The sequence below is a fragment of the Ostrea edulis genome, chromosome 9, assembly GCF_947568905.1.
Source record: "Ostrea edulis chromosome 9, xbOstEdul1.1, whole genome shotgun sequence".
Classification (NCBI taxonomy): domain Eukaryota; kingdom Metazoa; phylum Mollusca; class Bivalvia; order Ostreida; family Ostreidae; genus Ostrea; species Ostrea edulis.
Window position 1 is genome coordinate 8312336 of NC_079172.1, and position 72089 is coordinate 8384424.

At 34.9% G+C, this 72089-nt stretch overlaps 2 protein-coding genes and 1 long non-coding RNA gene across 7 annotated transcripts; 1 reads left to right on the plus strand and 2 right to left on the minus strand.

Moving 5' to 3' along the window:
- Nucleotides 1-4282: 4282 nt before the first annotated feature.
- LOC125658129 (arf-GAP domain and FG repeat-containing protein 1-like) lies at nt 4283-27328 on the minus strand. Of its 5 annotated transcripts, XM_048889265.2 has the most exons (9): nt 27137-27328; nt 24484-24577; nt 23781-24035; nt 22203-22416; nt 21709-21795; nt 15472-15894; nt 9554-9631; nt 7711-8354; nt 4283-7552 (listed from the first exon to the last, which is right to left on the minus strand). In XM_048889265.2, exons 1-9 carry the CDS (start codon nt 27295-27297, stop codon nt 7496-7498), a joined length of 2013 nt encoding a protein of 670 aa, XP_048745222.2. In that variant the 5' UTR covers nt 27298-27328; the 3' UTR covers nt 4283-7495. The 5 variants fall into 5 exon arrangements, with proteins under 5 accessions (XP_048745222.2, XP_048745224.2, XP_048745223.2 ...); XM_048889267.2 differs by lacking the exon at nt 21709-21795; XM_048889266.2 differs by lacking the exon at nt 9554-9631.
- A 9011-nt stretch (nt 27329-36339) lies between these two features.
- Nucleotides 36340-55524, minus strand: LOC125659558 (PCI domain-containing protein 2-like). The gene is made up of 15 exons (XM_048891275.2): nt 55239-55524; nt 53487-53528; nt 53125-53246; nt 51389-51454; nt 50774-50870; nt 50118-50221; nt 49787-49862; nt 49609-49703; nt 49356-49402; nt 49110-49210; nt 47956-48029; nt 43855-43980; nt 40579-40645; nt 38594-38650; nt 36340-37913 (listed from the first exon to the last, which is right to left on the minus strand). The coding sequence occupies exons 1-15, from the start codon at nt 55272-55274 to the stop codon at nt 37824-37826; spliced, it is 1200 nt and encodes a 399-aa protein (XP_048747232.1). The 5' UTR covers nt 55275-55524; the 3' UTR covers nt 36340-37823.
- Nucleotides 55525-70042: 14518 nt separating this feature from the next.
- Nucleotides 70043-71687, plus strand: LOC125659563 (uncharacterized). The gene is made up of 3 exons (XR_007364121.2): nt 70043-70122; nt 71180-71296; nt 71534-71687. It is a non-coding gene; the product is annotated as an uncharacterized LOC125659563 (long non-coding RNA).
- Nucleotides 71688-72089: the final 402 nt, after the last annotated feature.

The window sequence follows — 72089 nt, forward strand, 5'->3', positions numbered from 1 at the left end:
TTTCAACCAAATTCTATTTCTATGGTAAATTGGTGACCCCAAGTCCATTTCCACCATCAAAATTTTTTTTTGGAGCCGCCATTTTCAAAATGGCCGCCATATACCGAGATATTTGAAAGTGTTAAAATCTCTATAACATTTGGGTTCTGGGGTCAATTGAGCATCCACAGTTCATTTCTAGCATCAGTATTTCGTTCCCATCAATTTTCAAATGTTTCAAAATGGCCGCCATTGAAGGAAATGGCGGCCAAAAATCAAGTCCGTCGGATTTCAACCTAATTTACTCTCTAGGGTTGATGGAGGATTCTGAGTCCATTTCTGGCATCAAAAAGCATTTCTGACATGGGGAGATTTTCGGAGACATTTGTGTTGGCATCCCAACACAGTTATAGCTCGTTACCTTCTGAAATGACTTAAACACAACCCAAATGATATGAAAGGACGACGGACCAATAGAAACAAGAAGCCCATGGGCCTAGAATTGCTCTTCTGATACATTGTAGAACAGGCAAAAATTCTCACTAACCAAGATTCATCAATTAACAAAGATTGATGATGTTAAGTCAAATAGTACCTGAAAATTTAAATGTAACTGTCCAAAAATAGGTCACGGTGACCTACTTTTGGTCGACACACTGAAGACTCTAGATGCATCAACTGACAAGTCAAATAGTATTCAAATATAGCCGTCAAATTCCAAAAGAAGGCCACAGTGATCTACTTTTTAGTCGACACACTCCAAAGACTCAAGATGCATCAACTGACAAAGTTTGATAATTGAAGTCAAATAGTATCTGAAATATTCAGATATAAATGTCAAATTTCAAAAGTAGGTCACAGTGACCTACTTTTTGGTTGACACACTCTGAAGACTCAAGACTCATCAACTGACAAAGTTTGATAATTGTAAGTCAAATAGTATCTTAAATATTCAATATAGCCGTCAAAATGCAAAAATAGGTCACGGTGACCTACTTTTTAGTCAACACACTTTGAAGACTCAACATGCATCAACTGACAAAGTTTGATAATTGTAAGTCAAATAGTCTCTGAAATATTAAAATATAACCGTCAAATTCCAAAAGTAGGTCACGGTGACCTACTTTTTGGTCAACAAACTATAAAGACTCAAGATGAATCAACTGACAAAGTTTGATGATCCTAGCTTTCATAGTGTCCAAAATATGCATCTAAAATTGAAAATGTGAAATTTGAATGTCTGCAAAATTCAAAAAGCAGGTCACTGTGACCTACTTTTTTTTTATAAATATGTTTCGAGGCCTCTAGACGCATCAACTTACAAGGTTTGATGATTCTAAACCTCTCGGTATCTGAAATAACAACCTAATATGTATTCATAAATGATTAGCCATAAAATTCAGAAAGTAGGTCATGGTGACATACTTTTCAATGACACACTTCAAGGTCCCGTGATCCATCAACTGACAACTTTTGATGATTATAGGCTCAAAAGTGTCCAAGATATGCATCAGAATCCATTTAATAATAATTACCTGAGAAATTCAAAAAGTAGGTCACCATGACCTACTTTTGAGATAACATGATATTAGGTCCTAAGAAGCATCAACTGACAAAATTTGATGATCCTAGTCCTTATACTAAGCAAAATAACAAAGTTTTAACAAAACAAAATTTAAGGTCAACTTTGAAGTGACCTTGAGACCACACCCTTTGCCCCAGGATGATGCCTTGAACAATTTTTATTTTATCTACAACCTAACCTCATCCTTATGCATAAGTTTGGTGATAATTTGCCCAGTGGTTCTTGAGAAGATTTTTTTAGTAACCACTACTTTTGTTTGCAGTTTCCTAATTATCTCCCCTTGTTAAAGGGTCACATCCCTAGTTTTAGTACAAATGAAAGCCCTTTGGCCAAGGATAGATACCCTGTGACTTTGACAAAAATTGGCCAAGGGGTTCTTGAGATATAGCCCTTTTTCCAAAAAGTTGACGCACACCGCACACCAGACATGGTCATATGATTAGCTCTTTGAGCCTTCGGCTCAGAAGAGCTAACTAGAGCAACAAACACGTGTCATGCCGTAGATTCTGAACACGCGTCATATCGTCTCAAATCATGAATAGAACATAATCTTCATGCAGATGTGTTGGAAAATCTGTGTCGGTAAAGAACAGTAACATTTAACGGTGGTGGACTAGCAGCCAGAAATTCTGGACAAACAGCAACGACAGATAACATAGTCGGTTCTCTTGGTACCATACAAAGTACAATAAAGGTTCAAGGAGAACATCCAATCCATAAAGTGAGATCATCTAGAGCAAGACAATGGTGCAACCTGTGGTGGTCTATGAGGTACCGCCAAAGACAGTCCATCGGAGAGGTTCACCCAAGTGATTGCGTCAGACCTTTCACAAGTCAAGCAAGTAAATGATTACGACTTGCAAGACAGTATCAACCTGGCACGTGCTTTAACGTCCACATTATTTCATCCAGATCAATGAACAAGACTGAAATGCTTGCTATATACAGAAGTATACGCGGTAATTTTATCGACAGTATCTTTCTGAAATAGTTTTAGGGAGAGGGCTAAAATACGCTGTGTCTGCTGTCCCGATCCCATTCACTCGTTTGTGAATAAAAATATTGTTTTAAAAAAAACAGTGTCAAAAAATTTGCATATTCCTATAGTAATTTAACGGAGTAAACCAAATTTAAAGAGCAAATAACTCTTACTAAAGGAAAAATAAATCTTACATTTTATCGCGGTGCAGATAACGGTATTGTGCCTTATTGCCTTGGTGGCGGAACCTTGGTGGTTCTCTTTAGGCCTAGGTGGCCATAATTTTACATACCTAGGTGGTCTCGTGTTTAGCCTAGGTGAGCAGTATTAATTGCCTTGGTGGCCGAGTGTTCGACTGTGAACCTTGGTGGTTCTCGTTGCAGGCCTAGGTGGCGAAATATACATTGATTATTTTACATATATCGCTGGCTTTACGAGTTTTTTTTTTATATAGCCTCAGGACATTTTTGAAATTGACCTAGGTGGTCATTTTTTATAGAGGCGGCAAGTATTGAAGTAACACGTGCATTCACTGACTGGTGCATAGTTTACCCGGTGGAAACAGTTATGAATCTTCAAATTTAATCATTGTGTTTTGAATGGTATTTAAAAGCATTCATTACGTGATCTTATACTGTTAGAAAATATGAGTTTTTAAATATGTGAAATTTACCTGGAGAGGAATGAATTCTTGTCTTGCAATCCAAGGGACATTGATGCCCTAGTGATTTTTCACGTGGATTGTGGGTGAAGGGATTCTTCCTTTCGGTGCGATTAGTGCTGGTTGTGTTGTCAGGTATGTAAGATTATAATCAATGATTATAATTTTACAGAGAATGAAGTTTGTTCCAGACAGTATGTTTTTCATGAAAGTTTCGACTTGGTAGTTGAATAGTGGTTTCAACCCTATGAATGTGAAGATTAGGGAACAACCGGCATGGATTACACTTGAAGGAGGAGTCCCTTTGCCTACAACCCATTTACCTCGCGCAGATGAAGTAATCAATGGTGACATGACAATAGATTGTTTTATTTTTATTCTGAGTATTGGGAAAAGGGTATTGTAGTTTTGTTTAAATGATTGAATGGAAGAGGAAGATTGAGGAAGTGCAGAGTTTTTTATGCCCAAAACTAAACATGATCTGAATGCTGGAGGATATTAAACACTGAGCATAGGGTAAGAGCCCCATTGGTTAATATCTAAGCGAAGTACATGTGACGTATTAGTCATTCTTTAGACATCCATGCTTGCTTGTAGGTAGCGTACACCAGTGGGATGATGATAATGATTCACTTCAATTTACCCACCCACCCACCCTTTATGTATGGTTGAAATGTGATTTGTAGGAAATGAACTATTTACCAGTACATCCATAGTAAACGTGCAAGTTCCACAATTTTGGGTGATGATGATTTTGCATTTTGGGTCCTAATATCTATATGCTGTAAAATATTAGTCATTGGGCCATGTTTACTATGGATGTAATGTTTAATATCATCCTGCATTCAGATTTCTCTTTGCAGAGTTTTTTATGCCCAAAACTAAACATGATCTGAATGCTGGAGGATATTAAACACTGAGGGTAGGGTAACAACCCAATAGTACATTTTGAGTAAAAAAAGAAAAATATCGGACATATTGGGACAACATGTAGCTCCGATGAGTCTAGTCAGAATGATATTAGCATCAGAGTACCCATTCATCACCACTTCAGATCACTCTCCCATCAAACACATGCTGCATGTTAAATAACTTCTGATTTTTATTTTCATTATTTTACAACATAATAAATGATTTACTCAATATCATACATCTGCTCATCACTATTTTTCTGAAGTTTATTGCAATTTTAATATATCTATAAAGTGCATAAATACTGAAAAAAAATAGTAACAATGATGTACAGTCACAATATGCCTAAAACTATATTGGTTTTAACCAAGAAAGGCTCTGTCATTCACAACAAAGAAAGAGAGGCATTTGAATAAACACCCAAACCAAATATTGTGGGAATGTTAAAGAAATTAAGTCTGGTACCCTGTTTTTTTTTCAAACTGTACAGAGGACGGGAACCAAACTAGCCACTGAATCCTAGATTATTATAAATATTACATGTATAGTTCGACCTTTTCATACAGGTTATTATGCAATCTTATGAAATTGATATATTTATATGGAAAAGCATATTAATTTTACATAGAGTTGGATTGAAAAAGAGACAATATATACACATTCTGAGTGATGAAAATTTTTAAAAGGAAAAATTAAGTGCTGACTTTAAAAACTTGCTGAAACTGACATTACTGAATCTAAACTTTTTAATAATTATATCAATCCTAACACAATTAAAACTAAACACCCTACAACTCCTGGCGTAAAAACAATTAATTAACCCTAATATTCCCTGCATCACAGAAAACCCAGGAATTAATGTCCAATTTTTATAGACATAGAATACTGTGCAAAAATGATAATCTTTATCAAATAAATCAGGCCCCATACCTCAGAACAAAATACATGTAGCTATGGTTTCAAATAAAAGGATTGTATAACTCTGTAATTTAATGGAAGACATACCTACAAACCAGTATATAGAGTGTAATATCTGCCTGACAGTTGTATGTATATAGAGTGTAATATCTGCCTGACAGTTGTATGTATACAGAGTGTAATATCTGCCTGACAGTTGTATGTATATAGAGTGTAATATCTGCCTGACAGTTGTATGTATATAGTGTAATATCTGCCTGACAGTTGTATGTATACAGAGTGTAATATCTGCCTGACAGTTGTATGTATATAATGTAATATCTGCCTGACAGTTGTATGTATACAGAGTGTAATATCTGCCTGACAGTTGTATGTATATAGTGTAATATCTGCCTGACAGTTGTATGTATATAGAGTGTAATATCTGCCTGACAGTTGTATGTATATAGAGTGTAATATCTGCCTGACAGTTGTATGTATATAGTGTAATATCTGCCTGACAGTTGCATGTATATAGAGTGTAATATCTGCCTGACAGTTGTATGTATATAGTGTAATATCTGCCTGACAGTTGTATGTATACAGAGTGTAATATCTGCTGACAATTGTATGTATACAGGGTGTAATATCTGCCTGACAGTTGTATGTATAGAGAGTGTAATATCTGCCTGACAGTTGTATGACTAGGTATATGTTAATCATCCTGCTCTAGTATCTTATTTAATGCCTCAGTTACATATTGTACATTGTAAAAAGTGATGATGAAGAAATATGTCATACATAGCTTGAAATAATTAACAAAGCATATATTTTATTCCCTTCATAAACATCCATGTTTTTATTCTCCCACAGTGGGCTTCTCACGGTCTCTGAACAATATAGAAAGTTTTCTTCAAATCTGCATATACATGTATGTACCAAGACCACATAATACACTAAAAATTTGGATACAATGAACATCAATACTTAAAAAATACCTATTTTCTTAATAAATCATGTTTAACATCTTAATACAACGGGTATTCTTATACGGAAATATATCACTAACCACGGAGCAAATCAATTGTACATAAAGTCTGTACAGCAATTTCAATACATGCATTTAAATTCAAACATGTGCAGTGTATTCATTCATATCTAAATGTCATGCAACAAAACTTCAGGATAGATATATTAATTCTTCAATATTTTTGGTTTAATATATATGTACCTGTATTTGAATCACCTTTAAGACTTGTTCATACATGAAAAATATATACCAAACATTTTTCCTAAGCATTCATGAGAAAATCAGAATACAGTGTAGTTCCAAAAATTAAAATTCTGATAAATATTTCACCTAAAACATAGTACACAACCAACAAAAATTGAAAGTAGTAATATTAAAGTTTGTGTGACATTTATACCACATTAATGCCTATTTCATAGTCAAATTAATGTGTATTCAACATAAATGTTCATTAAGCTTCAAGTTGCCTCTCATTTGAATATACTATCTAACAAACATGAGATTTTACAATATTCAAAATCTTAGCTTATACATGTATTTTTTTAATTTCAAATTGTTTACCTACATATATATTGTGGAGATACAAAAAACAAACTCTGGAGGGTACTTCGCCTTTGTCCTTGGTACTGATAAGCGAAATGTTTTCACATTATTTTAAATTTTTATGATAGGTAATGCAATCTGTTTTCCAGCCCATCTCCAGTAACAGGCATATTATAAGCATCTGGATTCTGCCCTATACAGTACACAGTAAAAATATGGAATTCAACACTGGATTATACATTTGTCATCCATTTTGTTGGCTTTATGTGATTGTATTTTACTTGTAGTTGTAAAATCTTGCTGTGCTAAACAGATTGTCAAATAAAAAAAACCCATAAATTTACATAGCACTTTATTTCTAATAAAAGATGACAAAGCTAATTTCCTTATCGCACCAAAAATTAATATGTTATTTATATGGGCTTATTTTTGCTGCATTTTCATTTTTGCAATTTTATCTGTCAGCGGAATAAATCCATGAAATCAAATTTGCAGTAAAAATAACACATAAACAATAGCCTTTACGAAGTATGAAAATGAAAGCCAGGAATTTTAAATGGTATGTGTGAAAACAGGTTTCACTCAGAGAGCGTGAAAATAACCATAAGAAAATTCAAAGCTTCATACAATATTTGGATGAAAAATGAGATGAACTTCAATTCTAGAATATCAGCTTCCACCTGTGAATATTACACAGCCAAGAGATTCCATTCTAATGAAAGAAATCCAGAGAACCTTAGTCTATCATTCAACCACACACAATTCCTCACACTGGTAGCATACACAAGCACATGGCACCATCATATTCTTTGTTCATCTAAGAAATCTGCTTTGGTTCAAATGACATTCAAAGATGTGTTTGCTCAAACTTAAATGTGTAAAAAAGCTAAAACAAAGTACACCAGACCATCACAAGAAAGGATTTGTGGAGCCACTCTTTGGTGCCATAGACTGGGCAGCTGTGGACTGTAAATGAAAATCACCAGATATTTACAAGCCATCACCGGCCATAATAAACAGTTTTACCCACACAAATGTAAATAAATTGATTATTGATATCAAAGTGAGGGTGTAGTTAACTTTTTAAATTCATTAAAGACGTAAGTTATAAATGTAAGACATACCATGAATGGATTGACTGACTGTGCATTTGTGGCTACCGGTTGACTTCCCCATCCTGCTGGAAAACCATGGTCCCCTTCCATTTTATTATCGAACTGTCCTGTCATTGAATTTCCAAACTGATTAGGCATTGTCTGAGCTTGTGAAAAAGCCCCAAATCCACCACTTGCACTCGTTGGTCCAACAGAACTAAAGACTCCATTCTGATTACTAATCTGATTTGTCATTCCCGTACCTCCAAAACCCGCTGGCTGGCCAAACCCTCCAACGGCAGAGGGCTGTCCAAAACCTCCCATGTTAAAAGATCCAGGATTTGATGGTGGTTGTCCGTATCCCCCACTTAGGGATGTTTGGGCACCAAATCCTCCAACCGCTGATGTGGGAGGATTCCCAAAACCTCCCACCATGGGAGTTTGTGCCCCAAATCCTGCTGCAGTTACCGGTTGATTTCCAAAGCCCCCTGGTTGTTGCCCAAATCCTGCTGCAGTGGTTGGCTGAGTTCCAAACCCTCCAGGCTGTTGCCCAAAGCCTGTGTTAGCCTGGCTACCAAACAAAGATGGCTGTGCTCCACCTCCCATGTTAGCCCCAAATGGGTTGCTCACATTTGATTGGGTTGAAGCTGATGTGCCACCAAATGGATTGACACCTGTATTACATAAAATATTAAAAATGTCAACAGATCACTTTCCTTTAACACTTGACTTACACAGGCGAGCTAATCAAGTGCCTTGTTTATGAAGAATATATTTTCAAACACATTTCTACAATCGTAGCAAATAATGTTTTTGTTTTTAAGTTTATTCAAATTTTCTTCTGCAAAATACTAAAACAAGATGAGAAACAGGCCTGTTGAAGTGAAAGCGTGTGCACATTGTAGTATAGGGAACATGCTGTAAGGGAAATCATACAGTAGCTTAATGGTCATTCTGGAGTCCTCTGAATGTTCAGAATTACTAGCCAGGTCATGCAGCATTTTCAATGTTAGTATGTCTTCTACCAAATTATATTCCTCATTACAAGGATATGCATGTCAATTACAGTCAAACCTGTATTAAGAGACCGTCAAACCTTGCTATAATTTATTACCATAACTTCACTTTTAACTGAACCACTATTTTGCTTTGAGAGATAATAATGATCTATTAAAGAACAATTTTGTGGAAATACAGACTTCACTGATACATTGCATAAGGAATTTATTGTACTCCAGCAAGTAAGGAATACGCAACATGAATTATATCAATTTCAACTCCTTTGTAACATAAATGATGTTTTAATATGTTGTAAGTTTGCATCCAAAATTAAGGAAGTACATGGTTTTAAATCATGCTGACTTTTGTCAACTGAGAGACATTTCACTTCATTTCATATCATCTTGCACATAAAATTATTGGAAATTATGGACAATTTAAAAAATGCATCAAACTTCACAGCCATTATTCTAACAATTAAAGCAGAAATGCAACACTGTATCTAACCTATGTCTGCAAATTTATCCCTTTACAAAACTATATCACCAGAAACACATGTACACCGATGCACGATTGTGTTTACATGTAGTACACAATGTATATTTCAAAATATCTTGCTGTTTTCGTTCACCATCTGAAACAAGGACCAGGGGTGATCTTTAGTTTCCTTGACGGAATTTGGAGATGGTGCAAATAATCAACAGTCTCGGTAGTTCTTTAAAATAGCAACAAGCATGTCAATTTCAAACAAGAACAATAGGAACAAACATAGTTGATAAACAACCACAAACACCTGAATCACTAATAATTGAATTAATGCAACATTCAACAGAGATATGAAGATTCTGAACTAATCCGATCATGCTGAATTTACCCCCTGTGTCTGAGAGGAATGGGTTCCCTTGTCTACCTGTCTGTCTATATGAATAAACACTGGGTGGAATAAAAAAAGCTGCAAGAAATGCATCATATATATATGTACAAAGACTTTGTAAGTAAAGACTCTCTCTCTATCTCGACAATTTGTTTAAATGCTTGAACTCTAAAATGACATTGAATGTATTGATAGGAATAACAAACTGTGGACTCAAATTTATAAAAGCCAAAAGTCATGGATTGCCTTTATTTCACAGTTTTGTTGAAATGTAATTTCAATATGTTTTCTGTAGATTGAAACATTTATTGTTATGGTAAAGGTATTCACACAGTAACTCAGATTAAAGCAGAGAAAATTTATGAGATACATGCAAATCATGGGCAAAGCTGGACAGTACTTTAGTCATTATTATATTATATATATTTATATATATATATATATATACACACACACAGAAAATTTGACGAAATTTATTCCCTTTCCCCAGACTGAGCTCACATTCAAGCTGGGATATATTCAAAACATTGCTTTTCCTGCCTCTGATAAAAATCTTGAAAACTCATGGGTTGAAACCAATACTACATACAACGATATTATGCCTCTTACTAACCTAATATTGTCAATATGCCCCTTCCACGTGGTTTACTAAACACACACATGTTCTAATGACGTCATGAGAATACGTATACTCTGTCACTGGAAAGTAGTCAGCGTATATTATGACGTCATAAGTATACAAAAATAAATGAATTCATTTTTGAATTACAGTTTTTTGAAATACTTGTTTTTATCCAGTTGTTGATGGTTTAAATGTTGCAACCACTTTTTCATTGTTGTACGTTTGATAAAGTCTCTCAAGAATACACACATTGCAGTCATTATTGTCGTACAGGAAAGCAATGTCAATATGCCTTTAATTAATGTATACTTAAAATCATTAACATGATAAATTCATTATGTATTTACTTCCAAGTTAGAGGGATAATACGAAAATACATGGGGTTCTTGAAAAAAAAAAACATATTGGACTTGGCTTACGCCTCACCCAATACAATTTTTTACAAGGACCCCATATATTCCCATGTTACCCCTCGAAGTGTCTACATAACTTCTAATATCTGATGCAACATTCACACATACTTTTACAGTTCCTGCTTTAAATAGTTACAGATCAATTTAAAATTTCTAATTTCTTTGACCTTATGGAGAAATGATACGTTATAACGAACGAGTTCCTTTCGAAACATGAATGAAAATATAAGTATCTGCCGTATTTGTATAACCCTTTTACATCAAATTGCCTCATTAGGTACCTTAGAAGGTTAATGTGTTGACCACTGATCTGTAGATGCCAGTCTAACAGAGGTTTTGATTTTTTTTTTCCAGATAATTTTCATCTAAAACTGTACTTTTAACTAAATAAGGAAAATATCATATTAAGGTTTTAATTTCAAATATATTATCATACATATCCTCCACATTCCATCAATATCAGATTCTTCGGGTGTGCTATTTCTCCCTAAGCAATTATGAATGATTTTGATGACTTGCAAATATGACCTTTGTTCAAGGTGAAGACACTTTCTTTGGTCTTAATTAATCATTCTTTACACACTGTATGTACTTTTAACGATTCTCTGTTACTAAATCTGGAGAAAGATTTCACTACTTTTGTTTTACTAGTGACCTTATCTTTAACTACATGTACATGACCTTAAGTAGTCTGACCTTAACTTTAACTACATGTATATGACCTTGAGTCATCTGACCTTAACTTTAACTACATGTATATGACCTTGAGTAGTCTGACCTTAACTTTAACTGCATGTATATGACCTTGAGCAGTCATGACACACCAGCTGGTCATAAGCAACCTCTATGCTAATAAAAGGTTAAAATATTTCTCCATTGTATGGACAGAAAAAGTGGGATGGACAGATGGACAAAGAAATTCTTGTAAAATATGTTTGCAGGAGGTTGGGGAGAGTACTGTACAATAATGAAAGAACTGAGCAACACAAATGGAAAACATTCAACATTTAGGAAAATGATCTAATTTTTATATTCTTATTGCTACAAGTACCATGGCAGGCACATTGTGTATATACTACAGGGTTGTCACAAGAAATTATTGAAGATGAGTCCCGGACTCTTGGTTTATAAGCAGCTTGAGTCCCATGAAAATTTGACGAGTCCCGTGAAAATTTGATGAGTCCCATGCATATATAATGAGTCTTTTTTATATAAGACAATTAAAATGGAAGCAGCACAAAACATCAATTTTAAGATTTATTTTCAATCATTCACGATTTGGCCTCGGACGACTAATCGTCCACGCCAGAATTACTTCCCCGAATCTCCTATCATCACAACAACCCTATTCAATATAAAACAGCATTTTAATCAAAGTATTATTGTGATAAAACAGATGTATGGCACGCGCGAATCACATTAATTAGATAAACCTACTTTAACGGAGATAAACTAACTTTATCGACCGTTAATCCTAGTTTTTCAACTTGATAAATTAAGTTTATTGTTGTTAATTCGAATTAACAACCGTTAATTCAAATTAACAACCGTTAATTCGAAATAACGATCGATAATATAAGTTCTTGGTTGTTAAACCCACTTTATCTGTTGTTAATGCCTTATCAATCGTTAATTCGAGTTAACGACAGATAATCCGGGTTTTTCAAGTCGTTAATACTAATTAATGGACAGCCAATCACAACCGTCGATGCAAACACAAACAGTTTAGAAAAGACTCCAGAAGAAAGTTTTCTGACACACACCCCACTCCCATCAACACATAGAGTAAAGGGGAAAGTGCTGCTGGTAGATAGTTGCACAAAACAAAAGAATGGGAAATAATCCTTCTGATGATTTCAAAAGTTCCATTGAAGAGGTACCTATGATCCATGGATGGAATTTTTTGTGCATTTTGAATGAAGTATTTCAGAAACATTGCCCTGAAAAAGTAGGTGAACATCTCTCTTGTCACACCATCAAGGTCTAGATAATGCTTTTGAAATGTGCCTTAAATTTTTTCAGAAAAATGTCATGTTTTCTTTTTTAAAAAAAGGGATATGGAACAAGTAGAAAATTACTTAATTGGCTTAAGACTTGGTATGACAATGACAATGAACTTTATTCTCATAAACTGTAACACAGTGCAGAGAAAATACATATGTACAAGGTGTACAAACAATATAATAGACAGAATTTAATAATGCTTGAAGAAGGGATTATAATTAACCAAGAGAGCCAACTCTCTCAATTATATTATCTAACAATTTACAAATTTTGCTAAGTTGATTAATATTTGTCACATTAAAACAACTTGTAAAGGCAAACTTTAATGGACTACAAATTGTGACTTCTGCTGAATTCACAAGGCTATGTAATGATACAATTGTAATTTATATCAGCAATTAGACAACTATGTATACATGAATTTGGCAATTCAAAATTAGTGTAATTCATCCATTTGTTGTGTTTCCTATTCATTTTGAAGTCAATTTTACTCAAATATGCCATGAAAAGATCACGAAATTTATTTATTAAAAAGATATAATAATTTAACAAGCTAGCTATTATGATATATTCTGACACAAATATGACAAAAAAAAGCAATGATTTGAAAGTTTGTCCAGTCTATTTGTTTCTGCAGTTAAAGGTTCATTTAATATCCAAATGTGTAACTGTATATATATGTGTGCTTATTGATAGCTGAAGAAGCTAGCATAGTTCGACAAGGAGTCCGGTATCAGAAAAAAATTCCATGCATTTATTATGATTTTAAAAAAATAGGCCTCTACTACATGTGTGTACATACATGTATATACTTTAGATACAGTATGAATTTAGTCAATTTAAACTGTAAAATTGTAACATCTAACTCAAATCTATTCTGTACGTTAATTTATATAGACAATAAACTGTGAAGCCACTTGCTGTCTAACATCTTTTCTTGTTCGTCGTGGAGACTAAAGTAAATGTAAGTTAACTACTAGTATACATGAAGACGGGGTCGTGTCAAGAAGCCTTACACGGATACAGATAACGTTAACTGTCGTAAGATGAAGGGGGGGGGGGGGCATATACCCCAAACACACAAACAAAAGAGGAGACTAAGCCCCCATACACCATGCCTCGGGAGATCTGACACAGCTTTGAAATCCTTTATGGATTGAAATCCTTTATGGATACAACTTGGACCGAGTTTGGAAGATTTAACCAACGTATTATTATTAAATTAATTAACGTTATTGCAGTACAGCTATAAAAATTTAATCCATAGAGGATCTAGCCTAACATGAAAATATATTCTAATACAAAGTAAATTAGCGATATTCTGATAATAAACTGCAAATAATAAAAACTCTTTCACACAACACGTCAACCAATCAAAATCAGCGTTACATCGGTAAATGTGAGTGATAAACCCGGTTTATCTATTGTTAATGTGAATTAAAATTTCTTTATATGCTAAACAATAACATTACAACTCATATTAACGGTCGATAATGTGAGCTAAAAAATGTAAACTACCGTTTAACCCACTTTATCGACCGTTAATTTGAGTTAACGTGATAAACTAACTTTATCGACCGTTAATTCGAATTAACGCCGTTAAACTAGGATTAATGGTCGATAAAGTTAGTTTATCTCCTTTAAAGTAGGTTTATCTAATTAATGTGGTTCGCGCGTGCCATACAGATGCGTACTAGTTTTGTTTGTGGATGATCTGTAAAACCTACCAAAGTTTACAAACTACGCGCACGCAACTTTCGATTCCAATAAAAATGGCTACCGGAAGACAAACATTTATATTCAAATATAGATCCCGATTTGTAAAAACTAAATGAATAATTGGATAAGAAATAAAAATAAATAACTGCAAGTGGCAAAATGTTCTTCACTTTACACCTTATCTAGTTATCTTTTTAGTATAATATTCTAATTCACACCTAATTGACAGACGCTAAACACAAAAGTCGGATTGGGACACTGAACTCCGTTCACTTGAGGGCAACGTTTTACCTAGATTTTTTCCTACGAGTTTTAATTGATACAAAATATCAGGGCTTCTAAAAAAAAATATGATTTTTACTCGGAGTCCGTGACCGTCACTGACGCGTCCGCAGGACTCGCCATATCAGACAAACTTGTGTCCCAAATGAATTTTCTGCATCTAGAACGCAGATTCTTGCATTAGTGACAACCCTGTATACTATCCTCTTCCTATTGATTAAGTGTTCAATACTACCATTTTAAATCACCCTTCTGCAAGTGTAAATTTATGACATTTTCCTTTCATTGCATTTTTAAAAACATTCCGTATTTTTGCCTACACAAGATGTTTTTCTGAAACGCAATGCTCCTAAGCATCGACATTTGTAAATGTGGCAAATTTGACCTTGCACTTGATGTACATGTATGACTTCAACCTTTACCTTTCAATTTTATAGAGTTCAGAAGTTATAGAGAAGGTCAAAGCAGCAAACAGAGGGGGGGGGGGGGGGGGGGGGGACACTCCAATATGACACCAAAAACTATATGCCCCATATCTTCAATTTACTGCTATAAAAAGATGGAAACACTTCATTTATGGGCATGTAAAAAGATGGATACACTTCATTTATGGGCAATGTAAAAAGATGGATACACTTCATTTATGGGCAATGTAAAAAGATGGATACACTTCATTTATGGGCATGTAAAAGGATGGACACACTATGTTTATGGGCATGTAAAAAAATGAAGACAGTACATTTATGGGCATGTAAAAACAAATGCATGCCATTTCTAAATCTAAAATATTTAGGGAATTTTCTTGATCAACACATTACGAAGAGAGAATGTAAACAAAACACACACACATCTAAAACATGCTTATTGTGTTCACAAACCTGAACTGGATGGTGCCACTGAGCTCGTATTACTTGAGGAAGAATTCCAGCTCATAGTTGTTCCTAATGTGCTGTTTGATCCTCCACTATTCCAACTCATACCAGTTCCACCACCACCACCGCCTCCTCCACCGTTCCAGTCAATTGCCCCGGAACTGCCGCTTCCTCCCCCTCCTCCACTCCAGTTAACACCCGCTGAAGAGCTGGATCCGCCCCAGTTCAGGGCAGCTGTATTGGACTCGGTTGTTACAGGAGTACTGAACAAATCTGCTAGGTCTGAGTATTTGTCACCTCCTACTCCTGATGGTGCACTGCTGGCAGGTGGTGCTGCAGTCTGGGCAGGGGAAAAACTGGCAAATCCCCCATTCACAACAGGGGCAGCACTGACTGGTGCATTAGATACTGGAAATAGTGTGTTTGCATCTGAAAAATTATAATATAAATATATTTCAAAGATTTACATCATTGTACACATATAAAAGTTTCACAGAAAATATCTATGTACAGAAAAGAATAATACATGTATGTATATATATATAAAAAAAAAAAAACATTCATAAATTAATATTCATGCACTGTAATTGTGGAATTTGACAAAGTTGGAATTCAAAGAATATTGCTACTTTTGTAAAATAAACACAAGCTCTGGGAGAAGTGAGAGTTTTCAACCACCTAAATATTTGAAGAAAAAAAAATTGAAATATTACTTTTTGGATTAAATTTGGGAAACTTTCGTCTTCATAAGTGACAGCATTATTTCATAATTAGGAAGCCATACAATGATGCAATTACATATGTCTAGCTATTTTCAAACCCCAATGAACAAGAGCCACGAATACCCAAATATGGCCCTGAAATTTTGAGTAAAATAAAGTATCTTCATTCCAAAATTCCATCATGGTATGAAATAGCTTAGACCTTCTTCTTTATAAATCCAGTGTGTTTTTTCCGCGAAAATTCACGCATATAGAAATTATAACATGCAGAACCCATAACAGTTGTGTTATTTTTGTAAAAGTTCATAATATCCAACAATATGCACCAAAAATTTGTATAACCCCCAGGCCTCGATCCAATAAATATTAATGAATTGTAAATTAGTACATGTATATTACATACTGTATAGAAGTTAAGAGTTTTTTTGGATCGAGGCCTGGGGGGATAAGTGAATTTTTACTTTTTATGTTCTGTAAATAACCGAAATTTCACATTCCATGTACGAAATCCGAATACTTTTCCAAACTATAGGTTTAATACAAATCGTAATATTTAAATATTATAGTTGGGGATTGTTCCATTGTCTTTTTACGAAACCAGTAATTATTCAAAGTTAATAAAATATGATTATTTCAAACAATATTATTGAAATAAAACCGGATCCGCGCCATCGTCGGAATTGGGCTACGTACATCAATCGATTTTGCCCCCAAAATTTCAAATAGATTATATGCTCAATTTATGAACTTGAATATATATGTAACCATGTTAGGGATAGTTACAAAACCCTTGCACTAGTTAACAGTTTTAGCTATTTGATCAAACAATTACGAAGCTAAGTCCTCCAATCCACTCCAGATACAATCGAGATCCACCCATCGTCTGCCCGCGCCTTTACTTCCACACATTTTCTTTATACGTTATCACACTATATATATTTTAATTATCTGAAGGCCGTTGAATTTAAAAAATATCTAGCTTCACGTTTCATCTCCGTGCATTCAGTTTTCTTGGCACTGGTAAGCATGTTGAAATCGCTGTCGCAGTACATAAAAAGGATTTAAAAAGACTTGGAGAGCCGAGGGGTGCCTAACTCGATAGGCTACTTAGATGCGAAGATATATTGGCCAATCCCGTATTGTTTAATGGTTTCTAAAGTTATAGTACAATATATGGGTACCAGACAAAAATTAGGCATCCACATAACAATACAAAGGATAGACTGTAGGCTACAAGTCTCTGAGCTATCTACAACATTCGTTCGGTTGTTTACGTGTCAACCGATATGGACATACGTTATCGGGTACCGTTATATTTCGACAGCTATTCCGGTCCATTGCATATTTCATCCGTCAGAAATTAATATATAGAAATACATACAAATATGAATACGAAACATATATCTAGCAATATGGATCTTGTTTTGCTTTTAAATGAAATTCATTGACAAACAAAATTACATTTGATCTAATTAGCAAAAATACAAGGCAGTTAATAAAAAGGGATAATAATAATGAATAATTCGAAAATGAAAAAAAAAATGCAAAAAGAATGTTAACGAAAATAGTGTATATTTCATTGTTTCAATTATATTTATCATTGAAAATTCAGTCTCAACAGCAAATATTCAAAACCACAAATCTTTTAATAAAATAAAAGACAAATGGAAAAAAAAGAAGATATCATTAAAACTGATTAAAATAGAGGTGATCATATGAATGACACTTGTTCCTGAAGTAAAATTTGATGTATTTATTTTTCAAATATATTATCCTACATAATTAAGTAAAATATTGCTAAGCATTATAGAAGGAAGAACTGAACACATTATTAAACCACACTGTCTTACTTAATTTAGTTTGAGTATTTGTAACATGGAGGAAGTGTCTGATAACGGAAAAAGGTTTCCTTCATGCATTTTATGTAAGGTACGAACTAAACCTAATGACAGGAAGAAATGTGAAAGTGTTAAAATAAGCAAATTTTATGGTGGATGCCAAACTACAGATGTGTTAATTCACCATGGAGTTAACCCCTTGATTGATAAAATTCTTGTTTCTATTTATGTGAAAATAACATCCGCTTAATTTTGTTTGCACACTAACCAAATATATGCGAGGAGGGAGTTTGCTTCTATTATATGTAGCAGTATCAGAATAAGATTTTTTAATTAATGAATTCGTTTCATAGATGTTATGGAGTTAATGATGATAATTAAGGCATTTTGAAATACACACAGGTCTAGATATTATTGTAATAAATGATCCGGATAGGAAACTAATGAAATTAGATAAATGGAACATATTTTACCTAATGATGAGTTCACGTGAACATTTTCTTAGCCTAATGTAAAATAAATTATCTCCATATGGCTAAACTAAATGTTCATGTGTTAGTCTGTACATGTACGGCTACCTTTGTAACAGTTTCCTTACCCCCCCCCCCCCCCCCCCCCCCCCCACACACACATCATAAACGTAACTCCCTATATAGCAAAACACAAATAAAAGTGTGAAACATAGGATTAAAATGTTTACTCATTGTCCAAAGTTTACATGTAGCAACGTGCGTCTGAAATAACACCGCTGCCCAAAGCCTGGCTATTACTGTTTTCGGCGTGTTTACATGTACATGCGGGATAATAATAACACGCCCCAAACAAATAATAAAATTAAAAATCCGCAAACTTATAAAAGATTGTTAAAAGAAGTGATCAATATGCAACATAAACTACATGTAATATTGAAACACACATACATAGGTCAATAGATCTTATTCGTAAGTCAACGGTTGGATCCAACGAGTTTTCGTGTACATTTTAAGATGCCCCCCCCCCCCTCCCCCCCGAAAACTATCGGTATGTGCAATAAATGGTTATACAGTTAAAATATTGGGATTGGGTTTATCTTCAGGTCATACTTAAATAACAAAGCTAAGTAAAGAGGTACTGAATTAATATTACTTTAAAACTGTTGAATGGTTGCATATAAATAAAATTCAAAAATATAAAGAGAGGGAAGGAGACAAACAGAGAGAGGAGAAAGAGATGTACGAGTATACTATATAGGTGTGTGTTTTAATATAGAATTAACATAGACATATCTAAATATTTATAATATTATAATTAAATTGCACTGAATAGTGTTTTTGTTTCACTTTTATACCTAGAGGACTTTTACGTAAAAGTACAAGAAACGTTGTAAAATTGTGATGTTACGTTGCAAAATTGCGACGTCAATAGACGTCATGTTAGTCAATGGGTACTTTGAACATCAATAACTAAAAGAATTGAAAAGATATCGGAAAAAGGATAACATATTTGAAAAATAGATATTCTTGGCTTCTGTCCACCAGAATAATATCATGTTCTGACTAAGGGCCATTTTTGGCTATTCGTGGCTCTAGTTCTTTCACTTTTAAAATTGAAAACAAGGATAATCTTTCCCATTCAATATGATCGTATTCATGTATTTTATACCTATAAGTATATTTAATCTAATACATTTGTATGTCAGTATATAAGTAAGCAAGAGCCCATGGGCTACATCCCTCACCTGAGTCAAATTGGCCCTGTTCAGCTGTTGTGATTCTTAAAAAGATTTTTTTTTATCAATCTTTATTTCAATGAAAATTTTTGACTCCATATTGTGGCTCAAACCTAGCCCCAAAGGATCACAACATAATTGAAAATTCCTATAACAAAGAGATCCCTCAACACCAATTTGACTAACATGACCTTGCTGTTCTGGATAAGATTAAGGTCACACAATCATAGATTATGGTATGATATAAAAAGGCCTTGCTATAAAAAATCTATATGCAAAATATGAAAACTCTATCTTAAATAGTTGAAGAGGTATTGAATAGGTCAGATTTTAACAGGTTGTTTTCTTAAAAGTAATTTCAAGGTCATAGTATGAAATAAAAGGGTTGTGTCATAAGAAATCTAGATACAAAATATGAAAGATCTATCTTAAATACTTTCGGAGATATCAAAGAGGTCAGAGATTTAAAAAGTAGGTCCAACTCAAAGGTCACAAGGCTCGCATGTAAACATTTGATCTCCTATTGTGGTCCCAGCCTACCCCTGCGGTCCATGATTTAACAAACTTGAATCTACATTATGTCAGGAAGCTTTTCTTGTACCCTACATACTCACCTGTAAGTCGGTGCACCTATAAGTCGGTTGTATATTTTTAAGGTTATTTTCGAAAGATTTCCCATTGACCTGCTTATAATTCGGTATAACTTTTTGCAAGAACCGGTTGACAATTTCATATCAATGCTCTTGTGTTTTCACCTGTTTCAAAAAATATTCAGAAATGCACCAATATTTATTCATTTTCTCAACTAATCAATTTTAATAATATACAATGCAGATAAATAAAATCATTGAAATATGTAAATACTTGTACTTTATACATAATCTTAGAATACATAAATAATATAATATGTCCAGTCATGATAATCGTCAGAGTATGGAGTTATTTAAAAAATACTACATGTATATACCATCCAGAAAAAATGCTAATCTTCTTAGGAATAACCTATAAGTCAGACATAGAGGTTTGGACCAAATATTAACTCCCCAAAATCTTACTTATAAGGGAGTATATATGGTAAAGAACTCTTCTGGGCGTGTAGTTCTTAAGAAGATTTTTAAATGACCCCACTCTATTTTTGCATTTTTTGTATTATTTCCCATTTGAAGGGGCATGGCCCTTCATCAAGTTTGGCTGAGATTGGCCTAATGTTTTGGGAGAAGAAGTCGAAAATGCGAAAAGTATACAGACAGATGGACGGCGGACAACCGGTGACCAGAAAAGCTCACTTGCGTTTTCAGCTCAGGTGAGCTAAAAATGGTATTTTTTACTTCATTTTTAGCTTGTCTGCTGAATAGCAACTATAAATAAGATGGATTCAATACACAGTTGTTACAGAATATTAACTCGAATGCTTTCACCAGGACCAACAGCATCATGCTTTTGATCAGGCCTATGAAATTGTCAGAGCTTTGTCTTAAGCATCTGTGTTGGTTGTTGTAAACTGTATACTAGGTAACAATAGCTCTCGATCGGGAAGTATCAAATTCTTTTTATAACGATACAGATGTATATTGAAAAAAAATGATCTTCAACAGCACCACTGTCATACAGGACATAAAACAGAATAATTCATCTAGCTAACTACAACATGCATGAAAGGTGTGACATGATGAAGTGAATACAATAAGAAATTAGGGGTTATCATACATGTATATATCATACAGTGTACATGTATAATACATGTACTTCAATCTAGCAAAAAGTTGGTTTTACTACTGTTATGATAAATCTTTTGAAAATCTATTGCTTTTTAAGAAGAAAAAAATATATTCCAGGTTTGGTCATCCTGAAACAAATTAAGCTAATGTGTGTAAAGCGAAAATATTGTATTTGATTGTAAAATGTATAAAATACAATGCCAACAATTAATATATCTCAGTGCAATGACTACAGGTCTGGTTGGGTGGGGACTTACTGCTGGAACTCTGGAATGCTGGGAAGGGTTGAGAAGCGGGTTGTGCAGTAAACTGGCTGCTGAACTGGCTAAAATCAGCAAAGCCCCCTGAAAGAGTATACGAAATAGTTCACATTGATGTATAAAGCATGGAATTTCTACAAATATATCATAAAAATACACAAAAACCCAGAAATACGGGTATCTATAGCTATGCATGTACAACATACATGTGGTTTGACTTCTATTTTGCATAAGTTTCTTTTCCACCATTTCAAAACTTGTGCCCGTATGTCAGTAAGACATAAAATGTCCTCTACTTCTATTACAACAGAGACATACACATACTTGAGTTTGTCTAAAATTGAGCTATATAACTACTGAACAACAGTACTGTTACAAGTTTGAATCTTTTTATTGCAGTGCTGGCCTTCATTTAGGATACTGCATACAATACCCTGTTAATGATAGAATTACACCTAAAAATTCCTACGCCTATGAAATAATTAAACCACCTCCTCCTCCTCCTGAAGGTACGTTCTGGGCTGGTGGTGCCGATGAAGCAAATGGGTCTCCTCCCAGATCCCCTAGAAGATCCATGGTGTTAGAGCCTGAGGACTGAGATGAATGGCTCTGCTGTCCAGGGGAGGAGAAGCTCTGTGACGTAGAGGGCACGGACACAGGAGGGGGCTGCTGGGCAGCCTGATTCTTTGGTGTTGTCTGGGGTGACTGGATAAATAAATCAATGATCAGATTCTCATCAGATTCAGGTATAAACCGCCTTATTCTTCAGCATGATTTCATTACGTACATACAGTTAATGATACAATTTTGTTTAAAAAAGCATGCTTTTACCATAGACATCAATTACTATGTCAGTATTTGTCCAAAACATAATGCGACTACATGCTACATGTGTATTCTGGTAACACTTAAGAAAAACATCTTTTTTTCAGGTCTAGTAAACCTACTCTCAGTTCAAAATTGCTTCATCTTTTTTTTCTTTCAAAATTTTAAAACAGTACTTCTCCATTTATTTAAAAACAGTTTTCAATTAAAATGTGAACAGAAAATTATGTATTTCATTTGAAAGAGAGAAATCTTTAAATGCAAATTCTGTGGTTTTATTCTAATCAATGTATTTCATTTGTTAGATAATTCTTAAATATTCAGGAAACATGCAAAACAAAGCAATTACAATAATAACTGACAACTGTTCAGGACTGGGTTATTAAAAAGTTTGTGAATTTCATAATTGTTTGATCAAGCTGAATTCTCTTTGAAAAGCAGGATATATAAAATTAAATACTTATCATCATAAACACAAAGTAAGTACATGTACCTTGCGTTCAACACAAGGGTCAATGACCAGTTTTGATTGAAACTCGTTGACCTACTGTTGACTAATAGCTATAACAACTTTGCACAATGCAGCCCTAGATAACCTTTACATGAACATACCCTGGACTTGTCAGAGTATTGTTTACATAAGCTTGTCAGAGTGTTGTTTACATAATCAATACTGATGTTTACTTAATTCAGATATATTCTGTAAACAAACTATGAATGTACTTATGATTCAATTTACTATAAATAGCACAATGAAACTTCTGGCACATAACATGATTATATTTGATGCAATGCCTCTAATTTTCATGCATGTACACACATCTTTTAAGAGCTATACTATATCTCAGTGTAATACATTTCAAATAATCTGTCTAATAATTGTAATTGTTTACATAATTTGACACTTTTCTTTTCTCATAACAATTGCATAAATTGTTAGAAATCATAAACATTGTCAATTCTTTCACAAAATGTGACAAAAATTCTGGAATGAAATTACTTGTCTAAAGAGCAAATTGATCCAGACTAGAATGTGAGACAATGCAAACTGTTCTTCCATTGAATTACCTAAATTCTAATCCACAAGCTGTGGAATTTTGTTTCCTAGAATTACCTAGCTCTTGAACCACAAGTTGTGGTGTTTGTTTACTAGAATTTTCTGAACCCCAAGCTGTGGTATTTTGTTCCCTGGAATTACCAAGCTCCTGAACCACAAGCTGCAGTGTTTTATTTCCTAGAATTACCTGGTTCTGAACCACAAGCTGTGGAGTTTTCTCCCCTAAAAGTGTTTTTAGTTGCCGTGTTGGTGGCTGTCGATTTGTGGCCGATTCATTAATTTGTCTAGCTTCCTCTTTCATGGAGTCTGTGGGAGCCTGATACCACCGTTTCCTTTCATACTTCTGAGCCATAAAATCTTTAATCTTTTGTTCGTCCCTTGAATCAGGCTCTGCTTGATCTCTCTGGCTGTCATAAAGTCCAAGCCAGACTTTCCTACAAAACTGCACACATCATTCAGGATTAAATAACCGAAAATGGTAGTAGAATAGAAAACATAAATTTTTCTACATTAATATAATGATATTCATTTGTAAAATCTGACAAAAAGCAGGAAATACTTGTAATGCTCTGGATTATTACAGGACACTACATTTGTACTGGGAAAATTTTGGTAGACTAATTCTAACAATCTATGTTCCAATCTTTGATTGTTCAAATAACCATAATGTATATATGGGTGTATGCATGTGTATTGATGTGCATGTTTACAATATCCAGTTTTTCAGCCTAATTTTCATATCATTTGTCTCCAAAGGGAATCATGAGCATTATCCATACCTTTACTGATCATTCTGTGTTTACAAACCATATATAGATATAACCATATGCTAAAAATTCATTCTTTTATGATAAAAAAGGAACTGTCACAAAACCACTTTCAAAACTAACTTCATTTCCATGGCATTTGATGAAATCAATTTCTTCTGGATTAAAACTCGCCATAGATATTGATTTAACCCTATGTGGTGGATTAATCCCTCGTCTGAAAAAAAAGGGGGAAAAAATTATTCACAATGAAATTCTTGCTACTAATACAGATGTATTTCTAGAATTGTACGGCTACTAGATCAAAAGAGCAGATTTAAAAGTACACGTGCCTTGTTTTTTTCATAATAAGGTGATAACTACTTCATATTTTAAATACATTGCTGTATTAGACATTATAAACCAGTATGTGTGTAACTGTCAATCAAAGATAAATCTCATGATTACGACCTATTATCAAAACATTCGAACCTATCATGCTGAATTAAAATAAGGTTTTCAAACTGGTACTTTTCAAACTATTTATTTGTTTTATATACGGGGTTGTCCATGAGGTATACAGCAGTGACGGTGACATTTTATACAGCAGTGACGGTGACATTTTATACAGCAGTGACGGTGACATGAGGTATACAGCAGTGACGGTGACATTTTATACAGCAGTGACGGTGACATGAGGTATACAGCAGTGACGGTGACATTTTATACAGCAGTGACGGTGACATTTTATACAGCAGTGACGGTGACATTTTATACAGCAGTGACGGTGACATGAGGTATACAGCAGTGACGGTGACATTTTATACAGCAGTGACGGTGACATTTTATACAGCAGTGACGGTGACATTTTATACAGCAGTGACGGTGACATTTTATACAGCAGTGACGGTGACATGAGATATACAGCAGTGACGGTGACATTTTATACAGCAGTGACGGTGACATGAGGTATACAGCAGTGACGGTGACATTTTATACAGCAGTGACGGTGACATTTTATACAGCAGAGACGGTGACATTTTATACAGCAGTGACGGTGACATTTTATACAGCAGTGACGGTGACATTTTATACAGCAGTGACGGTGACATGAGGTATACAGCAGTGACGGTGACATTTTATACAGCAGTGACGGTGACATTTTATACAGCAGTGACGGTGACATGAGATATACAGCAGTGACGGTGACATTTTATACAGCAGTGACGGTGACATGAGGTATACAGCAGTGACGGTGACATTTTATACAGCAGTGACGGTGACATTTTATACAGCAGTGACGGTGACATTTTATACAGCAGTGACGGTGACATTTTATACAGCAGTGACGGTGACATTTTATACAGCAGTGACGGTGACATTTTATACAACAGTGACGGTGACATGAGGTATACAGCAGTGACGGTGACATTTTATACAGCAGTGACGGTGACATTTTATACAGCAGTGACGGTGACATTTTATACAGCAGTGACGGTGACATTTTATACAGCAGTGACGGTGACATTTTATACAGCAGTGACGGTGACATTTTATACAGCAGTGACGGTGACATGAGGTATACAGCAGTGACGGTGACATTTTATACAGCAGTGACGGTGACATTTTTGCAGTTCAAAGCATTACGGGTAATACTCCTCATTTTTCACCTGATGAAGAGGGAACCACGTGACTCAAATGTGTAATCATTGGAGCAAGCTCTTCGCGACGCGAGCTTCGCTCACTGTAAGTGGCAAGGTCTTTGTCACCAGTGCTAGAAAATTGTTTGTCCCCACAATACCCATACAATTTGTCAGTAAACATTGGCTGTAAATATTGTCTGTAAATATTGACTGTAAATAATGACTAAAACTAATGGCTGTAAATATTGGCTATGAATATTGGCTGTAAATAATGACTAAATCTCATGTCTGGAAGTCTTCCATTCATCTATTGAGCAGGTTGGGAACACTTCCCCTATAGCAAGATATTCTCGCTAAAACGCGGTTATCCCTCTCTAGCGAGAGTAAATATATCCCGTACAACTGAGAAAACCACCCGTGGAGTACATTGCTTTGTGTTTCACGAAGTGCTAAAATGTCTAATCCTTCTGCAAATATATTAATCAAAACAAAAACACTCACGGTGTGTGTTGGATTTCAGACTGCTTCCCACTTACGCAGCAACTTTGATATACAATTTCTTGACTATGTTGTCAATTTCATAGAAACAATTCGCATCATGTTGAGTGTGTGTCGCACTTATTCAGCGTTGAACGGGATTTGCCATAACTTTCAATTAAGACGCCAAAACACCTGTTTATGGTAATGTTTACTCTCTCACTAAAGAGGGATGATCGCGTTTTAGCGAGAAGATCTTGCGATGGGGGAAGTGTTCCCAACCTGTTGAGAGGTTTGGGACACAGATTTATAATCATGTAAAATATGTACAAAGGAATCTAAATAGAATACAACATTGCGCAAATATTCATTGAAAAATCCATTATAGAACCATAGTTCATTTAGTGAATATATCTTGAAATTTGAAATGGGGAAATTCGGGCTGAGGGGTGTTTCAGATGTAGTTTCTAACTTGGTACCAATCACAATTGGCCCAGATTTGAAATAAAAAAGACACTTATAGACACGAAAGTCAAAAAAGGTTAACTAATCACGAAATGACAACATTACAGGCTAGTAGGGAGGTAACTACGAGTCATATTCCCTCTTCAACACTAGTGTAAACTTAACTCACGCTTAACAAGTGAACATTTTGCATCGATATATTGGTCACTTACAATATCCCACTGCACGATGTGCACACAAATGACCCTATGGTCATGTTCAGGTATGTTGGCCCTCTCTGATGACAGTCGAAACATTGTCTGTTGTGGGGTAGAGCCGCCATATCCCGTAACATTTTGAGGTGTTTCTCATCTTGCTTTCGTTTGGTCGCCATTTTAGAGGAAGATGTCAAATAACCGGAAGTTGCAATTCTAAATTTGCAGGGAAGTAACTCTTAGGCGGATCTAAAAGTATAGTCAGGCGGTTGTTTCCTTTATTTGATACAAACCAGCTTTATTTCTCTGTAATAAAGTTATTCAGTTAAATCCAATTCTTTATTGGCACTGATTTACATGTAAGTGCTGTTAGCCAAAAAAAAAAAAAACAGTCCAAAAAAAAAAAAAAAAACCCAACAAGCATATATTCCAACATGTATTCTCAGAACCGACCGTTACAAATGTAAACATCGTCAGAGTTCAAACAGCGGTGCAAGATAGACGGTCATTATCCCAAGATTGACAACATCGAAATATGAGGGGGGGGGGGGGGGAGTCCTCAAACTACTAAAACAACTTAACCCATATAAAGCAGCTGGGCCTAACAACTTAATTAACACCAAGAGTTCTCAAGGAGGTAGCAGAACACGTGGCACCAATTCTCACTATTAATAATGAGTATGATATTCAATAATTAGAATAATCTAACTGTGTCTCAGGACGTGCCCTCACCACACGTTAAACCGGGTATTCAAGAAAGGAAAGAGATATGAAGCAATTAACTATACAGGCCAGGACGTATCACTAGTTAACGGACCACGTAATATATATATATATATATATATATATATATATATATATATATATATATATATATATATATATATATATTAAAAGAAATAGAATAAACAGTACACAAAGTTAAAGATTTAACGCAAGCGCTTTCATTTTATAATCTTCAGGCGTTACATTTTAAAATAGTTAAAAATAGTTATTAGTTTATTTATTTATTTATTATTTATTTATATTCATTTATATTTATATTTATTTATTATTTATTTATTTATTTATTTAATAAATTAATAGTTTAGTAGTAGTTTAATAGTTTAAAATAGTTAAAAATAGTTAAAATAGTTAAAAACTATTTTAAAATGTAACGCCTGAGGATTATAAAATGAAAGCGCTTGCGTTAAATCTTTAACTTTGTGTACTGTTTATTCTATTTCTTTTAATATTTTATACCGGACACTGTGATTTTTTTTAAAAACACAATTTGGATATATATATATATATATATATATATATATATATATATATATATATATATATTGACCTATTTCAGCATGGATTTAGACGAGGACTATCGTGCGAGACCCAACTCATTGAATTCATCGACGACATCACCTGTAATATTGATGCTGGAAAACATGCAGACAGATTGCCTAGTGATGGATTTTTCGAAAGATTTTGATAAAGTGAGTCACAGCCTACTTATCCGTAAATTACAGCACTATGGTTCAGAGTTTCACTGTCTAATCGCAGTCAGAGGGTTAGCATCGAAGGCGAAGCGTCAGATCTGATATCTGTTGAATCTGGAGTGCCGCAGGGGTCAGTGCTCGGACCCAGTTTATTCTTCTTTTATATTAATGATATGCCTGATGGTTTAACATCAACTGTAAGATTATTTGCCGACGATATTATTGTATATCTCGCTGTACATAACATCAGGCATCGACACAATTTACACTTCAAGACGATTTAGACAAGTTGGCAGTGTGTGAACGTAAATAACTCATGGAATTCCACCCGGGGAAGTGTAACATTCTCACCATCACGAACAACCGTAACATCATCTTGAAGGATTACATCTCGCATGGTCATCAATTAGAGAGGGTAACATCAGCTAAATATCTGGGCATTACAATGTCATCGGACATTAAGTGGAGCCAACACATCAACATCATCTCTGTCAGAGCCAATATACACCATTAATTTCCTTAAGCGTACATGTAACCTCAATATCAATCTAATTAAAATTAGATGTTAGATCCGCTGGATCTAACCTCTAATTTTAATTAGATTGCCTCAATATCAACAACAAAAGTATAAAGGAAAATTCGTATAGATCATTAGTCAGACCCACATTAGAATATGATAGCACAGCATGGGATCCCTACTACCAAACTGACAAGAAGAAACTGGAAATGCTTCGACACAATACCTCATCTATATCAGACATGTTACATCAACTAGAGTAGACGTCATTAGAAGAACGAAGAAGAACAGCAAGACTCAGCATGATGTACAAGCTCAATAACAACCGAGTAAAAAGCTACTGGATGTAGCCACCAAACTGCTACCACTTAAAGGCCGAGGTTTTCAACCAGTCGGTTTTCCTCAAAAGGAAACAGTGACACGTACCAAACCAAGCAGATTCCATCATGCAGAACTACGGTCAGAAAAGAGTCGTTTTACCCTCGTACCATCAATAAGTCCAACATCTTCCCCACCTCAACTGTGCTGGCGCCGAGTCTTGACGCCTTCAATGCTCGGTTACAAAACTTTTAAAAGCCAATACAGTGCAACTTTTTAATTGTAAATAATTGAAATTTTAAATTCACTCTCTTTTTAAATTTGCGCACACCCCAACGTGGCAGAACATTCAACCAGATGACGGAGGCCACTGACTGGTAGAAGTAAAAGTAGAAATACTTCTGGTGTTAGGTCGATCCGTCCCACGGTCGATCCGTCTCTAGATCTATAAAGGATCCCTCCCATTGTCGATCCGGCCTATTTTGCTTCGTTGATACTTCTATTAAACATATGATAAATGAATATCTACTTTAAATTCGAAGAAAAAAGGGGATTTTTTGCTTATGTATATTTTAACACGATTTAGCAGAGATATAATTATAAAACAAAATTTAGGTCTCTGAAGTAAAATTATATATTACTGTCGGATTTAGGTATGTAAATAAAATTGCTTACATACAACAATATTAGGCTTTATAAAAAAAAATGTCGGTGTGCGATAATCATTAAGATTGCTCATGAAAAAGTATTCTCATTATGATTATAAAACATCGTTATTTAAGTTTACACAACAACCGTTGTAAAAATGTTTCCATTAATTATTGTGAAAAACACCTTCGTTTTAAAACTTTTAGACTGATTAGGACGGATCGTCTATAATTCTAAAAATATGTGTACACTGTGTTACGTGATGTTTCTGCCTAATCTCAGCAAGATTCGCCGGAGGAGGCTATCCAGCCTCGACCAATCTCGTTGAGATTAATACATGTATTAATGCCTGTCCACTTCTCTAAAGAGATAAGGAATATTTCCACCCATTTCAGACCTAATGCACAAATTCCAGGTTCTATGATTCTGTTATGTAATACTGAAATAGTGGCTGTAATTCACATAATTAATTTTTAACATGACTGTGTCTGTGTACTTCAACTTCAAGTCACTAAGAAAAATATTTGTTGGTCTTGTATGTATACATGTGTGTCCTGCAAGAAAATTAATACGATGCCGTTTCTGTAAACATCCGCAAGAAAGGTCATGAAGACATGTACCTTTGAATAAGGATGCGCATTATCGCGGAGTCCACGTGTACTCAAATCATCACCAGGGTGCAAATCGAATGGCTAAATCAATACTGTAAACTTTTATTCAAATTAGGGTATAATTCTGAAGGAAAAGTGATAATAAAATCAATTCGCAAACTTTTTGTGTGTGGTTTTTCTTTTTTAAAATTAATTTCATATCAGGTGCGTGCGTACGTATCGTTTTTCAAAAAAAGGAAAGGCAATCGGGGGAGAAGTTTCTGAAAATTCTTGACAAGCGAAAATCGTAAACGAGAGCAAGCGTTAATCCATCACAAGAATATTCAATAATTTATCAGCTCAGATTTGTATTCTTACACTTCCACTACCGTTCTCTACTGCCAATAATGGGGGTGGGGTGGTGGTGATGGTAGGGGTGGGGGTGAGTCAGCCAATGAAAGGTGAAGATTACACTTAACAAGCAGTGATCAATCTCATAACTCCTATAAGCAATATGAAATACCAGGCTGAAGCTAGCAGCATGCACTGACCAGCAGACAATAAACACACAGAAGGTAGTGCAGCCATTAAGGAAAATCATCAAAGGACCGATAGTACTCATAGTAATATTTAATTTGAAACCTATTTTAAAGAAAAATGTAATTTAAATTTATGATTATGTTGCAATATTCCATCATCACCTGAATGAAAAGTGAAGATAACGAACAGTGATCAATCTCATAACTCCTATAACTTATTTTTTAAGCAATACAAAATAGAAAGTTGGGCAAACACGGACCCCTGGATATATCAGAGGTGGGATCAGGTACCTAGGAGGAGTAAGAATTTGCTGTTTTTAATATCCTATTTTGTAGGTGAAAGTAACTCATTATGCATATAGGATAAAAACAACGGAAAATGTACGTTGCCTAAAAAAGAAAAAAGCTGTTTATTTGTACATGTACGTGCCTGCATAGCTTGATGAAACAATTTGATTCATCTCATTATGCAGACTTAACGAATTGACCGAGAAACAATTACAAAACAAACAAACAAACTTGTTTCCCCGGCCGTGAGAGTAAGATCCACACACCCCGGGATGCATGATAGTATCTACCAACGGAAAACATTACTTGACAACGGGCGTTCTTTTTTTTTTTTTCCGGTCGATATAATGGTTTTCTTCGGGCGAATATTTTCAATGTTACCCCCTGTACTATTCTGTAAACAAGATGCATGTACTGTTACTTAGATATGTAATTTTCAAGATATCACATTTCACTAGAATTGATATTACAAAAATGGCGCGGAATAGCTACAAATATAGTGTCATGGTTTTGTTACACGAGAGTTGGAGAGTTTTGTTACACGAGAGTTGGAAGTTTTTAAAAAAAAGAAAAAAGAAAAAAAAAGACTTAAAATCGTTTGGACTTTTCTCGAATTTTCATGTTTGTAAGGGAGCAATCTATGGTTACCTGAGTATAACAAAAAAGAATCCCCCCAAATATGGAAAGGATGGTAATTAAGTATATTTAAGGGAGGAGAGAGAGGGGGATGGAAAGAGGGGTCGAGGAAAGGGGGCAGATTGGGGACAAGAGCTAGTGGAGGACGGTGAGAGGGGAGAGATGGGCCCTCTTCGTAATTCTCAGGCTAATGGTGATGGTATAATACTCCGTGAACTCGATGTCTTTAGGTTTGTAAGATCTATTCAAAGTGATGTTCCATAACTTTATTCAAAACAATGGTCCGGGAAAATATTTCTAATCCATCGGTTGCCTGTTTGTCTTGACAACACATTGTCTAGCCAATAGCTACCTCCGAGGCGATTTAATGAGGTACTATACTGTATCTCCATTTTATGACTAAATAAAATAGCCAGTCTCGATTTAAAAATTGATCATACGCAAAATATGCCCTCGCATATGGGATCGGTTGAGAGACATAAACAGCATATGCAGGAGATGATGGAATATTGCTATATAAATATGGGATGTTAATGAAGGAGAAGCTGAAGTAATCCCATTTGTCATGGTATTGAATAGTTAGGTTGCTGGTATCTTTTATTTCGAGTTCACTGAAATACACATTGATTCGTCATATGATAAGGTTGTTATTCCTCCACAATGGCCTGTGGGTAATGGTTAAAACCCCTGTCAATTCATTTGTCAGTAGCCAGTCATATGAATGATTGGTTGATCGGTTGATTGTATCTTGTTTAACGTCTCGCTCGAGAATTTTTCACTTATATGGAGACGTCACCAAGACCGGTGAAGGGTTTCAAATTTAGACCTATGCTCGGCGCTTACGGCCATTGAGCAGTGAGGGTTCTTTAGCGTGCCACACCTACTGTGACAAGGGTCATCCGTTTTGAAGGTCATCTCCGAGGACCCGTGACATTCACAGCTAATGCCCAGCGTTTGGCGATGGAACTGTCACTACTTGTTTTAACGACTTAGGTCGGTCGCGGCCGGGATTCGAACCCCGGCCTTCCGCATGCGGGGCGAACGCTCTAGATAACCTCTCGGCCACCGCGGCTGTGATATGAATGAAAGTGAGTATTGTTGATAGATAAAACATTTTCGATATATTTATACAGATCTCTCAAATAGTGCCCAGTGCTGTGCGCTATTTGAGAGATCTGTATTTTGATCAGATTGTTGTGTCAAATATCCTAGTCTTTAATTAATCGTGACCTAGGCCCATCTGCTCATCGGCAATTGAATGGAAATTAATGAAAAGCACGATTAAAAAAGATGCATATGCTGAAGGTTTCTCTCTTTTAAGGTTATAGCATGAAACAGATATTTATATTCTGCAGATGACCTTCGCTTAGGATTTTGACAAAGCATGGTCGCAACCAATTTACATTTACATGGATGTGCCACGTGTGACCCTCTAATGACTCTCCCTTACAAATAGTGCTCACGACAAATATTAAATTAGCCTTGTCTTGGATAAAATAATAGTAGTTCAGATTGACACTTCATTGCATAAAAGGTGAAAATAACGAACAGTGATCAATCTCATAACTCCTTTAAGGAATACAAAATGGAGAGTTGGGCAAACACAGACCCCTGGATATACCAGAGGTGGGATCCCCTGTCGAATGGTCACACCCTTAATTTGACATTGTACCCTAATGCAATGTGAAGATAACGAACAGTGATCAATCGCATAACTCCTATAAGCAATACAAAATAGATAGTTTGGCAAACACGGACCTCTGGACACACCAGAGGTGGGATCAGGTGCCTAGGAGGAGTAATCATCCCCTGTCGACCGGTCACACACGCCGTGAGCCCTATATCCTGATCAGGTAAACGGAGTTATTCGTAGTCAAAATCAGGGTGCCAAGAACGACATAACAATCGGAATGAAACAGGTCAGACAGCATTTGACCCAATGGTAGGTTGTATTGACGAACTAGCTCGTTATAAAGACCATAGAATTTGCGAAATGCGGACTTCAATCGAGACTGTTGAAACCCCTGTACCATCAACTTGTTTGTCAGTAGTTTACCTCGATTTAGAAACTGACTATACGCAGAACAAGCTCTTGCGTATCGAATCAGTTGAGAGATATAAACACCATATGCAGATTATAATGGAATATTGCTACATTAGTATGGGAAGTCGACGATGGAGAAGCTAAAATCATGCCGTTTGTCATAGTGTTGAGTTGTCAGTTTGCCCTTCATGTCTACTTTCAATAAAATATCTAAGTATGAAGCAGATGTGGACGACTGTGTGGTGTCTTTTGTTTCGAGCTCACAGGTATAGATCGAATCGACATATGAAAGTTATTATTGTTAATAGACAAAACGTCGTCGATATATCTACATGTCGAATTGAAGGCCACAGCAAGATATTTTTTCTTCCCACGTAGAAGTTATTGAATAAATTCTGCTTCATATGAATATAAAAACAGGTCAGCTAACAAAGGAGCACAATTCGTGCCCATGGGAATTCCAACAGACTGTTGGAAGACCTGATCACCAAAGACCATAAAGGTATTGTTAATGAGGAACTCTAGCTTATTTTTTATTTCAACTTCAAAGTACTTGTGCGTGGAATCAGAGTGGTGTTTATCAAGGTAATTTTTTGGATGACTGATCACTAGATATGAACATTTCCGTTTTTGCCGAAGAAGCAACTGTCTATGATGTCAAAAAGTCTAGTCTTTAATTAATCGTGAGGAATGGTCGTATAACGTGTTGAAAAGGCATAGGTTTTGATGTTATGGATTTGGGAAAAGTTTTGCTATTTGAAGTTTACTAAAAGTTCTTTAGAATTGTTTAGAATCCACATTTGATTAACACCACTTCTGGCATATGTAGTCGCACAGTAAGCTTGAAGTTTCTCCTTCACAGCTGTTAATATTTTCGTGAGGAGCAAAGATAGGGACTTGGTAGAGCACTTACTGGATCCAGCAATGTATGTTTGTAAGGGTTTTTATGTAGTTTAGGACGGTAACTCATATTCATCCGACCCATTGACTAGGATATTACATGTATCTAGAACTGAAGCATGGTTTTGAAGAATTTCTTCTTTCGAAAGGGCAGTTTGAGTATAAGTAAGATTACCAAAAGTAGAATTAATGCCAAGTTCGTTATATACTGTATATAATATACATGTATATAAAAATACGTCTATTTCCAGCTCTTTCGGCTCTCAAACTCCCACGCTTATTGATATCAATTCCTGTTTTCACATATATAGAAATGAAAGCAGGATAATAATCATCGTATTTCAGGGTGACAATGAAAAGAATCACAAATTACCCAATTTTCACATATCTGATTACTTCAACTTTCGTGCTTCTGAAGAGAACTTTTACGCTTTTAATGGCAACTCTTAAAACTATGATGACTTCTTTTGCAAGTCAATGTGACAACTATTGCAGTTCTAATGACAACTCCCTTGCATTTGATGGTAACAATCCTCGCGCTTCTGATGACAACTTTTGCATTTCTAATGCCATTTTCGCAAGCCAAGATTCCGGCTCACTTACTCTCATCTCATGAGTGAGCGAATTGGACACTTGGTTTGCAAAGATGTTTTAATGACAATTCTTGCGCTTCTGATGAGAATAATTCTCACGCCAAAGGCTTCGAATGAAAATAACTCTCACACTTGCAGATGAAAATAATTTTCATGCTTCTGATGAAAGTAACTGACACCTCCGATGAAAATAACTTTCATGCTTCAGATGAAACTAACTCACGCTTCTGATGACAATAACTCTCACACTTCTGATGAAAATAGCTCTCGCACTTACAGATAAAAATAACTCTCATGCTTTTGATAATATCTCTCACGCTTCTAATGAAAGTATCACGCTTCCGATGAAAATAACTCTTACAAATCTGTTCAAAATTTCTCTCAAACTTCTGCTGAAAATAACTCGTGCTTCTGATGACAACAACCCTCAGTTCTGATGACAACTCTCGTGCTTTTGATGACAACAACCCTCAGTTCTGATGACAACTCTCGTGCTTTTGATGACAACAACCCTCACTTCTGATGACAACTCTCGTGCTTTTGATGACAACAACCCTCACTTCTGATGACAACAACTCTCGTGCTTCTGATGACAAACCCTGATTCCATACTCAAGCATTTGATAGTCGCCTGATTGAACAGCTATAAACACAGAAAACAACTAAAATACTATAATGACAGATTTATTCCGATTCTGTTTCTTAAAGGGACTGATTCACGATTTTCCCCAAAATTTTCTTTTTCACTTTTAATGATCAAAATCTACTGTCTAATGTGTTTAAAAGAGTTGACATATAAATTAATGTTATACATTATCAAAGAAGCTCATTTTAGAGAGTTTATTATTTGTTTTGTAAACAAAGATTACGGTATGTTATTGTTTATAAAATTTTCAAAAGAAATGGATATCGATCTAAGTTTATTATATCTTTCACATTTCAAGCATTTTTGGGGTAAATGTGTCATCTAAAAGTTAAAATTTGTGACTATGCAAAATAAAGATGTTTTATATTACAAAATCAATATTGTATACATAAAAAGACTTGAGTCTTTGTTTACATAACACAGATTTATGGCTAAAATATTGCTTTAATTCTTGCATTCAGAAGGTCAAAATTTTGGCTGTCAATATTAAATGAGTTATATTTTTAATGTTTACCATAAAAAAATGAAAAATAGTTTTATCAAAAATCATGAACCAGTCCCTTTAATTAGAACTTCAAAAATAGCTGCTTCTGGACTACTCATTTCATTTGAGCAAGCTTCAACCTTTTAAGTCAGGAATATGCCTTTTGAATCCATCACCTTAGAGAAAGCCATCTTCATAACAAGAGGCCCACAGGCCTTATCAGTCACCTGAGTATTAGTTAAAAGTATTGCTAGTCCCAAGGGCTAAGAAATCTGTAACAATTCTCCTGTTCTGCATATCTAAGTTTAATTCTAATATTCAGCAAAAGTATTAAACAAGATCACAAATGCCCATGAAAGTGTCCATACTGATGAAAGACTAAATACATAATACATGTATGTATATTAACACTATATGCCTATATTAAACCTGCCCTAGAGTCAGAGCCCCGAGTCTGCGAAATTCAGTATGTCCTTTTCCAAAATATGTATTTAGTTTATATACAGTACATGTATCAGCAAAATTTAAAAAAGTAGTTTTTTTAAATGATGGCAATAATCACTATAATTCTGGCTCCACCCCTACCCCTCAGATCATGAAATTTACAGTTGTAGCTCTACATGACTATGCATTTACTTTTTCTTGCAGATGCATGGTTGTTGACAAGATTTTTAAAAATTGGTCATTTTTGGCAGTTTTGCCCTGCCCCCCCAAGGTTCTTGGGATGCAAGAGTCTTGAAATTTACAATACATGACCCCCTTGTCCAAGAAATGCTTTACACCAAAAAATTTGAAAAGCACTGGAATGGTAGTACATGTATCAAATTTTTTTTAAAAAATATTCAATTGTTAATGCATGATGGAGGACGCACGACAGACGACGGAGGCAGACCAATAGCAATCGTCACTCGGGTGACCTAAACTAATAGTTTTGTTCCTTCTATCCAGCACAGGCTGAAATAATCCCATCCAAGATTTCAATTTTCTATCCAAGATTTCAAGTTTGGTCACTGGCATGTTTTACTTCACAACACAGTTGAGAGCTTAGGAAAAGCGTTCTGTTTACTGACCACTAATTTCTGGTGCTGATGGGATATGTAGCCCTTAATTTTGTTCTGTGAAGAAAACAAGATAAGTTTAAAAAAAAAATTAAAAAGTCTGAAGGGTAGTCAAAGAATTACAGATTTTGTGAAACTGAGGCAACAAATCAACAATTAGGACGAAAGTGGACATCAAAGAGGCACTGACACGAATTTTGATCGATTGAAATTGACAGTTTAGGTGAATTAAAAATATTTTTATACAAGATATACTTTGCATTTAATATATAAAATCTGGCTTCCAAAACTGTGTTTGGCAACATGCTTGTCATAGCCAGGACACTATGGGTGGAGGTAAAAACACAAAGATTTCTAAAAGATATTCAACATTTCGACATGTTAATGATAAATCAATTTCAATTTAAGGAGCAAGCATAAAGATGAAAGAACAGAAATGTTTTGCTGTAAAAGCTTTTATTACCGAAGCCGTCAACTTTGGATCATGAGTCACGCAGCCAGACCTCATGCCTTGTTTTGAAAATGAAAAGTTTAGATGTCTCAAATAAATTTTTGCGGCAGTTTTTGAAATTTAAGTTTGTTACAATGCCTTACGTGAATTAAACAGAATAACATCATAAATTAAGTATCAAAGTAATTTTTTGTACCAAAATTGTGTCCATGCCTCTTTAGAGAGATGCAAAATGTACAAAAGTACCATATTTGGATGTACACTTTTTTGTTTAGAAAATTCTTACCTCATATATCAAATTGGCAATTATACATGCAGTCTCATCATTGTCGATATCTTCTACCTAAAAAAAGGAAGAGATAAAAAAACTGTTGATAAATGAATAGATTCATAGTATTAAAATAATAAGAAATTCTAATCTCAATAACATGAAAATTATAAATCCAAATATACAAAATCTAAAAAAAAAAAAAAAAAAAAAAAAAAAAAAAAGATATCAATTAAGGTACTCTATAAAGTTTACTCCAGCCTTTAAATGTCAAATGAATAAATATGCAACAGATACATGTACAAAAATGAAGTTTAAAAGTGGTTTAAGTTTTATGATAATCCCACCTCCAAAATTAAAAAAACAAGAGGCCCATGGGCCACATCGCTCACCTGAGTCACCTTGGCCCATATCTGAAGACTTTCCATATATATTTGCATGTAAAACCTTGGTCCCTATTATGGCCCAAACTACCCTTTGCAAACTTGAATCTACACTATGTCAGAAAGTTTTCATGTAAATGTCAACTTCTTTGGCCCAATGGTTCTTTTAAAGCTTTTTTCTATATTTGTATGTAAAACTTTGACACCCCCCCCCCACTTGTGGCCCCATCCTACCCCCCGGGGACCATGATTTGAACAAACTTGAATCTGCACTATGTCAGAAAGTTTTCTTGTAAATATCAGCTTTTCTGACTCAGTGGTTATTGAGAAAAAGATTTTAACTATATATTTGTATGTAAAACTTTGATCCCCCTTGTGGCCCCATCCAACCCCCGGAGCCCATGATTTGAAGAAACTTGAATCTGCACTATGTCAGAAAGTTTTCATGTAAAAATCAGCTTTTCTGGCTCAGTGGTTCTTGAGAAGAAGATTTTTCCTATATATTTGTATGTAAAACTTTGATCCCCTATTGTGGCCCCATCCAACCCCCGGAGCCCATGATTTGAACAAACTTGAATCTGCATTATGTCAGGAAGCTTTCATGTAAAAATCAGCTTTTCTGGCTTAGTGGTTCTTGAGAAGAAGATTTTTCCTACATATTTGTATGTAAAACTTTGATCCCCTATTGTGGCCCCATCCAACCCCAGGGGCCCATGATTTGAACAAACTTGAATCTGCATTATGTCAGGAAGCTTTCATGTAAATCTCAGCTTTTCTGGCTTAGTGGTTCTTGAGAAGAAGATTTTTAAAGTTTTTCCCTATATATTTGTGTGTAAAACTTTGATCCCCCCCTTGGGGCCCCATCTTATCCCCGGGGGCCATGATTTGAACAAACTTGAATCTGCACTATGTCAGAAAGTTTTCATGTAAAAATCAGCTTTTCTGGCTTAGTGGTTCTTGAGAAGAAGATTTTTAAAGATTTTTCCTATATATTTGTATGTAAAACTTTGATCCCCTATTGTGGCCCCATCCAACCCCAGGGGCCCATGATTTGAACAAACTTGAATCTGCATTATGTCAGGAAGCTTTCATGTAAATCTCAGCTTTTCTGGCTTAGCGGTTCTTGAGAAGAAGATTTTTAAAGTTTTTCCCTATATATTTGTATGTAAAACTCTGATCCCCCCTTGTGGCCCCATCCTACCACCGGGGGCCATGATTTGAACAAACTTGAATCTGCAATATGTCAGGAAGCTTTCAGGTAAATTTCAGCTCTTCTGGCCCAGTGGTTCTTGAGAAGAAGATTTTTAAATGACCCCACCCTATTTTTGCATTTTTGTGATTATCTCCCCTTTGAAAGGGACATGGCCCTTCATTTGAACAACCTTGAAAGCCCTTCACCCAAAGATGCTTTTGGCCAAGTTAGGTTGAAATTGGCCCAGTGGTTCTGGAGAAGAAGTCGAAAATGTGAAAAGTTTACAGACGGACAGACAGACAGACGGACGCCGGACAAAATGTGATCAGAATAGCTCACTTGAACCTTCGGTTCAGGTGAGCTAAAAATGAATACGTGTGTGTGTGTGTTACAGTGTATGTTACAGCGTGCCAGACAACAATACCAACCTTCATCATCCTTAGTGCTGCAGTAAATGAATCAATGGATAACTGGTGGGTATTTAGGATGAGATGTCTGAAAGCAAGTTTAAACACAACTGTCAACAAGTCAATATTCAAAATTATCATATCTTATACCTAAATTTAACATTAAACATTTTGGAACACATACTATTTTTTCATTCAATAATATATTGAATTGCTTCACTTCTTCTTTAAGAAAAATGTCAAGCTTTTACCCTATATGGAGTGATGCTAGTTTTAGCGTGTGATAATTTTCATAAGATGACAGAAGCCAATTACAGAGTCATCTGATGTTCAATCAAGGTATCCTCCCCACATAACCCAAAAACTAGACCGTAGTTTCTCATACAGGAACAGTTAAACCTGTCTAATCTGACATCCGTGTTTCACTGTGAATTCCGACTCTATCTTCATTCCTAATTATCCCTTTTCCATATTTTTTGCACTGTGCAATTCAACATCCTGTCTAACCTGTCCATACATGCCAACTTTCCCGATTTGAAGAAGTTGAAAAGGCAAATCCCGATATCCCGATCGGGATTGCAAAAATACCCTGAAATCCCGATTTTCTAAAAATATCTCCCACTTTACGACAACAAACCCCCATTTCCAACTGGAATTTGAAATCCCGCGTCATTTCTGAACTGGCCAATCAGAAAATCGGGACAATAGTCAGCCATTGCTGTTTACCTGTGTCGCATGGTATCGGGGTGATGTAATTTACCTGGTCTGCCTGTGTCGGGGTGCTTATTGGACAGTGCGAAGCATGTTTTGATAGTAATTAATCGGGAAGACGGATTTCAAATTGACATATCCTTTACACAAACGTGAATGACAACGATAATAGTGTCACCACCAAACAATCAGACATTCCCGATTTTTGCCTCTCGCTGACAGCATCCAAAATATGCAATAAGGTACGTCAAATATATGTTAATATAGGCTATCCGAATCTATCTGTCTATAGCGATGTATTACATAGTGTAGTATTCAATATACTTTGTGATGCGTAATTCGCACAAGTCTGTACTGAATTTTATATTAGCAAGTAGCCTTAATTTACAAGTAAAACGTATATTTTGATGTGTTTTTTTTCCCTGGAAATTATTTCAGATGTCATGGGTGCAAAGGTTTTGTTCGCAAACTTCATAGCAGGGCAGATCACTCCTTTTCTGGTTGCAATGCAGATTGTTCCACCAGACTCTGCAAGCCCATGTTTACAGACAACCAAGATGTAGTCGTACCTAAATGCATGTGCTTTAATTTAAATTTTGATATATAGACCAGCCAATGTGTATATGGTGTAAAAGGATGCAACTTTAAGTATTATTTGATATTACAGGGTGATCCAAAACATATGTTACACTTTTAAACTGTTATAAAATTTAACATTATTTGAACACGATTTCTGAAGTTTTTTTTACCACAGCTTTACATGTATCAACAGAGATTGATCTTATTTCTCGTGTAATTGCTGTTTTTAAGTCTTTTGTTGTTTGTGGGGAAGGAGAGTACACTCTGTCTTTTAGATAACCCCACAAGAAGAAATCAAGGGGTTCAGATCGAGGGAGTGCGGAGGCCAAACATTTGTGGTACGATAAGAAATGTATTGATCACCAAACGTGTTGTCAAGCCACTGAAGAACACAACCTGCAGTGTGTGGCGTAGCACCGTCCTGTTGAAACCACACATTATCGAAATTTACAACTTTTCGTCTAAGAGCTGGTAGAAATTTTGATTTTATTAACTTTAAGTATCGTTCAGAATTTACCATCACTGATGCAGTGCCTTCGGTGTCTTCGAAGAAAAAAGGGCCAATTATTCCGCTTGAATTTAATGCAGCCCATACAGTAACTTTCTCACAGTGAAGAGGTTTTTCCACATAAAAATTGGGTTTCGCCGAACCCCAGAATCTAAAATTCTGTTTATTGACAACATTATTAAGATGGAAGTGGGCCTCATCGGAAAACCATATGGCATCTGTAAAATTTTCAGAGTCGGGTCCACTTAAAATCCAATGGGCAAACTCTAAACGACTTCTAATGTCTGTCTCTTTTAAATGCTGCATCACACTTATCTTGTATGGAATCAATTTTAAATCAAATTTGAGCATTCTATGAATACTAGATTTGCTAACGGTGCCATTCAGTTCATGCAATACCCGTTTAACTGATTTTTGTGGAGTTTCAGTAATAACTCTATCAATGGCATCAATGTTCTCTTTGGTACGGGCACTCCTTGGTCTCCCAATACCAGAATTGCGTCTTGTGTCATTTGTGGTGCCTTTAAATTCAAACTTCCTCACAAGTCTGTAAATTAGCATTCTGTTGAGCACTTTTATTCCAGGATGTTGTTTTCTCATGGTTCTAATGACTAAAGTAGCAGATTTATACTCATAGTAAAGTTTGACAATTTCTGCCACCTGTTCACATGAAGGTTCCATCTTGAAAATGGGATGACGTCATTATGACGTCATAATTAACTGACTATTTAACAGAATTTCCCGAAATTTTGTCAAATAAAATTTATATTAATACACTAGATGTTGACAAAATATCTTTGTAATTGCTTTTGTTTTGATAAAGTTATAGATGATTAAAAGTGTAACGCATGTTTTGGGACACCCTGTATGTATGTGACTTGTTGGAGAGGATTTTTTGCTGAATAGATGATTTTAATAAAATACTTATGTATATCTTTCAAAGTGTTTTTTTTTTTATATAGTTTTGTTAAAGTTAATGGTCGAACACACTTGATGTTGTGTTAATGTATGATACATGTATAATGATTAGATTGATATTTTATTTGAAAAGACAAATATTTATTTTCATGGTAAAATGTCGTGAATTTTGAGCGTTGAAAAAAGGTCGTCGCGCGCAAAATCCCCCATGGGGATTTTCAAAAGTTGGCATGTATGCCTGTCAGATGCAAATAAGTTTCTCCCTCAGCATATCAAGACAGGTTTCACCATATTTACAATATATCTTTTTGATCAGAACAGTGAAACTCCTCAATGCATCCAGTAGTCAGACAGAAGAAAATGGCCAGTTTAAAGGGGAGACTGGTTTACTGAAATATTTCTTTTGGTTTCTATCTGAATATGTGAAACACATTTAACAATTACAAAATTATAGTTTGATATTTATAATGAAAAGGTTTATTTCTGAAAGAATATTTACAATAGTGAATATTAGTTTATATCCCTAAGCTATTGTCACAGCAATAAAATGTAACTCTTCAAACACACAAAACATTGCTTACACTTTCTTAAAGAGATTGCGATACGTGATGATCTTGAGTTTTTCTAGGATGAGGTAGATTCCACATTTGATGAAAAAGGCTTCATTTTTCTCCAATGCATTATTCAGAGACAGGAGATTTCCGGAACTGAAATATTGAATAAAACATCATTTGAAGTGGAAAAATGTCACAGTAGTTTCAACAGACATGTTAACTTTTGAAAGTACCTGAGATTTCTACAATATTTCCAAACTAATTTCAGACATGCATATATCATGCAAACAATTTTTTCATAGATTATTTCAGACCTAATATAATATGATGGAAGTGCTTCAAGTTCATGTAATATTGTCTAATAATTCAATATCAGTTGTCCATAGAGCCAATGATTTTTTTCCGTAATAAACATTTTAATTATTTTAACATTTTCTCATAAATACAGTGTATATCTAGTTTTACGAAAATTAATTGCAAATGAATACTTTATCAGCTGACCAGGCATCCTAAACAATCAATGAATCACACAGCAATGTGACGTCAATTACCCATATCATGACGTGTACTGGGGCATGACTAATTCTATTAATGCTAGCTAGTCTGCTACTATGTCAGTAAAATTCAAAGAGATAAACATGCCACAGTAACTTCAACATTGGTTGTTGTTTTTTTTTTTTTAGGGGGGGGGGGGGTGAAAATCAAAGGTGCCAAACACCTGCACAACTTGAGATTTTAAGTGTGTACAGATAGTCAGGAATACTTTTGAAACTGTGAGTCTCCTGACAAGAGAGAAGACCATGAGATGACATACATGTATCTGGAGGAAGTCTATCTACACTACACATTATTCAGTGCCACATACTGAATTCTTCTGTTGAGCTATTCAGGTTTAATTTGCATTTTGTGATACTAAGCTCAAATTAACACTTTTCTTAACCATCAAAACTCTTGTCTTACTTTCACATCTCAAAATTATTGTCTCGAAAGAAACATTCATTTACATGTATTACACCTCATTCAGTGCTAAAACGAATAATCTTTGTTGCCTAATTAACACCTACCAAGCAAGATATCATCTGTAACATGTCCAGTGTATCGACACCTCCATTAATGGTAACCATGGCCAATGCAAGCCATTTAAATTTCCACACAGATTTAATTACCGGATGGATGGGCAGTTTGCATACGAAATAGCAATACATAGTCCCCTACCGGAGGCAAAAATTATTGGACCGCAACAATATTTAAAGTTCATTATGAGACCAAGGTTATGGTAAAAGGGAAGATTGGGAAACCAAAATACATGTAGGAATGGTTGGAAATTAGCTACAATTTAGGTACAAAGACTAGACAAGGAAAACTTCAAAATCAATCTGTAACTTGTTATGGCAAAGCAATCATTATGATGTACTGAATATCAAATGAATATCTGCCAGCACATAAATTTTTTTTCGGAAAACTGATAATTCATGCCATTTTTCTAAGTCCAAGGACCATAACTTAGTGAAAAATCAACGGACCGAGAAGAAACTCGAATTTGATCTGTAACTTGTTATGGCAAAGCAATGTACCAAATATCAAATGAATATCTGCAAGCACATTAAAAAAACGTCAGGAAAACATAATTCATGCTATTTTTCAAAGTCCAAGGGCCATAACTTAATGAACAAGAGGCCCATGGGCCACATCGCTCACCTGAGTCACCTTGGTCCATATCAGAAGATTTTCCATATCTATTTGCATGTAAAACCGTAGTCCCTATTATGGCCCCAAACCTACCCCTGGAGGCCATGGTTTTTGCAAACTTGAATCTACACTATGTCAGAAAGCTTTCATGTAAATGTGAACTTCTTTGGCCCAATGGTTCTAGAGAAGAAGATTTTTAAAGATTTTCCCTATATATTTGTATGTAAAACTTTGATCCCCTATTGTGGCCCCATCCTACCCCAGGGGGGCATGATTTTAACAAACCTGAATCTGCACTATATCAGAAAGCTTTCATATAAATCTCAGCTTTTCTGGCTTAGTGGTTCTGGGAAGACGATTTTTAAAGATTTTTCCTATATATTTGTATGTAAAACTTTGACCCCCAATTGTGGCCCCATCCGACCCCCGGGGGCCATGATCTTAACAATCTATAATCTGCACTATATCAGGAAGCTTTCATATAAATCTCAGCTTTTCTGGCTCTGGTTCTTGAGAAGAAGATTTTAAAAGATTTTTCCTATAGATTTGTATGTAAAACTTTGATGCCCCCCTTGAGGCCCCATCCAATCCCCGGGGTCCATGATTTTAACAAACTTGAATCTGCACTATATAAAAAAAAAAAAACGAAAAAAAACAAAACAAAAAAAACTGACCCCCTATTGTGGCCCCATCCGATCCCCGGGGGCCATGATTTTAACAATTTAGAATCTGTACTATATCAGGAAGCTTTCATATAAATCTCAGCTTTCCTGGCTCAGTGGTTCTTGGGAAGACGATTTTTAAAGATTTTTCCTATATACTTGTATGTAAAACTTTGATCCCCTATTGTGGCCCCATCCGACCCCCGGGGGCCATGATTTTAACAATTTAGAATCTGCATTATATAAGGAAGTTTTCATATAAATCTCAGCTTTTCTGGCTCAGTGGTTCTTGAGAAGAAGATTTTTAAAGATTTTCCCTATATATTTGTATGTACAACTTTGATCCCCTATTGTGGCCCCATCCGACCCCCGGGTCCATGATTTTAACAATTTAGAATCTGCATTATATAAGGAAGCTTTCATATAAATCTCAGTTTTTCTGGCTCAGTGGTTCTTGAGAAGAAGATTTTTAAAGATTTTCCCTATATATTTGTATGTACAACTTTGATCCCCTATTGTGGCCCCATCCGACCCCCGGGGGCCATGATTTTAACAATTTAGAATCTGCACTACCTAATAAAGCTTATCTATAAATTTCATCTTTTCTGGCCCAGTGGTTCTTGAGAAGAAGATTTTTTAATGACCCTACCCTATTTTTACCTTTTCTTGATTATCTCCCCTTGGAAGGTGGCCTGGCCCTTTATTTTAACAATTTAGAATTCCCTTTACCTAAGGATGTTTTGTGCCAACTTTGGTTGAAATTGGCCCAGTGGTTGTTGAGAAGAAGTTGAAAATGTGAAAAGTTTACAGACAGACAGACGGACGGACGCCAGAATACGGGTGATCAGAAAAGCTCACTTGAGCTTTCAGCTCAGGTGAGCTAAAAATCAATGGACCGAGATGAAATTCGATCTTGATCTGTAACTTATTATGCTAAAGCAATGTACTAGATATCAAATGAATATCTGCAAGCACAACCAAAAAAAGTTCGGAAAGCTAATAATTCATGCTATTTTTCTAAGTTCAAGGACCATAACTTAGTGAAAAATCAACGGACCGAGATGAAATTCGAACTTGATCTGTAACTTGTTATGGCAAAGCCATGTACCAAATATCAAATGAATATCCATAAGCACATAAAAAAAACGTTCGGAAAACTAATAATTCATGCTATTTTTCAAAGTCCAAGGGCCGTAACTTAGTGAAAAATCAACGAACCGAGACAAAACTCGAACTTGATCTGTAACTTGTTATGGCAAAGCCATGTACCAAATATCAAATGAATATCTGCAAGCAAGTCAATAAAAAGTCTGGAAAACTAATAATTCACGCTATTTTTCTAAGTCCAAGGGCCATAACTTAGTGAAAAATCAATGGACTGAGACGAAATTCGAACTTGATTTGTAATTTGTTATGCTAAAGCAATGTACCAAATATCAAATGAATATCTAAAAGCACATAAAAAAAAAAAGCCTGGAAAACTGATTTGCAGGATTGACGGACAGACGGATGGAGCGCAAACCTAAAGTCCCCTTCGACTTCGCCGGTAGGGGGACTAATAACCAGGAGAAAAGGGGGCGGGGGGAGAGTTGTAAACATGTGATAAAAAGAATCTCACCAAGGATCGGGGATAGAAAACACTCAACTCGTTGAATATAAATCATATCAAACCACTAATCATGGAAGATCGTATATATGCGCTCATGGGACAAAGATACATGTAGCAGTAGTTAGCATAGCAGAAAACCTTTACAAAAGCCACACACTAAATATCTACCTGACAGCTTGAGCAACTTCAGCAAACTGTAAAAGATCATATTTCCTCAACACTCTCTGTGAAGGCATGTATCCCTGAAAATGTGTATTTAATAAAATTTCAGAATCTAAGATATAACAATACATGTATCATCATAAATTATGAAAAATCATTGTTGTTTGAAAAATATTCACAACAAGAGGTACTGTGAGCAATGCTCACTAAGAATACCCCCCCGCTTACCCCAATCTCCCAAAGGGTGTTGGTAATAGGTATAAACTACCTCTTTTCTGAGTGTAAAAAACAAATGGCATGACAAACCGAACCATATTGCTACTTCGATGTCCAGTGCGCTTGACCTTTGACCTTTTGACCCCAAAATCGATAGGGAACATCTTCATCCCATGGGTAGTCCATATGTACAATATGGTGACTATAGGTGGAAAGGATAACGCTTTAGAGCCCAGAAACCATATTGCTACTTCGATGTCCAGTGCGCATGACCTTTGACCTTTTGACCCCAAAATCGATAGGGAACATCTTCATCCCATGGGTAGTCCATATGTATGATATGGTGACTGTAGGTGGAAAGGATAACGTTTTAGAGCCCGGAAACCATATTGCTACTTCGATGTCCAGTGTGCTTGACCTTTGACCTTTTGACCCCAAAATCGATAGGGAACATCTTCATTCCATGGGTAGTCCATATGTACAATATGGTGACTGTAGGTGGAAAGGATAACGCTTTAGAGCCCAGAAACCATATTGCTACTTCGATGTCCAGTGCGCATGACCTTTGACCTTTTGACCCCAAAATCGATAGGGAACATCTTCATCCCATGGGTAGTCCATGTGTATGATATGGTGACTGTAGGTGGAAAGGATAACGTTTTAGAGCCCGGAAACCATATTGCTACTTCGATGTCCAGTGCGCTTGACCTTTGACCTTTTGACCCCAAAATCGATAGGGAACCTCTTCATCTCATGGGTAGTCCATATATATGATATAGTGACGGTAGGTGGAAAGGATAATGCTTTAGAGTCTGGAAACCATTGCATCTACAGACGGACGGACGGACAACCTGATTCCAGTATACCCCCCCCCCCCACAACTTGTTGCGGGGGGTATAATAATTCATTGAGATAACCTCATAAGGATTTATAATTTGGTTTACCAATAACATTTTGACAGGCAGTAAGTAAATGAGAGTCATTCTTTTATTCTTTGTACTTGATTTGTGACATCTTGTGAAAGCAAAGGTCAAGAATTCATCAGCTGCAATACATACATATAAATCAAAAACAAATTAAGTGTATATGTAGAGTGACTGCATGTGTATATATCATACAAAGAATTAATTTCTATTTTAATTAATGTTTACAGACTGTCAAAGAATATGACATATTAAATTAAAACTCACCACTTTTAAAGTCACTGTCAAACATGGCCTTCCTTCCTACATAATATCTTAAATGAAATTTTAAAAACAAATCAAAATGTTGAACAACACATACTTTTGCCTTGGGCAACCATTTTCTGCTTTATACAATTTAAAAAAAAAAACCATGTAGATGATACATTTCATAAACATTCTTATAAAAATTCCTATTCATTATGGTAACCTGACATCTGAAATGAATATAGTATGATTCTAATAAAACATGTATATTAACCTAAAAGTGACTTGTTGAGCTAGAGGAAATCTTTCTTTCAATGGTAAACTGTCGATGGCACGGATCAAGGGTTTACAAAGGTGCAGCTTATTAATCTACAAAAGAATAGCATGTACAATATGACAACTTTATTTTCAAATATAAGACTCCGAAATATACAGTGCAGTGACTCAAGTACCTTGAAGTAAATTTTAAACAGCTGATTAACAAGATTCAACATTCCCCATTTCTTTGTGTCTTCCACAGAGGCTCGACTGAAAAGGAAGTTGGACAGAATATAAAAGGTAAGTTAAAATAATATAGCATTTAAAAAACTAAAGTCACACGTTCAATGTCTTTCTTTGCACAGTAAAACACCATTATAATAAAGTGCCCATGACAAAAGTCATTCACTGTTAGTGTAATTCATATTACCGTTTCATTTTTTCCATATATTGCTATAATTCATTATAAACATACTTGTTGTAACTGTGCTTTACTGTATTTTAAAACATAACAGAATCTCTCACTTGTCCGAGGCACAGACTCTAAAGCAGCCCATCAGAAGTTCGGCAGCTTTCTCCAATCGCTCTCCTGCCTTCCCCTTACCCTTTCTCTGTGCCTGAGTATCTGCCTGTTTAAAATGCATAAATCTAGTAATCAATACACAATTATATTTAAAATGTATGATATTAGGATTACAACTAATAATCATTATTCGTCACTAGTATTTATTTAAGATGTAAACTTGTGATATATTGTGAGATTCTAGCTTCTCATTATCACTGTAATCAATGATACAGGACACCAGGTATACAATGAATTTTAATGTAAGTAACATAAATCAAGTAATCTACAGGTATGTAATAAATTCTAAAATTTTGTCACAAATCACTTTAAAGACAGAAATGAAAATATCAAAATTCTACACCATTGCATGATCTTATTCTTGAACTGCTTGGTTTTATATCAAAGTTTATACTCCATTTTTTAATTTCTAATGTTGTACATGCTGCTTTGACAGTAATTTCCACAAGTCCATCATGAAGATGTTTTCACTAAAAATGAAACACATGGATTTTCTTGTGCACTTTTACATTACAGACATTTAAATCTGTATATTCCTTTGTAAATTTAAGAATGGAGTTTTATCCCACACCAAACATTTAAATAGTGACAAACTTACAGAGTTAGCAAATAACCTAAGATCAAGACACACTGCGAACATGATGGGTAGTGACCAGTTTTCATCTTTCTGACTTTGAAAGAACTTTGTGAAAGCTGTAAACTCAGGTTAAGGCATAAATTGTAATATATTGTGGGCAAACAACATAACATTTTGTTGTTTCACCGAGGAAGAGTAAAATATACAATTATGTTATACATGGCAGTGATTTTTTTAGGCCCATTTTGGGTCTGAGTTTCGACCTTTCCCCACCTAAAAATTGCCAATCCCCCCCCCCCCCCCCCCCCCAATAAGCTTGCATTTTCCCCAATAATAAATTTGTGAAAGGAAAACGTATTCGAAAAAAGTAAACATTCGATGTGAATTATATACATAAGACATGGGAATGATGATTTGGATAGAATAGTTGAAAATTTTAGAAGGTTAAAGAAAATTAGATGTGTAAAATAAAGATAATATAATGTTTGATATGATTTTAAAACTTATTTACAATAAAATTGATTTTCCAAATTTGACTGAAATGTCGACAACTTTTCCCAATTTGAAAGGCACAGGACCCTTGTCAAAAATGTAGAAAAATCACTGCATGGCAAAGAAAATGTTTGTAAAGGATATTGAACCACGACTGCCTGGCATCCATAACCTTCTATAAAATCATGATTTGCCACTGCCCAACAACACCTACAAATAAGAAAGTTCACACTGTAAGCCTTACTGTTCATTTTTAAAAAATATATATATCAATATATTAAAACTTTCAGTTGATAGGGATTAAAACTAAGCCTTAGTATTTTGATGCCAAACCAGTAACTAATGCTAAAATTTTGTCGACTAATTGTTTGTCCAAGGAATGACAAGAGAAAATAGATGTAACTGAAAATGATTAGGATTTTTTTAATTTTGAAAATACATACTACATGTATTTGATTTCTGTATTGCATCTCTGACAATAGAATAGAGTCAAATATGCCTCTCTCCGACATCTACATGCAGAATTAAACCCAACCCCCCAACCCCCAAATTGTAAGAAAGATTACAAGGCAGGGTTTTTTCAAGGTCTTGATTTCAAGGGCCTGGGCCTTTCCAATTGGAAAAAATAGCGACATTTGCTTGAAATTGGGAAAATTGTTTCACACAAAGAAATGGGGAGAAAACCAATCTCGAGTGCATTAAGGCTTCTTCTGACTTTCAATTTGGTCAAAGCTTACCTCAATTAAATAAACAGAGGCCAAAAAATTAGGTTTACTTAACAATTTTGAAGCAAACATTGTAATCTGTAGGCATGTGAAAGAGATTTATGAACAATAAGGCTACCCTGCTTGATTTGTTTTCATGGTTTGGGAATTTCATAGCAAAAACTGGGGAAAATACCTTCTTTTTAGCATTGGGAATGGGGCCTTATTTCGGCCCCCTACATACCCTAAAAAATCCCTGCAAGGTATCATTTTCATTTTAAGGAATTTCTTAGAAAACATGAGACAAACAGACATTTGAACGTGCCTGCGTGACTGTACTACGTCTTAATTATTATATATATGTCTGGTTCTTTGAGCAACTACTAACTTTAGACCCAATGACGATATTTTCTATAAACACACACACACTCTCTCTCTATATATATATTATAGGGTTATTGAACTTATATTGGTGAATATTGGCACGAGTTGGCTGTAAAAATGCACGAGCTTATGAGTGCATTTTGACAGCCAATGAGTGCCAATATTCACCAATATAAGTTCAATAACCCTTTTATTATATAGCTAAAGTGTTTCGTTGTTAAATTATATCCCTTTTCACTCAAACTACTCCAAAATAGACGAGAATTCATCAATATTGGCACCTAAGGTGAAAGTGTGCAATAACAAGCATGCATTTCTTAACTGTTCAATATTTAACCCGTCATTAATGCATGAAGCAAACTAATTTTGTAAATGGGGACATCATAATTTATGTACAGTAAAACATTTTGCTTAAGTAAATATCAAATACCGGCTCTGTCAGATTCGGAGGACCGTCGTCTGCCATTTTGGCTTGTTTACGTCGTTACGGTAACGTCAATATTGAACGCTCATACTCGGAATGTTTCGGGCCCATACAATCTACGCAATGCAAAGTTAGCGTTAAATAAATTCTCAAGATATTGAACGCTAACATTCTCTAGATTTTACGCAGATTTTATAATAGACTATTTATTAGCTATATAATAAATATATATATTGATATAATATGCTGAAAATACAGAAACCTCGTTACTTTTTCATGAACAACAGAAAAAGGTATAAATCAATTTTCAACATCACAGTATCAATGTTCACCATTATCATGATTAAATATGTAAGTTACATTTGTACCTGATATGAGCTGCTACAAGTTCATCTAGTGGAGTGTCGAACACTCTCTGGACTGCTGACTCAGGCCTGTCTATCTGCAGTCTGGGGTTGGCCACATGTGGATGCTCAAAGGACAGCAAATCCTGCATTCCATAAACAATGTCCAGTGTCATTACAATTAGAGATTTAGAATCGAGAATTTCAAATAATACAGTGTTAATCACATCCACTTCTTTATTAAATACTGCCTTAAATATTCAATACTATAGTATGCCAGTTCCCATGACTACGCCCACATGTATGCTGTCTAACCCTAACTTTAACCCTAGTCATGCAAAGTAGGGACTGACATACTAGAGACTGCCCTAATATTGTCTACTTACACCAGCTTTCAGTCCATCTTTATCTTGAACAGCATCATCCAGCTACAATGGAAATATAACAGGCAGATTAACAGATCGGACATGACAACAATATGGTGCTCACCATGTAGAGACACCCCCCCCCCCCCCCCCCCCCCAAAAAAAAAAACTAAACCCACTAATTACACTAGTGCAATGTGCTTGTTCTTTAAAGGGGTATCAGCTGCGAATCTTTTTTTTTCATAATCTCTCAATGGCATAGGAATATTAATTTATGATTAATAAAAACATTTATTTTGTACAAACACAGGAGAAACTTAATAACACTACATTACATATATTAACCACTTTTAGTGTAAAGAAATACATGTATATAATGAAGAATTATTGACTCGGCTTGGAGGTTAAAAAGTGTTTAAAATAATTAAATATTGGTGTTATTACTAAAATATAAAACAATCTTTATTGAATTGTTTTGGTTGACAAAATTACAGTTAATGCCCCCTTTATTCTATTTGAATTTTTGATTCGAAAACACACACAGATATATCTTACAGTGTGGCAGTTTTTAAGGGCGAAACAAAAAGCATTGGCATTAGAATCTATATATCCATAACTGGAGAAGACACATCCCGAAGTTACATATGTAGCACCTAACATGTGGGGACAGAGCTCTATCAAAGCTTCCTTACTTTAGACATTTGATCTGCCTATTCATTGAACACGGGAAACATAACACAATTGATGTAAACAGTGCATTGTGACGTCATATTAGGCATCAGTGTTTAGCAAATTTTACAAACATAGGAGACATCGTACAATCGATATGTTAATCGAGAAGTGATTATACATGATTAAGAAAATAAGATTTACATACTATTACAGATTATACGCAACATCTCAGAACGTTAACTTTGGATGGTACACAAGATCCAAAATGGTGAAATACATGCCCACCCACTTGTATTCGAATCGACGCCATTTGGACCAAAATTTTCAAGTTCCATAGGTATGGTTTGATTTTTCATTACTTTTCTATATTTTCCTTTTAAACATGTATATACGTGTTAAAGTATAGGGAGAGATCCGCTCTCACGACCCTTTGGGCCGTGAAGGGCTTCGCCCTCTATAAACTACCAATAGGCCCAGAGCTTGTTCTCTAAATCAGGTTGGGAACGCTTCCCCTATAGCGAGATATTCTCGCTAAAACGCGATCATCCCTCTTTAGTGAGAAATAAACATTACCATAAACAGGTGTTTTGGCGTTTTTATTGAAAATAATGGCAAATCCCGTGCAACGCTGAACAAGTGCGACACATGCACTCAACATGATGCCAATTGTTCCTATGAAATTGGCAACATAGTCATGAAATTGCATATCAAAGTTGCTGCGTAAGAGGGAAGCAGTCTGAAATCCAATACACATCGTGAGTGTTTTTGTTTTGCTCTGTTATATGTCTCTGTTTTGATTCATATATTTGCATAAGTATCAGACATTTTAGCGCACTTTTTCTTCTTTTCACGTGAATCACGAAGAGATGGGTGTTTTTCTCGGTTGTACGGGATAAATTTATTCTCGCTAGAGAGGGATAATCGCGTTTTAGCGAGAATGTCTCGCTACAGGGGAAGTGTTCCCAACCGGTAAATTTCATTATCAAAATGTAGATCTAGTTAATTTAAATGAAAATGGCATCGATCTACATACATCCCGTTCTATTCTATTAAGGAAGATATAACCATATAAACTAGTAGCTATCGCATTTGAATACATACATTCTGAAGATAAGTATTTAAAGACCACTGTGCCATTTCGAAAATTTTACATCGTGACCATCTTCCCGCTCTACTTTCACATTAACAGGAAATGACAAAAGTCGGAAAGGGATTAGATAATTCAATCACTTACTCTTCGATATCTTCGCATGTATAAGCAAGCGGGAAAAAAACAAACAAAAAAACAACCTCGAATGTATTACGATAACCTCCATTTTTATATCAAATCAAAATACGACAATAAAAGTTATTCATTGTTTTATTTACAATGAGCATTTGGGAGAAACATTGAGATCTCCCCAGCGCGTACGCGTGTGTGTTAAAAACACCTGAGTAAGAAGTGATATATATATGAAAGTTAAAAATAAAGAACAGTGATCAATATCATAACTTGTACAAGCAATACAAAATAGATAGTTGGGCAAACACGGACCCCTGGACACACCAGAGGTGGGATCAGGTGCCTATAGGAGGACGCGGGTACGTTAAGGCAGGTTATGAAAATTTTTACTGGGATAAAATCCGCGAAACAATGTGACGTCATAATTGAAATAAGTATATCACTATGTATATATATTAAATTCCGATTTTTTTTTTTTATTTAAGTTTTATTTATGCATAAAATAAACCATGCAGCTACTAAGATCCAACGAACTTCGAAATGCTATACTGCTGTTGTGTAATTTCTGTCTGATCGATATGAAAGTAAACTGATGACGTCATGACTATACATCGAGTGACGTTGACACATGCAAGGAATTTGTTTATATGTGACATGCAAATATCGACAAAATGTAGAGTGTTTGAAATATATCACATGGGATATATGGAATATATATGTGAAACGCCGAGAATTTATTGATATTAAGAAGTTATGTTGATATCATTCATTAACAACTTTGTTTAACGGAGAAAACATTCCATTTAGCATGTCGATCCGATTTTCCTCTGTCACAGACTGAAATAAAACTGCAAAAGTAGCACATTAGCCCGCATACTTTTAGAGACTTTTTATACACCGTGTGAAAGGTCATAAACTAATGTACACGACAATTACTGATAGAATCGTCTGTTAACGTAGTTCCACACTCGTGTGACGTCATAGGATGTTGCAAAGTCAATAATTTAATGATAGGAACATAAATTTCAATAGTTATTGTAAAAAATCTTGTTAGCCATAAAATATTTCAAACTTCTTAGTTATATTTGAATAGTTAATGATATGTTTCAAAACATTGAATCCAAGGACAATATCTCTGTTTTCATTCAATTATTTATCAAGTCCATAATGCGATAGATTTCCTTTATTTTTGACAAACATTTTACCAAGGTGATAAGGAATCATTATCTGTGTCTTTTCATGAAATTACATACAATTTTAATCCCGAGTGATTTAAATAGCTCAACTGTATGGTGCCAGACTTCAGTTTTTGATGGGGGTATACATAATCTGGAAGCTATAGATTTGAAATTATTAAGGAAAGGCATGGATTTTTTCCCATGAATAACTATAACAGATGTAACTCTACTAATATAAACAGAAAAAATGATATGTAAACCATGCTATAAGGAAAATGCGTCCACATTTGTTTGTTTTTTAACATTTTGGGGAAGAACGCTAATTCAATAATTTTCCACATATTATTCTAAAACTTGATGAACATATTGAAAATGACATGTGTTTTAGTTATTGACATGTTTCCCGATAAATAAATGCAATTCAAAAAATATTTTGTTGTTTTTATATCAAAATAACAATAAATAACTGTTTCCAATGAATTTCATAAAAATCTACATCGGGGTATATGACTTTAGTGGTGCATGTAATGAAAATTAATATGGAAACCCTGAACTGTTTTGCCTTTTTTCATTATTCTGAATGTTAATCTATTGATTCCAAACAAAAAAATGCTACCTAAACCACAAAAATCCAGGACTAAGGACCTACCTTAAGAAAACTTTTAAAGAAAACTACATAGCATCATGCAAAATGTAAAACATGAACTAGATGGTTTCGTGTTTAAATATTCAATAATTATTTCTTATTGAAAGTGGTAGGATTCTATCAGTAATTCTGATATACTATGGGTATTTTACCGTCATTATCGCCAGTTAGACCAATATTTGAATCTTGGGATAATGTGTTACTTTTACATTTTCGATATAAGGTACCGCCGTGATCTATTTATAACAGTCATGCAATGACGTCATACGGAAGCGCATGTCTGTCATGTTGTTATGATACAAAATGTTCTCATGTAAACAACCAAAATAGTTTTTGAAAGTTAGTAGCTCCCTCTCTCTATGTAAGACAGATTTTAAAAATTATGCAGTTTACGTGCATAAATGAAGCATGACCTGTCTTAACATACCCGCGGAGTAAGCATACCCTGTCGATCGGTCACACCCGTCGTGACCCCTATATCCTGATCAGGTAAACGGCCGAGTTATCCGTACTAGTAGTCAAAATCACTGTGCCAAGGACGGCTTAACAATCGGTATGAAACATGCCAGACAGCATTTGACCCAAACGACCATAGAATTTGCGAAATGCTGACTTCAATCGAGACTGTTGAAACACCTGTACCATCAACTTGTTTGCCAGTAGCTTACCTCGATTTAAAACTGACTATACGCAGAACAAGCTCTTGCATATCGAACCAGTTGAGATATATAAACACCATATGTAGGTGACAATGAAATATTGCTACATAAATATGGGAATTTGACGATGGAGAAGCTGAAATCATGCCGTTTGTCATACAGTTGAGTTGTCAGTTTGCCGTTATAATGTCTTCTTTCAATAAAATATCTAAATATGAAGCAGAAGTGGACGACTCTGTGGTGTTCTTTATCCACAGTTCTTTCTCGCACACAATGGACCGCTTGAGGCTGATATCCTATTTTTAAAACATTATATTTATTGTGTTGAGAATAGACAGTAGGCCTATATCGTTCGAACTTGTTGACAATCATGATGTCTCTAAGAGATATTATCTTCTCATGCACAGCCGTTTTCTTTTGAGGTAAGTTCTGAAGGCTTTAAATTAAAAACTTGTTCTGCATCAATTATTTTTGTTCTCAGTCATATCCTGGATACGGAGGTTCAAAATGCTATATTACCAAAGGACAAAAAAATAAAAAATCAAAAAATCAAAAAAAAATCGAAGTACTGAAAAGCTTCATGAATTCCGTCTGCAATGTCAAATGAGTAGTCTCGTTCAACCAGACACTCGGCTGTCTCCGTAAATCTCTGCTCTTCGGGTATTTACGGAAAAAGTAGAGCATCTGGTTGCACGAGACTATCAAATGAGCAGAAACACTGACAGGAGGAGAAGCTCGCGTGTTATTCGTTATTTTCGCAGAACTATATAATACATTTTCTGTTTGAAGGAAATAACAAATATGGATGAGAGACAATGTCCTGCATGAGGCTTCACCATGTTGAGAAACAAACTTTATATGACGTATATATGATCAATATGATAATTTTGGTCCCAACCGGAACTAAATCCCTTTCCTTGGATCATGACATTTACAATTTTGGTAAAGGATAATTGCTCCGTTTAAATACATATTTAATAAGAATTTATAATTAGCACCAATAGTATTGAAGACGATGTTAATTAATGAAATATTTCACACATAAACACTATTTACCCAGGTTGGCCCCACCCGGGAGTTTGAACCTCTGTCCCCAAAGATCATGAAATTTATAATTTTGGTAAAGGCCTCCTTGCTCTACATGACTACGCAATTATTTTCATCTTACAGATGTGAACTCACTGTGGTAGAGAAGTTTTGGTGGTGCTTGAAAATCTTAAAACAATACGCCAGTTTCGAGATACAACTCTTTTGTATAGGAGGTGCATCTAGTGGAACTTTGAATGCATTGTGGGACAGAGTGGCATTCTCTCATAGAGAATGAGAGTGGACCTACAGGTATCACACCGGGCGGTAATTAATTATTTTCACTATATATTACTATAGAGGAAAAATGATAATTAAAAATCAGTTTACAGAATTGATGCCGAATAACGCAGTCGGAAACGTTCTATGTTACCTATCTCGTCTGCCGACACCAGAAAAACAACACCATACGCGGCATTTTCGAAAAAAAAAAAATGTCCGCAAACAAGACTACCCTCAAATCCACGTGTTTTTCACATATGTGTGAAGTAGCTTAGGTTACCAACAGCAAATAGTTCCTTTGTATACACTGGTTAAATTATTTCTACACTGAAATTACACAAAATTTCCTAATCAGGGGTACAAAAATTAAGAGAAAAGAAGAAGAGGAAATGAGAAAAATTGCGCAAGGAAAAACATTTCTTTAAATAAATGGAACTACATTGACTAAGTTCATTTTGATTGGACAATTACCGGTGTGATACCTACAGTCTAAGTTCATTTTGATTGGACAATTACCGGTGTGATATACCTCCAGTCAATGAAGAAGACGATGAAATGTATTAAAAGTGGCTTTTCTTTAGATATATAAATGTGGGAAATATAAAACACTATCGAAATAAATGTTTTAGTAAAGAGGAAACATAATGTGATGGTTTTAATTATTGCTCACTTATGTATAGGGTTTTATTTATAGTCTATTTTACCCTCTTTATGCATTTCCTTGATTCTATTATTGAGTTATTGCCCTGAGGACCCAGTTACACGAAGGTTAGATAACTTTAACTAACAGATATCACACTCCCTTTGATATATCATGATCATTCTCCATATCTAAATTATGTTATTTTATACATGTTCAATTACAACAGAATATAATTATTTCTAAACACTGAGAACTCGTTACGTGTATCCTTTCTGGACCTGGATGTAAACAGGTACGGGATTACCCTAGACAGTCCCGTTACATTATATAATTCTGGTACATCGTTATTACCAAAACCCCATATTTCGCATCCATATATCAACATTGGCATGATAATTTTATCAAACAAATGCAATTGGTCTGTAATCGATAGATTTAGATTTCGCGCCCTTTTAAAGACTCCGCACATAGCTTTTGTTGCCCTTTTTGCTTAAAAGTGTTTCATTTCAATTCTAAATCGGGTTGGAGAGAATATAATTTCAAATAAGCCAGATAAATAAATGTACAATTTATAGGACGTTAATTTTAAAAGAAGTTCATTATACATGTGCAATATTGATAACTTTCAAACTGAATGCTGCTTTATCAACAAGAGTGGAAAAAATTAATTTTTTATACGAAAGGTAGCGTAAGAGGATGTACCAAATCTAATATAATAAAAGAAATTGAATATTCTTTAGATTAAAGAGATATATCTTAATTATATATATGTGTAGTACACGCACTCTTTTGCAATAAAGTATTTCAATCCACTTTGATATACATTATAAATAGTGTGCTTCTTTTTAAACTTCGGTTGTTGAAGCATACATTCGTTATAGAATTAATTGAATAATTTTATAATTTCAATTATCATTTTGATGATGCATACGAAGTGTAATTTAAAGTAGTCCTACATGTATGTAATTTATCGAAGAGAAACGTCGATTTTTAAAATTATCATTTCATCATGAAGACGATTAAAGACTGTATTATCATAATTCCTTTTTCTTTTGTAATCAAAATAACAAAAATATTGTAAAAGCACACTTTTGGGGTTACATCATTTACTTTAAGGAGTATAGTTTCTTTATTTTCGGAATTCAGATTTTTATTCAAAATTACATGGCTCTTAGGTGAATGGGGAATCTTTGCGTGGCCAGAGCTGGGCAACGAAATCAATGCTATAATTTTAATCATTACTAATTACCGACAGACATTCTCAGCTATCGTTTTACATGTACGCTGTTGAGGTACGAATTTACTAAGCTTAGGGGACCTACTTGTTCCGATTAAAACAATATCATGATCACAAAATACAGCAGTCTTTATATTATTCTGTGTTGCGGAAGTAATCATAAAGACATAAGATGTAGTTTTAATTAATATTTTTGTATGAATTGGATTACTTCAAACCTAGTATTTACAAAGGGACTGTGGAAATCGGTCAGAGTCTTCGACCGTGTTTGGGTTCCGACATTTATAAAACGTACTAGATTTACCGCTTTTTGGCAGCTGAAAACTCTGGTTTGATACGTTTGTAGAAGAATTCTCAGAAGAAGTTATAGTTTTTATGTACCTAGGTTACAAGCAGTAGCTTCTGCAAATTTTGTGCTATTGCATGCAGCATTAAGACAGAAATCTCGAAAAAAATCGCTATCCGGGACTTTCGGCTTTCAGCCGTACTACATTTACCGCTTACCGTCTAAAACAAACAAACATATCACAAAAAAGAGTTTGTGCACAAGTACATTATTCACTGTACTAATCAACATGTGTGTAGTGCACTTCTTGTGTAAAAGCTCATATTTATATTGCAAAGGAAACTGACTTGTTTGTTTTGGGTCTGAATGAGACACAATACACATTGCTATTGTTTGAATTTCATAAAAAGGTTCTTTATATGAAAATGTAAATACATATAATTCCAATGTTATTTATTACAATTGTTTTAATTGGACAAACAAAAATCTAAACGAGAATTTACACATCAATAAATCCAAAAACACTATGTATAAATACGCGCTTGAAAACAAACAACATAGTGCGGGGAAAGTATTCAAATTATTAAAGTTGATAATGAAGGGAACGAATTGGAATTATAAGAATCAAACATATTTTTTTTGAAGAATTTATCGATGTGTAAACTCTGGACATTTTACTCACAAACTTAACATAAAAGTGCTTTGTACTTTTATTCAGTTTGTGAGTAAAATATCCAGAGTTTACACATCGATAAATTCTTCAAAAAAATGTTTAATCCTATAGTAACTTTGGCATAAAATGCGTAAGATTCATTGCTTGTGTAGGAGTTCTACAGTAACAATGACAAAAACTACAACAGAAGTGTTTCGCAATAGACATAACATATTACTTTGTTAAACACCACTCCGATTCCACTCTGAAGTTGAAAATAAAAAAATATGCTGGAGTTCCTCATTGACAATATCTTCGTAGTCTTTGGTAATCAGGTCTTCCAACGGTCTGTTGGAATTCCCATGGGCACCAATTGTGCTCGTTTGTTAGCTGACCTGTTTTTATATTCATATGTAGCAGAATTTATTCAACAACTTCTACGTGAGAAGAAAAAATATCCTGCTTTGGCCTTTAATGCGACATTTAGATATATCAATGACGTTTTATCCATTAACAATAATGATTTTCATCCATCTGTCGATTCGATACATTCCTGTGGACTCGAAATAGAAGACAACACAAAGTCGTCCACTTCTGCTTCATACTTAGATATTTTATTGAAATCGACGTTAACGGCAAACTAACAACTCAACTTTATGATAAACGGGATGATTTCAGCTTCTCCATCGTCAACTTCACATATTTATGTAGCATATTCCATTATCATCTGCATATGTTGTTTATATCTCTCAACTGATTCGATACGCAAGAGCTTGTTCTACTTATGATCACTTTATAAATGAAGGCAGGTTACTGACAAACAAGCTGGTGGCGGAGGGGTCTCATCAGTCTCGATTAAATAAAGTCAGCATTTCGCAAATCCCATGGTGGTTATAAACAATATAGTTTGACAATACAACTTATTATTGGATCAAATGCTGACTGACGTGTTTCATACCGATTGTTAGGCTGTTCTTGGAACTCTCATTTTGACTACGGATAACTCCGTTTATCTGATCAAGATATAGGGCTCACGGCGGGTGTGACTGGTCGACAGGGGATGCTTACTCCTCCTAGACACCTGATCCCACCTCTGGTATATCGAGGGGTCTGTGTTGCATGTCCAACTATCTATTTTGTATTGCTTATAGGAGTTATGCAGTTGGTCACTGTTCGTTATCTTCACCTTTCACATTTACAACATGTAATTATATAAGCTCGATGAGAATCCCAAAATAGGCACTTAAATGTTACAAAAGTAATTTTTAAACGGTAATGTTCATACCGTTCTGTTATACACACCTAAGTTTGAAAATAGATTGCGGAATAGGCAGAACCAGTCTAATATTGACAAGTTTAGCTTTTGAAAAAAGTTCAGGGAGTTAGCCAGTAAAATTTCCAAAATCAAATCTCACCTTCATCAAATGCTGTAAAATCAAATGTGGATTATATATTTATTTGGTATCATCATATTCCAAACGGTGAAAGGGTATCGGTCTCAATGAACTTTGATAAAAAATATTCATTACTAATATTAATATTGGTAGAAATAATGAAGAGGCATCTCGCCGAAAACTATATATTTTTTTTTATGAAAAGACCATTCACAGAAAAAATGTGGGGACAGGGAACACAGAGTAAAATCATGCCCTCCACTCCTTCATCATTTCGGATATAACATATACCTGTCATTGTCACTTGTTTATGTTTGAGGTAAAAACAAATTGAAAACGCGATTACTTTTCATTGTGTGTTGCATGCTGTGGACCACAAACCATTTTACATTCATGCTTGAAACCGAGGCATTGTCTTCCGTTAACGCAGATCTATAATTTTTTTACCCTTTGTCTTCTTCCTTCCCTACGATCATTATCTTTATTCTCATAATTGAAGCTACAAAAACGAAATCAAATTTGATTGTGTTGACGATGGCTCTGAAGGCCTTGGTTGTTTAGGGATGGTAAGGTAAGCCTAACACCGCTGCATGCTCTATATTCCTGGGTGCATATCGATGATGTATTTCAACGATTTAGAATTGAGCGGCTAGTACTGTTTCATTCACATCTACTTATCGTGTATGGTATCGAGGGAGGTGTAATCAGTTACGTAATATCACCCCTCTGGGTCTCCGATCTCCGTTCCTCGCCGTCAAAGCAGTTGTTCTTTCATAGTCGTACACAAGTTCTGTCTTGTTCATGATCGAAGCAGATATTACTGTGTAGTTCATGTTTTACTGTATGGCACACATTTTTGCTGTGTCGGGTGAAAGGTTTACTGTGTCGGAAACGCACAGTCAAAACACAGATGGCAAACTCTGATGATTCTTATGTACAGCTCAATGACGTGGCTTGTAATTATAGATTACACCATGCAAAAGTATTAATTTTCATGACCTCTAACCGCTATGCGAAGGTTACAGTGCAAGAGCACCCTAGCCCAAAACGGTTTCATGTACAGATTCTTATTGATTTTTAAAGGCTGACCTGCTTCTTGTGTACCACTTTTCCCCTGAATTTCAAGTTCATTAACTCATAATATGTCTGATAACAGATGGCAATAAAAAATGTTTCCGGTTTCTGTCGCAGTGACAATAAACCCTCACACTTGCACTTAGCTCTAAAAAAATCATTGGTAAATACTTTGTCATATAATACAAATTACAATTTCAATATTTTTACTTTCGGTATGTTGAAATAATAGTCATTTCCTCATTAATGTGAACGATGTGCGTATATATAACAACATATTCAACTCTTTTAATATCTCCTGTCAGAGACTAGTAAATGAGTATATTTATATAGTTTACAAAAATGTCACCTAATTAAACACATTTTATCCAATTTCCAATGCACTGTATTTCCGAACAACTGCTCAAACTTGGCCAATTGCCGCTTTTCATGTAAGCCTCGCCCACCAAGACGACGGTGACTAACCCGTTATTCGACGCATAAACAACATGGCACGGATCATGTCGTTAATGGACATCCAAGACGACTTTTCTGTATCATACATGTTCCCAATCGGATCACGCTCTCGTCCTTTTCGGTAAAAGATAAGAGGACTCGAACGTGGAACAGCGCAAGAATTACACCAAATCTATGTATTTCTTCGCCGGAAGCGCGCCTGTGGATGAGGTTAAAAGGCCGGAACTGAATCCCTGTATGTGTTATTTAGATTTTCACCGCAGATTCAGTTGAGGTATCATTAATGTCTTATTCACTCTAATACATAAACATATAAGTGGAAATTGATAGTGGCACAATACCTTAGATGTGTATGATATCTTAGATACATTTGAAAGCTCACGTTTCATAGTGTAACGTACGACTGTGACGTCATAGTTACGTATATGTATACGTAGCAACCAACTCTGATGGCGTCGATCCACAAACGAGGTTCATTTGTGGTTACGGAAATAGCCGAGTAGTTACGATTGACATGTTCCCTGCGGGTATGAATGTAAACACCGTACTAGATCGGTTGCAAAATTACGTCCAATTTAAACACTTCTTTACTACAACAATGCATAAATTTGCCTATAGGTGGCGATAAACCGGAAACACGATCACAAAACTGGTGACAATAAACCGCAGCTACGCTTAGCGCTTGAAAACCCCATTGGACCGGATTTGGTTTTAGTCTTTCCAAACAGCTCATCTATATTCGTTCTACTTGATGACTTTAAGCTCTAAAACAAATACAGTAAGTTGCTTTTCAAACAATGTAATGCCCTTTGTGTTTGCAAAACTCTTTCTACGATGTATAGTATTCCTTCGATTTAATGACATCCCCTCTTATTGCCTGAAAATCCTAAAGAACATAATATCCCCATGTTAACACCCCTGTTAAATAATGCCAACCCCGCATAATACCATAAGCCACTGATTTGCTGAAATGATCAAATTTGATAGAGTTTACCTTTCATGATAATACCAATTTTCTTACACTCATCCCTAATCACACCTGTACTTTGAGAGCAGTGCGGTGAAGTGTGACAGTCTGGGCCGGGTGGTCAGGGTACACAGGACACTGTTAAGGTTCACTTTGATAGTTAATTTTCAGTATCATATCTGATGAATTTTAGAATCAAATTGTAAATTTCAAAAATACAAACATATATACATTTTTGTTAATCGTACTTATACTCCAACTGCCCTTTCAATAGATGATATTCTTCAAAACCATGCTTCAGTTTTAGACACATTTAATATCCCAGTCAATCGGTTGAATGAATATGAGTTACCGTACCTATACTGGATTCCTAAACTACATAGAAACCCCTACAAACAAAGATACACTGCTCGATCCATTAAGTGCTCTACAAAGCCCCTATCTTTGCTCTTCACAAAAATATTAACAGCTGTTAAGGAGAAACTTCAAGTTTACTGTACTACTACATATGTCAGAAGTGGTGTTAATCAAATGTGTATTCTAAGAAATTTATAGAACGTTTAGTACAAATCGCAAAACTTTTCCCATATCAATAACATCAAAATCTATGACTTTTCAACACTTTACACGACCATTCCTCACGCTAAATTAAAGATTAGACTTTTTTGACATAATAGACAGTTGATTAATTAACAAAAATGGAAAACGGAAATATTCATATCTACGGCGGGTGTGATCGGTCGACAGGGGATGCTTACTCCTCCTAGGCACCTGATCCCACCTCTGGTGTGTTCAGGGGTCCGTGTTTGCCCAACTATCAATTTTGTATTACTTATAGGAGTTATGAGATTGATCACTGTTCGTTATCTTCAGCTTTAATGTATTGCTTTTTATGAATCCGTTAATACAGAGAAATCAAAGATGCCCAGCTTATAAAAGGAAGGGAATTTATTCAGGGAAGTGGAAATACTGATTCAGAATTCGGAGATTGAAATAAGAGTGAAAAATTGCAAACGGTGTGAAGATGTTTCTGATCGTGTCTCTAAATCAAGTAAAATTCATACAAAAAAAAACAAAACACCACATAGAAATACTAGTATGTCTTCCACTTCTAAGTTCTAATGTTAATATTATGAACCAGGGGATTAAGTGTGATTTGGGAATCTATAAATTACAAAACACTGGAATGCGAGATTCTTGATGATTGTTTTCGTGATTTCCGTTTACGTTGACCTGTGTCACTAAGGAATTCAAAATGAATAATAATCTTTACATACAAAAAACAATGACCATTTGCCATAAACTAGCTATTTACTGACTTCCAGGGATGTTGGCACAAGGGAGACATTGTTGTAAAATTAACTACCGTTTGTTTCTGTTGTTGTCAGTTTACCTGTCACTATTCAAAAGTTTTTGGATTTACCTAATAATGGAAAGGTTAATTAATTGTCATTTTATTTCCTAAATTAAGCTATGTGATGGCCTACATGATTATATAACGAGAATGTTTTTGCAAAAAAAACCTCCAACTTATTGGATCGTTAATTTTCAATTCACCTTGATTTTTCTCCTTCATATAAAAACATCAATCTTTTCAACAATACATAATGATTTAATGAGACCGCAACATTGAAATTGAAATTTAATTCATCATCAGCAATACGAGTAAGATCGTAAACGGCATACATCACATATTCCCCTCTCAAAACTTTTGTAAACATAGAATTTTCCCAATTACAAGCTATTAGAATGGAAAGCAAACCAAAATAGAAATAACGTCCTTGTTGAGATCGGATAAAGATGAACTGTTTCCAAAAAACTAGTTACATTGTATTTATTAAATCATTCAATGAACGCCACCGCTGTGTATTTGACCCCTTACCTGTTCTTACGCCTCACCAAAGCTCCTTACACTGGAACCTCTTCTTAAAATGGCTGATTTTATCATTTTATACATTTTTGAGGCTGCAAAAATGGCAGTGAAAATATCTATTAATGCTTACTTTTATTTTCGCCCATTGGCAAATATAGAAAGAAAATTCTTCCAATTGAATTAACCCATAATCATATGAAGTTTTCCTCCTAGAATTAAGAAAAATGAGTAAATATAAAGGGGGCAAAGATTTCCGTGCATAGAAGATTTCGTATCAATTGAAACCCGCTGTAACCCCACTCAACTACCATGGGTCATGGTACGAACGAATTTCAATCTTCCTTACAGTGTACAAATATCCTATAGAAATCTATGACTATTCTGTTTTACTACTTTTTCAGAAGAGAGTGAGGAATTCTTGAGTGGGACGTTAAACACTACAATTAATCCACCAATCTTCAGACGAGTTTTAGTACCCCGCTGCATTTCAACGTTTTTGTGGTGAACGCTCTTCCTTTTGAAAGAAAAGTAGACTTTCAGTTGAAAAAATTGATTGGATTCATGATAGCGTTCTTCTGAAGAATTCAAAATTTTTAAACATTTTACAGATAAGCAGCAAACAAAATTTTATCAGAAAAGTTCAGGTGAGATTTAAAGTGTTTGTATATTAAGGATAGACAATATCCGCCGTATGTGGATGCATGTTCGTGGTTATAAAACATGTGGTTTATGAAGTTGAATTACATTTTCTTATTTCATTGAACGTTACAATGGGGTATGGAAACTTACAATTGAATAATATGGAACTGTATTGTCAGTGGAACCAACGGTGTAGTAAAATGCCACTTTATTCACTCAGTAATAACAGCAAATACGATTAAAGGAATGAAAATATTCTCAAAACTATAGGATTAATTTGTAATGGAGAAACGCAATTGAGCATAGTAAATTTCGTGTCATATTTAGAACTCTTGGGTAGTTTAGAGGTCTATCCTTTATGTTTCCGTAAGGTCTTACTTAAAACCGTTTATCTTTCCATTTCCAGGCCTAACTCTCCGTTCTCTTAGTAAAGCGTTCTTACATCATTCAAAACAGTTTATTGTCGATAAACTGTTCGTTTCCTTAAATTGTTCGTTCCCACGTGGTCATTTGAAACACAGCGACCTCTATTTGTCATTAGAGATAAACATGGCGCTCGGTTGGGTGGAGAAAGAATTTTACTCTAGAAATAAGGTTAAGTTACTGGAGAGTTAAGAAGAGAAAAGAGAATTTTGAATTTTAAAACAATTTTTAGGGGATTAGGCTCGTTATTTCTTAAAGTGCAGGAAGAAAATTTGAACTTACCAAGAAAATGGACGATGTCTCAAACAGAAATGGAGTAATTGAAAAATGAAATTGTAATCCGCTAATAAACATTTTAAAAAAGTATTTAAATGTATTTGTAATTGACGTTACTATCAATTACAAGTAATTGAATGTATCTAAATACATTTTAAAAAGTATTTTCAATTACATTTCAGTTACAGTATTCAAACTTAAAAGTTTGAAAATAATGGAATGAAAGAGTTTGATAATAATGGGTTAGACTGTTTCACTGTTTGTCAAGGAATGTTTATGCAATAATTAGATGTGTTATGTCTCATTATGTATGGATCTTGATGTATCATGGCTACAGTTCTCAGGGCTATAGGTGATGCTAATTTTGTTCAGGTGTGAACGTCTCTCATACATGATAACATAAGCACAGATAGAAAAGAGTTCACTTCATTCAGATATTACATTCAGAATTAAACATGACTTAAAATGTTTTGAATAATTTTTATGTCCAAAAAATACATCTGAAAATTTCAAAGCCAAATTTTTAGCAGAATTCTTCAAAATGCTTGAAAATGAATCAGCGCAGGCTTTGCGGTTTAATCTTTCAAAACATTTTGAAATAAACTTCAGTAATTGAAATGTATTTAATTACATTCTTTAAAGTAATTGAAAGTAATTAATTACATTGGTTAAAATCAAAGTAAATGCAAGTAATTGACAAAATCACGAATGTAATTGAAGGTATTTAATTACATTTTCAATGTAATTGACCCCATCCCTGGTCTCAATACACCGATTTTCAGTTTTCTACAAAAATTAATAACGGGTACTGATTAGGTAAGTTTATTGTTATTCATATTTCTAGGATATTTAATGTATCTTGTTTGATTGACAATTAATAAAAGTTAGACAAGGAAATAACTTTTCAATCGCATTGATTGGTGGATATAGTGACTCAGATAGTATATAAAGACATTCAGTCGATCAGGTGTTAACTGCATCGTCTATAATCAAAATGGGAAAACTACTAGATGTTCTGACTCTCCTAGTCTGTCTGGTTGTCCTGTCATCCGGTAAGATAATTATAATTTTCCCCCTCTCCTCAATGTTTATCTGGGGAACCGGTATATATTTTTTAATTATTCAAACAATGTCAAATTTCAATTCGTGCGTTATTATACATTTTAATTTAATTCTTTATATCGGAAATCAAACAATTAAAAATCACATAATCTTATTTATTTCCTTGGGGGAAGGGGGAGCGTGTATTTAATAAAATACTCTCTTACATGAGTTGGTTTAAATCGTTTGGTCTAAACTAATTGAATTGTATATACTATATGACGGATGTGCCACTTATAAATGATGCACATGCATGTTGCTTTCTAGATTGATCAATTAGTCCAAGGATTTATAACAAGTTGAATCCCGTGGAAATTAGGATTAGAATAGGTCCTCAGTACCCCTTGCTTGTCGGAAGAGGCGACTAAATGGGGCGGTCTTTCGGATGAGACTGCAAAAACCGAGGTTTCGTGTCACAGAAGGTGCAGCACGATCAAGATCCCCCCTGCTCAAAGGACATAAACGCCGAGCATAGGCCTAACTTTTACAGTCCTTTACTGGCAATGGTGACGTTTCCATATGAGTGAAAAGTTCTCAAGTGGGATCTTATAAAATATAAAGTAAAATATATCAAGTTTAATTTACAAGAATAAACTCTAACGATTTATTCTGAATAATTTTGTAAAAACTTTCGAAGTCTTTATTAATTTTTCTTTCAATACATTAAGTTTTGTCCCCAAATTCAAACCAGACTTTGTTGATCTTTATGTTATGTTTGCAATAATACAAGTGCATGCATTGTTTATACAAAAAATAATGTGTTGGTTAATTCTGGTCATGGTTTTAGGTTGATTGATTGATTCATTGAATATTGTTTAACACCCCTTTCGAGAATATTTCACTCATATCAAGACGTCACCACTGCCGGTGAAGGACTGCAAAATTTAGGCCTATGCTCGGCGCTTATGGCCTTTGAGCAGGGACGGATCTTTCCAATGAAAGTAATGCAAGTGCATGCATTGCTTATACAGGAAATAATGTGTTAGTTAATTCTGGTCATGATTTTAGGTATTCCCAGTGGTGGGTGCCACAATGGACATGTTTTAATGTGTCATGACTGGACACATTGTTGCGATGGATATAAGTGTGATTATAGATACGGCCATTGGGGTTACTGTGTAATGAGTAAGTATTTTAGAATGTATTACTTAATTGATAATAAAAGTAATGCCTATAAACTATTATAGTTATACATATTATCATACTAGAGGACTCCACTGACCCTTTGCAAACAAGCTTATACGATGTTGTGGTTAATTTTTAAAGATTACTCCGTTTCCCTATTTATTTAACAATGGTGGTACCAACTACTTATCGAATCCATGATGAAGTACATTCCGATTATATTTTTACTTTATTCAGTGAATGGTGATGTTTATAAACCTGGTTAAAACTGAGACGATGGCGCCAGATCCTCAGGAAATGACAATGCAATATACCACTTTTCTTGATTTAACGTTACGTTTGTGATTTGAGTCATTTTCTTGCCTAGAAATAAAATCTTGTCTACAACCTCTCCATTGTTTGAATTTAGATACATTGGTATTAACTACATTTATATCACTATTTGGAGCTTGATACATGAAATGTTTTATGATAATGACTAGAATTAACAGCAAACAGGAAATATGGGTGTAACATAGCCAAGAACATTGATAAAGACTTCGATGTTCAATATGATCTATAAATAATTACAAGTAGATTCAGCATGAAAAGATTTGTCCTCGCAGTAACTAGAGACATGATATACACAGTGCACAGGCAGGTTGTCACGCATTACATACGCTTAAATGAGTATTACAGTGAATTTCTGTTGTCATCCTTAACCTATCACATTTGGTGTATGCATATAGTATAAGTTACTAAATAATCAACGTCTGAAGCAGAAGAAATAGAAGTAAATTTATAAATAGATCAA

Coding starts and splice junctions, on each gene's coding strand:
- LOC125659558 (XM_048891275.2), bottom strand. CDS start 55,274: ATGGCACAGTGGTCTTTAAATACTTATCTTCAGAAT. Junction 49,403..49,608: donor GCTCAACAAGTCACTTTTAG/GTTAATATACAT, acceptor ATTTCATTTAAG/ATATTATGTAGGAAGGAAGG. Junction 40,646..43,854: donor CGCAATCTCTTTAAGAAAGT/GTAAGCAATGTT, acceptor ACTTGCTTTCAG/ACATCTCATCCTAAATACCC.
- LOC125658129 (XM_048889265.2), bottom strand. CDS start 27,297: ATGGCGACCAAACGAAAGCAAGATGAGAAACACCTCAAAATGTTACGG. Junction 9,632..15,471: donor AGTGGCACCATCCAGTTCAG/GTTTGTGAACAC, acceptor CATTTCTTGCAG/CTTTTTTTATTCCACCCAGT. Junction 8,355..9,553: donor ATTCCTCTCAGACACAGGGG/GTAAATTCAGCA, acceptor TATGTAATACAG/GTGTCAATCCATTTGGTGGC.